The following is a 72,089-nucleotide window of genomic DNA, read 5'->3' as shown; positions in this document are numbered from 1 at the left end:
GAGTCCCACAAAGTCACAGGGAGCTGGTTTGGAGGGTGACTGCTAAGAGTGCCCTGTGCAAAGCAAGACAGTAGCAGAGGCTGTCGGAGTCCTACAGCTGCTTCTGCATCAGGGCTTCCAATATACAGTGAGCTTCTGGGAGCTACAATGACAAAGGAGGCCCCTACACGAGTGGGAGAAACTGGTGCTTTAAACTAAATTTTCAAAGTCCAAGAGAGTAGTTGTAAGTGTTTTTAATGAGTTACATATCTGCTTATAAAATGTAGACCTTTATTTGTTTCTACCATGCCTGAGAGCTAATACAGCAAACTTTAAGTAAGGCAAGGAGTTCTAGAAAAGGACAGAAGAACTGACCCACAGCCAAGGGTCACATGGTAATAATAACAGAGAGATGTTTCCAAATGTTACTTACAAGTGACAGGATGATTGAAAATGAAGAAAACTCTAGATAAGTCCTGTCTCACGTGTCCGTGTGAAGAAACCACCAAACAGGCTTTGTGTGAGCAACATGGCTGTTTATTTCACCTGGATGCAGGCAGGCTGAGTCCGAAAAGAAAGTCAGCAAAGTGTGGTGGGATTATCATTAGTTCTTATAGGTTTTGGGATAGGCGGTGGAGTTAAGAGCTATGTTTTGGGGGCAGGGGGCAGATCTCAAAGTACATTCTTAAGGGTGGGGAGAATCACAAGGAACCTTCTTAAGGGTGGTGGAGATTATAAAGAACCTTCCTAAGGGTGGGGGTGATTACAAAGTACATTGATCAGTTAGGTTGGGGCAGAAACAAATCACAATGGTGGAATGTCATCAGTGAAGGCTATTTTCACTTTTTTTGTGGATCTTCAGTTGCTTCAGGCCATCTGGATGTATATGTGCAGGTAACTGGGGATGTGATGGCTTAGCTTGGGCTCAGAGGCCTGACATTCTTATGTTCTTATATTAATAAGAAAAATAAAACAAAATAGTGGTAAAGTGTTGGGGCAGCGAAAATTTTGGGGGATGATATGGAGAGATAATAAGCGATGTTTCTCAGGGCTGCTTCAAGCTGGATTGGGGCGGCGTGGGAACCTACAGTGGGAGAGATTCAACTGAAGAAAGGTTTTGGGGTAAGGGGTGATATTATAAGATTGTTAGAAGGAGCATTAGTCATATAGAATTATTGGTGATGGCCTGAATGCAGAAACTAAACGTGAATTGAGAAACTAAACGAAAGACACAAGGTCTGAATAAGAGAAAGAGAAAAACAGGATTAAAGGACTAAGAATTAGGAGTACCCAGGACATCCAATTACAGAGTGTCAAAGGGGGTTCAGGGTAATTATTTGCTTGGTTGGCGAGTTTTTGGGCTCTATCCTTGAGATTTTTTATGTTGTCATATACCAGGCTGGATTGATTTAGGTAAAAACAGCATTCTTCATTTAAGAATATATAGAGTGCCCACTATTTTTTTTAGCAGTGAGTAAATCAGGGCCTCATCAAATTTGGAGGAAAGAGAAATGCAAAGCCAGCAATTGTTTGTTAAAGAAGGATTAGAAATGGCTAGGAGAGTGTGAGTGAGGTTGATAGTGTGGTGGAGATCGCTGGGGAGAGGTAGAGATTGGCATAACAACGGGAATGAGAATAAGAGTAAGTATAAAAGTAAAGAATAGGTCTTCATCAAGGTGAAAGTATTGGAGTGTACTTTGTCACTGAAGATCTTCTATGTACTTAAAGAGAGACTTAAGGGTGGCAGTTTAAGGTAAAACCAGGAGCCACTGAATACCAAGAGCCTGAGAAACTGCTTGGGTGATTTGACTAATAAAAGTTGGTCTGTTATCAGACTGTATAGAGGTGGGAAGGCCAAACCGAGGAATTATGTCTGACAAAAGGGAAGAAATGATGACGGTGCCCTTCTCAGACCCTGTGGGAAAGGTCTCTACCTATCCAGTGTAAGTGTATAACCAGACCAAGAGATATTTTAGTTTCCTAACTCGGGGCAGGTGAGTAAAGTCAATTTGCCAGTCCAGGGCAGGGGAAAATCCCCGAGCTTGATGTGTAGGGAAAGGAGGGGGCCTGAACAATCCCTGAGGGTTAGTAGATTAGCAGATGGAACAATTGAGAAGTGATTTCCTTGAGGATAGATTTCCACGATGGAAAGAAAATGAGAAGTTCTAAGGGGCAGGCTAGCAGCTTGTAACCTACGTGGAAGAGGTTATGAAATGACAGAATAGAATGGGTCTGTGAGGCTGGAAGGAGATATTTTCCTTGGTACGATAACTATTTACCTTGTGTGGGAAGCGACTGATAGGTGGAAGTTTCAGTGGGGGAGTAGGTGGGAATGACTGATGAGAAGGAGAAAAACTGCTGTAAGGGATAGAAGTTGGAACGCTAGCTGCTTTTTTAGCCACCTTATCAGCATAAGCATTGTCCTGAGCAATGGGATCTGATGCCTTTTGATGGCCTTTGCAGTGAATGACTCCAGCTTTCTTTGGAAATAAAGTGGCCTTGAGAAGAGTTTTTATTGAAGAGGCATTAATGATGGAGGACCCTTGCATAGTGAGGAAATCTTTCAGCCCATAAAACAGCATGGTGGTGCAGGATATGGGGTCAGTATAGGTATTGATGTGTACTCCCTTTGTAAGAGTGAGGGACCGAGATGAGTTCAGCTTGCTGAGAGGTAGTGGAGGGGGGCAAAGTGGTACCCTCAATGATAGATGTGGATGATACTATAGCATAGCCTGCCTTTGCTGGTGAGTACCAATTAGGCCTGGTGGAACAGCCATCAATAAACCAAATGTGATCAGGGTGAAGAGCAGGAAAGAAGGAAATATGGGGAAATGGAGTGAATGTCAGATGTATCAGAGATACAGTCATGAGGGTCAGGTGTGGTATCCAGAATAATGTGGGAGGCTGGATGGATGTCCGGGCCAGGAACAATGGTAACTGTGGGAGACTCAACGAAGAGTGAGTACAGCTGAAGGAGCCAGGGAGCACAAAGTATATGTGTCAGGTGTGAGGAAGAAAATATATTTTGGAAGTTATGAGAACTGTAAAGAGTGAGTTGAGCATAGTTTGTGATTTTGAGAACCTCTGAAAGTCTTAGGGCAGCAGCACCCATGGCATGCAGACATGAGGGCTATGCTAAAACAGTAAGGTCAAGTTGTTTGGACGAAAAGGCTACAAGGCACCATCCCAGTCCTTGTGTAAGAATTCCGACCACACAGCCCTGCACTCTGGCTGTGTGTAATGAAAAAGGGTTGGGATGAGTTAGGGAGAGCTAGTGTGGGGGCAGCTTCTAGGGCTGATTTTAAGGAATGGAAAGGAGTGGCAAAAGGATTTAGGATCTGTGGGGTCAGCTAGGTTTGCTTTTGTGAGTTTATATAATGGTTTAGTTGGGATGGTAAAACTAGGTATCCAAAGGTGGAAGTACCTAACCATGCCTAGGAAGGAAACGAGTTGTTGTTTAGTAGAAGGGGTTGGGGTTTGGGAGATTAGCTGGACACGATCAGCAGGGAGAGCACATGTGTTTTTATGAGAATTATGCCAAGATAGGTAACAGATGAGGAAGGAATGTAATGGGGGCTGTCTGTGAAGCCTTGCAGCAGTACAGCCCAGGTAATTTGCTGAGCCTGATGAGTGTCAGGGTCAGTCCAAGTGAAAGCAAAGAGAGGCTGGGATGAAGGGTGCAAAGGAATAGTAAAGAAAGCATGTTTGAGATCCAGAACAGAATACTGGGTTGTGGAGGGAGGTATTGAGGATAGGAGAGTATATGACTTTGGCACCATGGGGTGGATAGGCAAGACAATTTGGTTGATAAGGCGCAGATCCTGAACTAACTTGTAAGACTTGTCCGGTTTTTGGACAGGTAAAATGGGGGAATTGTAAGGAGAGTTTGTAGGCTTTAAAAGGCCATGTTGTAACAGGCAAGTGATAACAGGCTTTAATCCTTTTAAAGTGCGCTGGGGGATGGGATATTGGCGTTGAGCGGGGTAAGTGTGATTCGGTTTCAATGGGATGGTAAGGGGTGCATGATTGGTCACCAAGGAGGGAGTAGAGGCGTCCTATACTTGTGGGTTAAGGTGGGGAGATACAAGGAGAGGATGTGAAGGAGGCTTTGAACTGGGGAAAAAGGTGGCAATTAGGTGTGGCTGTAGCCCATGAATAGCCAGGTAAGCAGATAACTTAGTTAAAATGTCTCAACCTAATAAGGGAGCTGGGCAGGTGGGGATAACTAAAAAGGAGTGCATAAAAGAATGTTGTCCAAGTTGGCACCAGAGTTGGGGAGTTTTAGGAGGTTTAGAAGTCTGGTCGTCAATACCCACAACAGTTGTGGAGGCAAGGGAAAAGGCCCTTGAAAAGAAGGTAATGTGGAGTAGCCTCCATATTGATTAAGAAGGGGTCGGACTTACCTTCCACTGTAAGTTACCCAAAGCTCGGTGTCCCTGAATGTCTACGGGGCTTCCGAGGCGATTGAGCAGCATCAATCTTCAGCCGCCAAAGCCAAGAACCTCTGGGAAGAAATCAGTCAGAGCCTTGGGCCAATTGGACAGTCCAATTTCCAGTGGGGTCCCACACACGGGACATGGCTTAGGAGGAATCCCAGGCTGCGGGCGTTCCTTGGCCCAGTGGCCAGATTTCCAGCACCTGAAGCAAGATCCTGAGGGAGGAAGTCCTGAAGGAACCCCTGGCAGCTGCAGTTCAGGCATTTTGAAGTTCTTGTGCACTGGAGATGTGGCTGGGGTTTCTCTTACAGTGGAGGCAAGTAATTGCAACTCAGAAATACATTGCCTCTACTTTTTTATTGTACACCTTGAAGGTGAGGTTAATTGAGTCCTGTTGTGGGGTTTGAGGGCCAGAATCTAATTTTGGAGCTTTTTCTAATGCCAGGATGGGATTGGGTAATAAAATGCATAGAGAATAAAACGGCCTTCTGTCCCCTCTGGGTCCAGGGCGGTAAAGCGTCTAAGGGTTGTTGCCAAACGGGCCATGAACTGGGCTGGGTTTTATATTTGATGAAAAAGAGCCTAAATGCTAGCTGATTTGGGAGAGGTAGAATAAAGAAAAAAGGAGCATTAGCCTTGACTATGCCTTTAGCTTCAGCCACCTCTTTAAGAGGAAATTGTTGCGCAGGTAGGGGAGGGCTAGTCGCCCAACGAAACTGTAAGCCAGAGCAGGTGTGGGGAGGGGAGGTGATAGAGGGATTAAAGGGTGGGGAAGCAGAGGCTGAGGAAAAATTGGGACCTAGCTCAGCCTGGTGAGGAGCCGCCTCGGGAGAAGGGGAGAGGTCAGACGGATCCATAGAAAAGGAAGATTCAAAAGACTCAGAGACACTTGGGGTTGGGACTGAGGGGACAGGTGGGAGGGAAAGAAGAAAGATTTGGGACGAGTCTCACTGGGAGTAGAGACTAGGGAGGGACCAATGTGTAAAGGAATGCCTGGACATCAGGCATCTCAGACCATTTGCCCGTTTTTTGACAAAAATTGTCTAGATCTTTTAGGATAAACAAATTGAAAGTGCCATTCTCTGGCCACTTGGAACCACTGTCCAGCTTGTATTGGGGCCAAGCAGTGTTGCAGAAGAAAATAAGACACTTAGATTTTAGGTCAGGCAAGAGTTGAAGAAGTTTTAAGTTCTGGAGAACACAGGCTAAGGGAGAAGAAGGAGGAATGGAGGGCGGAAGATTGCCCATAGTGAAGGAGGCACGTTTAAAGAGAAGGGTAGAGACACGGAGAATGAGGTTGGGGAGCAGCCAAAGCAGGAGTCCCCGCAATTGACTTGCCACCAAGGGAATGACGAAGGCAGGTGTCCCCACGGAGATCAGACGCCAATGGAACATGGGTGAATAATCAGAGAGGCGTCCCCGTGATGATTAAACACCAAGGGAAGGCTGCCTTCCCGAGTCTGTGACTGGTGCTGGAGTTTTGGGTCCACGGATAAAGTGCGTCTCCTTTGTCTCTACCAGAAAATGAAAGGAATTGAAATTAAGAGAAATGAGAGATTGAAGGGCGGCATGAAGATTGAAAGGAGAAAGAGGTTGAGGGATAGTGAAAGAGGTTGGAGAAGAGAGTAAAGAGAAGCCACTTGCTTGATTTAAAATCGGTGAGATATTCCTTGGGCTGGTTGGTCTGAGGACCCCAGGTCCTAAGTGGATCTCTTCACGGAGTGAGGTGAGGACAGGTGACTGGTCTTCCAAAGGAGTCCCGCTGACCCAGGTCTTCGGCACCAAATGTCTCACATGTCCATGTGAAGAGACAACCAAACAGGCTTTGTGTGAGCAACATGGCTGTTTATTTCACCTGGGTGCAGGTGGGCTGAGTCCGAAAAAGGAGTCAGCAAAGCGTGGTGGGAAGGGAGCTAAAGAATTGATGCTGCTGGTTGGTTACGGATGAAATCATGGATGTGTGGATAATGTTCCTGGTTGCCGAGTCAGCCTCTGGCTGGGGGCTATGGGAACAGTTGAGTCATGATTCGTGGACCCTGGTGGAGTCATTTGGTCACCAGAATGCAAAAATCTGAAAACCATCACAAAGACCAGTTTTAAATTTTGACAATAGTGATGTTATCTATAGGAATAATGAAGGAAAGTTAAAAATCTTGTGAACTCTGGAACCACAGCTGATTATTCATTAACTACACCTATGTTTTAGCAGAGTTCAGGCCTCTCCCATAATCCTAATCTGTGGCCTTTCATTAGTCTTACAAAGGCAGTTTCAGTCCTGAACAAGACAAGGGTCAATTTTAGGGTTAAACTTCTTTCCTTTATAACTTATCCAGTCTCTGGCAGTTCTTTCTAGCAGTGTGAAAATAGACTAATACAAATACTTTCCAAGAAGTAACAAACATTTTAAGAGAGAGAAAGAAAGGGTTACATTGCCATCTCTCAAAATGGCTGATTTTTCAATAAGTATGTCAGAGAGCTCATTTTATTCCATTCTTTCCAGAATTGTATATTACCATTGAAGAAAAAATTACTAATCTCTTAAACTGAAAAATCGCATTTTTCTTTTAATTTTGCTTTGTTTGGTTATTAAGTGGAACAATTTTAATAGTTTTTTTAAATCATCTGTAATTCTTCTTTTCTAATAGTCAGGTTTTAATTAAATTCCTATTTAATTTTAGCATTTTTTTTCTTATCTACTTACATGGGCTCTTTCTACAATAGTTTATTTCTTCTTCTTATATATTTGTTGCAATTATTTTCTTCATTTACAATTGTTAAAGTTAGCTTTGTGACTATTTTAACATGTTTAAATTCAAATTTATATTTATTTTTTTCTTTGTATTTTGTATTGATTTGGGTTTGAAAAATGACTTTGATTTCAAGATCAGATATGTAGGTTGAGCATTCTTAATCTGAAAGTCCAAAATCCAAAATACTCCAAAATTTAAAACTTTTTGAGCTTCAACATGACATTATATGTGGAAAATTTCACACTTCACCCTCATGTGATCTGATGCAGTCAAATCACAGTCAATACTTTATTTCATGCACAGAATTATTTAAAATATTATATAAAACTACTTTCAGGCTATGTGTATAAGGTGTATATAAAACATAAATGAATTTCATATTTAGACTTGGGCCCCCTCCTTAAGATACTTTATATATATGCAAATATCTCAAAATTTAAAAAATATCCAAAATCTGAAACTGTTCTGATCCCAACTGTTACAGTTAATATTGAGTGCCAACTTGATTGGATCGAAGGATGCAAAGTATAGTTCCTGGTTGTGTCTGTGAGGGTGTTGCCAAAGGAGATTAACTTTTGAATCAGTGGACTGGGAGAGACAGACCCACCCTCAATTTGGGTGGGCACCATCTAATCAGCTGCTGACATCGCTAGAATAAAGCAGGCAGAAGTTGGAAGGACTTGATTTGCTGAGTCTTCTGGCTTTCACCTTTCTCCCATGTTCAATGCTTCCTGCCCTGGAATATCAGAGTCCAAGTCCTTCAGCTTTTGGACTCTTGGACTTACACCAGTTATTTGCCAGGGGCTTTTAGGCCTTCAACCACAGACTGAAGACTACACTGTCACCTTCCCTACTTTTGAGGTCTGGGGACTCAGACTGGCTTCCTCACTCCTCAACTTGTAGATGGCCCATTGTGGGACTTCACCTTGTGATCGTGTAAGTCAATTTTCCTAATAAACTCCCCTTCATATATACATCTATGCTGTTAGTCCTGTCTCTCTAGAGAATGCTAATACACCAAGCGTTTTAGATAAGGACAATCCACCTGTATATTCTCCTATACTTCTGTTTTTATTGTCTTGTTTTTATTTTTTAACACAACTATAAAATGTATTAGAATTTTAGTATTTTTTATGATGGGCTCTAAAGATAACCTTTTATTTCTAGGATGTCAACATTAACTAAGAAAGTAAACTCAGCTTCTCATTTATATGTCATTGTATTTAGCATCCTTAAATGACTTTCTTAAATAGCCCTACTCTTACAACTTTTTTTTTTTTTGAGACAAGGTCTTGCTCTCTCATCCAGGCTGAGTGCAGTGGTATCATCACGGCTCACTGCAGCCTCAATCTCCTAGGCTCAAGTGATCTTCAGCCTCCAGAATAGCTGAGACTACAGGTATGCCAACACACCCAGATAATTTTCTTTTCTTTTTTCTTTTTTATTGTTTTTGTAGAGACAGGGTCTCACTGTGTTATCCAGGCTGTTCTCAAACTCCTGGCCTCAAGGGATCCTCCCACTGGGCCTCCCAAAGTGCTGGGATTACAGGTGTGAGCCACTGCGCCCAGCTTACTCTTACTATATTTTACATATAATTATATTTTAAATAATGGCATCATTTTGAAAAGTAAGGAAAACACGAAAAATGTAAAATTTCTTATAAGATATAAGATTACAGATAAAGTGGGATTTAATACTGCTGGTAACCATCTCCCTGCACCAGCTGAGTGATGAGGTCAGAGAATAAATCTGGTTAAATTGATCTGAAAATACTATGCTATCCGGTGGGGATGTGAGTTTTTAAAAGGCCTACAAGACTAGAATAGTAAACTAGCATGAGTCATGCACAGCTGAAAAGACTAGTGCCTCTGCTGCCTTTTCAGCTAGACTATCAAATACTAATGACCTCCACGTAGGACTGACCTGCTCTGATGAATAGTGTGCAATAATAACATGTGGACCAAGTTAACAAAAATGGCCATAATTGTAATTAAAAATGGCCGTATTTATGATAAAAATGATCTCCCGTGAGTGTTTGCACATCTGAATATTCTGATACTGACTTTTTTTCTCCTGTTGTTTTAGGCAGTTAACGCCTAATTCAAGGAAACCCGGAGACAGGTACAAAAAACATACTAAGAACACAGGAACCTCCGGATCCAGGAAAGGTGACTGAGTCCACAATGCCTCCAACAGACCTGAAGATAAATCACAAGACAACGGAACATCACTGTCTCTTATTTGGTGTCCTATGGCTGAAAATGTGCAGTGTTTCTGATGTATGTCTTTATGGGGACATTTTAGGGTAAAGAGAATTGTGTAAGTTAGGACTTCCCTGACAGAGACATGATCTAGAATCAGAATCCTCGGATCTTCTCATCTCTATGGTTAACTCACGCCCAAGTCCCTGGAGGGCACAGACACAGCCCTGAGGATTTGTCTGCGGGGGCCCTCAGCACCCTTGAGGGTTTACATTAGTGAGACAAATTGTGAATTCACTGCAGCCAAATGTTGCACATTTCATGATGAAAGACAAGTCTCCCCAGACTGGGCTTCATTTATTTCTCCTGCAGTGAAATATGTGTGGATTTGTATTTTTTCGTTACTACATAAATACAAGCAGTTTATGAAATGCTGAAGGAATTATCAAAGTTAAATCTCCCATTCTATGGTTATGAAAAGAATTTCCTTGTTGTTTCTTGCTTCATAAAAACACAAGCCACGATCTAATGATTTAATGAAAAAAATCTATTTAGTTTAAAAAGTGAAATTAGAATTTGGCACATCTGCTCAATACCTCAGGGGGAGTTAAACCCTTGCTTTCTGAAAAGAAAGGGTACTGTAGAAATGTGTACCACCAGTTGTCCCAGGTTATTGATTAGTAATGCAGATGGCACTGGATCATAACATCAAAGTTGTTGTTTTGGTTCAGATCATTGTACTATGCATTTCCAGGCTAGCAGACAATTCATTTGTATTTTCACACATCCCAATACTTAACTGTCTACTTGATGCTGGCCACCATGGAGGAGCTGGGAATACCATGGTAAACAAGGGTGCTGGAGCCCAGGGACCTTGCTATGATACACACCACTACCATGGTCCCAGTAATTCCTGCCAGGTGGCATTCATGCCCTTGTGTAATCTCCTCATCCTTTTGTGCACATGGAAAGGACCTAATGACTGTTTTCTAACAGAATTTGACAAGAATTCTGGAATGTCATTTTCCAGATGAGCTTACCAGGAGACTGTGGCTTCTTTCTTGGGTGCCCTCTCTTCACTCTGTCCCATTTGCTCTGCAAGAAGACCTGCCATATTGTGAGCTGCCTGAGAGAGGCCCACAGTGGGAGAAACCAATACGCCCAAGGACCATCAAGAACCAACAGCCAATGAGTGGACTTGGGGCAGTACACTCTGGGTGAGCCCGATGTAGCTGCCTGCCCTTGGCCAATAACTTTATTATAGTCTGATGGAGACCCCCAGCTAGGGGCACCTGACTAAGCTGCTCCCAGATCCCTGGCCCATGCCCCACAATAACATTGAGGGGATACATGTTTGCTATCTAAGGTTAAAGACTTTGGTAGTAGTTTGATATGCAGAAATAGGTGACTTACTTACTTGCTAGAGCCAGGGTCAGATAGCGAACAGATACATCAATGAATGATATGATGTCAAATTGATCTTTCTGCTTTCATGATTTTCTCTTTGTCACTGCTTTTGAGAGATTTGATTGTGATATTCCTTGGTGGTGTTTCCTTTATGTTTCTAATGCTTAGCGGGATTTTAGACTCTTGGAAGTACGAGTGTCATTTTCATTAAATTTGGAAACATTCTAGCCATTATTTCTTCAAATGTTTTTTGTGGTCCCTCCTTACTCTTCAGGGACTCCAGTTACTCATTTTAGGGTTGTTCAAAGTTGTCCCACAGCTCACTCCTGCTTTGCTGATTTTCAAAAATTCATTTTTCATACTGTGTTTCATTCTGGATCGTTTCTATTTCCAAGTCTTCACACTCACTAATTTCTCTTTCTGCAAGGTCTAATTCACTTTTATTCTGTCCAAGAAATTTTACAGGTCCTATACTGTAGTTTTTATCCCTAGAAGTTTGATTGGGGTCTTTTTTATGTCTTCCCTGTCTCCACTTGACTTTTTGAAATATGGAAATACAGTTATAATAACTGTTTTAATGCAATTCTCTGCCAATTCTCACAGTTGTGTCAGGACTGGGTCAATTTTGAAGGATGGATGGATGGATGGATGGATGGATGGATGGATGGATGGATGGAATAATTTAGTACTCATGAGTCATTTTCCTGTTTCTTTACATGCCTGGTAATTTTTTACTGGATGCCCAGGTTTGTAAATTTTAACTTGTGTGCTTGATTTTTTTTAATACCTATAAATATCCTTGAACTTTATTCTGGAATGCACTTCAGTTACTTGGAAACAGCTTGAATTTTTTAAATTTTTATTTACTTTTTTTTTCAGGGCATTGCTCAGTTTAATGCAAATTATTCCGAACCCTGCAGCCAGATACTTCGGCACAGTCTACAGGCTGCTTGTGTATGTGGAGTTTTTCCCGTCTACCTATGGAAAGAGACTATTCTCAGCACTGTTACTACTGATCTTTCAGGGTGGCTCTGTCTCTGGCCCTGGGGCGTTTCCTTGCATATGGGTGGTGATAAGGGACTCCACTGAATACTCCCTGGGGACCCTGGGAAGGATGCTGTGCAGCTTCCTCCTCTGTGTTACCCTAACCTGTGAACTCAAGTACCTTCTCCTTCCAAGACTCTCATCTCGGTCTTCTCAACTCAGGGAGTCTTCAGAAGCCCTTGCTGTCTGCTGTTCCCATCCATATGGCTTACAAACCCTCTCAATTCAGTGAAATGGGACAGTCATAGGATTCACTTTATTTTTCTCCTTTTATGGATCACAGTCCACTTGTCTGATACCTATTGCCTTGCTAACCATGGTCTCACATATCTTGTCTGCTGGAGGTTGTTTGTAGTGGGAGGATATATCCCTGTACTCCATCTCATTCAGAAGTGCAAGGATGATATATGTTTATTCTTAATTAGATTTTTATTTAGATATAATTATAGATTTATATTTAGTTGTACCAAGTAATACAGAGAGATCTCATACACCCATTTATCTAGTTTCTTGCAATGGTAACATCTTGTTATAATTGGACGATATCACAACCAGGATATTGACACTAGTAGAGTCACAACGTGGCACATTTCTGTGATAGTTAATATTAAGTATCAACTTGATTAGATTGAAGGGGGCGAAGTATTGTTTCTGGATGTGTCTGTGAGGGTGTTGCCAGAGAAGATTAACATTTGGGTCAGTAGACTGGGAGAGGCAGACCCACCCTCAATCTGGGTGGGCACAATCCAATTGGTTGCCAAAGCAGCTAGAAAAAGCAGGCAGAAGAAAGTGGAATTAGCTGACCTTCTGAGTCTTCTGACCTTCATCTTTCCCCCATGCTGGATGCTTCCTGCCCTCAAACATCAGACTCTAAGTTCTTCAGTATTTGGACTCCTGGACTTACACCAGTGGTTTAACAGGGACTCTCCAGCCTTCAGCTACAGACTCAAGGCTGCACTGTTGGCTTCCCTACTTTTGAGGTTTTGGGACTCAGACTGAGCCACTCCTGGCTTCCTACCTCCTCAGTTTGCAGAGATTGTCTATCATAGGACTTCACCTTATGATCATGTGAGTCAACTCTCCTTGATAGACTCTCTTTCATATATATACATATATCCTATGAGTTCTATCCCTCTAGAGAACCCTGACAGATACAATTTTTATCATCACAAAGATTTCTCATATTAGTTTTTTTCTTCTTCTGCCCCTCATATCCCCTCCTTAATGTTGGCAGTCACTAATCTTTTCTGTTTATATAATTCTGTCATTTGAAGAATGTTATGTAAATGGAATTATACAACATATAAACACTTGGGATTTGTTTCCTCCCTCAGCATAGTTCTCAAGAGATTCATCCATGCTGTATGAATTAATAGTTTATCCTTTTTATTGCTGAGTAGTATTCCATAGTATGGATATATCAACGTTTAACTGTTCACCCACTGAGGGATATCTGGGTCATTTCAAGTTTTTGTAAAGATCATAAATGGTATTGTGTTTTTAACTTCAGTGTGCACGTGCTTATTGCTAGTATATTAAAATACGGTTGAATTTTGTACATTTATCTTACATTCTATGGCATTGGTCAGCTCTAAATTAGTTCTAGTAATTTTTTTATGGGCATTTGGAGATTACATCTATAATCATGCAGTCTACAAATGGGGTAGTTTTATTTGTTTCCTTTAGATTTGTATACACTTTATTTATATATTTTCTTGTTTAATTGCACTGGCTGGACTTTACTGTATATATTGAGTGAGAGTAGTGAGAGCAGATATCTGGGCCTTGATACAGCTCTTAGGAGAAAATCATTCAGTGTTTCCTAATTAAGTATCATAATACGCGTAGGTTTTTTGTAAATATTTTTTGTCAAGTGGAAAAAGTCCATTCTTGACTCTTTCTTGAGAGGTTTTATCATAAGTGGGTATTTGATTGTGAAGTTGTCTATTTTTTTTTCTTTCAGTTCAATCAGTTTTCACTTTAAATATTTTGCAGCTCTGTTTTCTGGAGAATACATGTTCAGGATTTTTGTATCTTTCTTGGTGGATTGACACTTTTATCAATGTATAATATATATCTCTATATTTTAATACGGTATAATTTTTTTCTTTTTCCTGGAGCCATTCCTTCGTGTTAAGTATTCTGAAAATAAATAATCTCTTTTTTTTTTTTGACTGATAGTGTCTCGATTCCCTCTTCATCCCTGAAGGATACTTTCACTGGATATGAAATTGTTGAGTTGACAGTTGTTTTCTTTCAGCCTGTGAAAAAATGTGCCACTTTCTGTTGGTGTTTATTGTTCCTGGTAAGAAATACACTGTCATTTTTTTAGTCCTTTCCCTATGATTAAGGTGTCATTGCTCTCTCACTAATTTTAATATTTTTTTCATTTTCCTTTGTTTCCAGATGTTTGGCTATGATGAGTCTTAGTATGAATTTCTTTGGTTTTACCTTTTTTCTGTTTCACTCAGCCCCTTGAATCTGTGGTTTTATGTCTTTCACTACATTTGAGAAGCTTCCAGCCATTACTTTTCAAAGCACTATTTTAGCTCCAACTACTTTCTCTTCTCTGCTGGGATTTTGATGACATAGATGTATATTTTGTTAAAATTCTATCAGTCTCTGATGTTCTCTTGTTTATTTGCTCTCTGTTGCTCAGAATGGGTAAGTTCTAATGTCCTATCTTCAATTTTCCCATTGTTAAAGCTTGAATTTTTGTGTCCCACAAAATTTCATATGTTAGAGCCTTAAGCCCAGTGTGGCTGTATTTTGAGATGGGTCCTTTAAGGAAGTAACTAAGGTTAAATGAGATCATAAGGGTGGAATTCTGATCTGATAGAATTTGTATCCTTGTCAGAGAGCTTGTGCTTGTGCAGTGTGCAGGCATATCTCTCTCTCTCTCTCTCTCTCTCTCTCTCCCCCGACCCTGCTTCTCTCTTTATATTTATACACATACCAAAGAAAAGTCATGGGAAGACACAGTGAGAAGGCAGCTGTCTGCCAGCCAGGAAGCGAGCCCTCACCAGAAATCACATTGGCCAGAAGATTGATCTTGGACTACTCACTCTTCAGAACTGTGAGAAACATATTTCTATTGTTTAAGCAACCCAGTCTGTGGTATTTTGTGGTGGCAGCCTGAACAGATAAATTTTAATACTAAAAAGCTCGGTGCTTTTGTAACAAATACCTGAAAATGAGGAGGCAGCTTTAGAACTGGGTAATGTGTAAAAGCTAGAGGAGTTTTGGGGTACATACCAGAAAAAGTCTAGATTACCATGAAGGGACTATTGGTGGAAATGTGTACATTAAAGGTGACTCTGGGGAGGACAGCAAGAAAACAGAAGACCTGAAGAGAAAGTCTTCATCTTCTTGAGAATGCATATATCATCATAAACAGATTGTTGGTGGAAATATGGATGGGAATGGTCATTCTAGTGTTGTCTCAGGTGGAAATGAGGAACAGGTTATTGGAAACTGAAGTAAGGGTGATCCTTTTTATAAAGTGGCAAGCACCTTGGCTAAACTGTGTACTGACATTTTGTGGAAGGTGAACTTTGAGAGTGATGAAATTGGATATTTAGCTGAGAAGATTTCAAAGAAAAATATTGAAGCATATTAAGTTTTCCTTACATTAGGAGTAAGATACGAGAGGAGAGAGATAAATTGAAGAAAGTATTCAGCAAAAAGGAACCAGAACTTGGTGATTTACAAAATTCCTAGACTATCCATATTGCAAAAAAGGAGAAAACATGTTCCAAAGAGAACACTATGGGTGTAGATGAACAACTACTTGATAAGATTCATGTTTCTGTAAACCACAAATGTAATCAACCACTTCAGCAGAAGCCAGAAACAGAAATGGGATTATACTTGCAGAGATACTGCCAGTTTGAAGTAAAGGAACCTAAGAAAGTGTGACACAATGGAAGAAGGCTATTGGACTTCTGGAATCTACAGAAGGGGACCATAAAGCTATTGAGCTGTGAACATGCTTCATCCTTTAAGAAAAAGAAAAGAATGTCCCTGAAGGGGATTCAGAGGTTATTAGGGCTTCCTCCTCAGTTTCAAAGACGGAGCTACCACCTCTGTTTCAATGGGCTTGGCTGTTGTCACCCAAGTCCTTATAGGCAGAACCACCTGGCAAAGTCTCAAAGGCAGGGCCACCACAGCTGAAGGAGCAGGTCTTCCCTGCAGAACTATGGGAGTGATGCTGCCATCTCAGTGGGCCTGGAAGAAGAAGCATTGATCCAAAGTGTATTCTTGTCTTCAGATCTATCGGAATTTGCCTGCTGGGTTTTTGGTTTGCATAGAATACATCACCTCTTTCTTCTTTGCTGTTTCTTCCTTTGGAAGAAATGTCCATGCTGTGCCTGTCTAGCCATTATATTTTGGAAGCACATACTTGTCTGTTTTCACATGTTCACAGGTAGAGAGGTGATACGGTTTGGCTGTGTCCCCACCCAAATCTCATCTTGAATTATAGCTCTGATAATTCCCACATGTTGTGGGTGGGACCCCGTGGGAGATCACTGAAACATGGGGGCAGTTTTCTCCATATTGTTTTCATGGTAGTGAGTAAGTCTCATGAGATCTGATAGTTTTATAAGAGGAAAGCCCTTTTTCTTGGTTCTCATTTTCTCCATTGTCTGCCATCATGTAAGACATATTTTTCGCCTTTCACCATGATTGTGAGGCCTCCCCAGCCACACAGAACTTGAGTCTATCAAACCTCTTTTTCTGTATAAATCACCCACTCTTGGGTATGTCTTTATCAGCAGTGTGAAGAAGGATTAATTCAAGAGGCGTTCTACCTCATCATGAATCATACCTTGAGTCTCACCCATGTCTGATTTAGATGAGTTTGATGAGACTTTGGAATGTAGACTTCAGGGTTGATTCTGGAATAAGTTAAAATATTCAGGGCTGTCAGGATGATATTTGCACACAAGAAGAACATGAATTTCACGAGGTCAGAGGTGGAATGTTATGGACTGAATATTTGTGTCCTCCCAGATTCATATGCTGAAGCCGTATCCTCCAGTGTGGCTGTCTTTAGAGCTGGGGCATCTAAGGAAGTAATTAAGATTAAATGAGTCCACAAGAGTGGGGTCGTCATCAGGTAGAATTAGTTTCCTTATAAGATGAGACATCAGAGAGTTCGCTCTCTCTTACTGGGAGTGCTCCAAAGAAATACCGTGTGAGGACGCAGCAAGCAGGTGGCCATCTACAAGCCCAAAAGAGAACGCTGGCCGGACACAGATCAGCTGGAACTTGGATTGTGGGCTTCCCAACCTCTAGAACTCTGAGGAATAAGTTTCTGTGTAAGCCATCCAGTCTATGGTAGTTTGTTATGGCAGCCAACAGACTAAGACAACAGCCAGCATGCACCCCTCCATTCTGCTGTCAAGCCTTCTGTTGAGTGTTGTATTTCAGCTGTGTGCAGTAAATGTAGTCATGATACAAACTAAACACTCACAGAAATATTGTAGCAAACAAAAACTCACAAGAAATGCAAACTCATGATGTAAAGACTGGCAAACAAGAAGGCTTGATTTCAAAGAAACAAACAAAACTCTTGGGCCTAAGACATTGGGTTTTGGTGCCTTTGGAAATTATCTAAAACGTGTCATTAATGACTCAATACAGCTGTGATTGATCAGCCAGTCATTTGTGGGACCATCATAGTTACTCAGCGTTTTCTCTTAAATGCTTACTCTTTAAAATAGTTACTGAATTATCTGCATGTATTTAATAAATAAATATTTGTTGAGGGCCCTTTATTTCCTTGGTGCCATTCTAAGCATGGAAATTAGATTTTAAAAAATAATGTACTTAATACCTATATCGGTTGTATTTCGGTTTTAGCCTTATAATTATGAAAAAGAAAAGTCTTCAGTATTTAGGGTGTGTATTGTGGGCACTGATCTAATGACTACTTAAAAAAAATTCTTCTTCTTTACTTCTAGTAGAAGCTGTTTCTTACTGTTGTTTATAACAGAAAGGAAAGAATAAGTATTAAATATATGCAGCATAAAGCCTCCCTTGGTCTCCATCTTCATGTAGAATTATTCCTGAAAAATTGCGGTGACTCAAAAGGCTTCCTGATCCCTACAGGTGGTCAGAGGTTTCAGTGTGGCAGCTGGTGAGTCCAACCCACCGCTGCGAAACAGCAGCAGGGGGACCACTAGAAAGAGCCAGTTAGAAGGATTTATTTTCTGTTTGGTTTTTTTTTTCCTCCTTAATGAATGGAAAAATATCTGTAATACTTAGCCTGATAAGCAGAAAAAGGGAAATGTAAGACTCAAATTATTGGTTCATAAAATAAAGCTCCAGACAATTCTGTTTTATTATACAGAATGGATCGGTTGTGGTCTGTTAGCAGGCAGAGGCACTATGCATACAGATACCATAATAATAGTAAAGAATGGTTGAGTGGAGAACCAGTGCCTCTGCTCCAATTATTTTTATAATTGCTCTCTATCTACTGTCTCTGCAGATATTCCATAAACAGTGTGCACCACTAACTCCATCCTTTTGTTGCATTTGTTATTATTTTTGCTATAGATAAAATTTTCAACCATGTAGAAACAAAAGTTTAAAACTGTTATGTTGCTCTCTGCATTTACAGGTTTGCCATAATGTGGCGTAATTGGACATGCTGTTAAAAGACCAAATTAAACACATCATGTTTTGGTAAAGAAATGAACCCAAGAAGTAGTAAAGATAGTGGGGAATTCCTGAGTCCCAAAAGTCTTCTTAATTTTGACCATTTGACATTCGTGTGTGTGTGTGTGTGTGTGTGTGTGTGTGTAGTAAATCAAATCAGAAAACCAGCCAAAAGGGGCCAGCTCTCAAAATCCAGGCGCTTTAGTGAGACAAAGACTATTTCGGATTTCAAGGGCTCAACCCTGTGGATTAATATCTTGCCATTCAAAGAAGTAGTTAGTACTGTGAGGTCATTTATTGATTTTGTTAACAAATATTTGTGGACTACTTACGATGGGCCAAGACCTATTTTGAAGCTGAGGGTCAGTGGATTTCAAAGCTAAGTATGTAAGAATTTACATATGTAACATGTAGTTATTATATGTAAATATGTATTTACATATTTTAGATTTCAAAGCTAAATATGTAATAAATATGTAATGTGTTGCCAGAAACATTTTTCCCTGAGCAGCAACTGAACAGTGGGAAACCACTCAGCTGGAGTCATGGGCCCATTGGCCCTGCTGGCCTACTGTCCTGCAGTTTGATATATCAGCATTCATTGAAGATAAAATTGCTTTTCCCTGACGTTTTTGTTTGTCTCAAAAGCAGTCTAAGACATGCTTTCTTCATTTGAGAGATGTCCAGAAGAGGGCTTGAAAAAGAAGACCAAATACAATGTTGTCAGTAGTGTACCAGGATTGGGAAGGGTAAAAACATCCACAGAAGACAGAATAGACAAGAGACTAGCTGAGGGATCAATGTATCTGTACATAAGCAGACAACTAATAATAAAAGTAAAGAATGGTTGAGTTTCCAAACCCACTGCTTTGTGAAAACAAAACAGAACAAAAAGCACCCTAAATTTCAGTGGCTCAAAACAACCATAGTGTTTCTGCTGATCTTGCTTGGCTCACATATATGACGGCATCAGTCAGCGATTCAGACCTGGATGGAATTCTGATGTGTCCTCACATACTCGTGATGGGAGCTGGTGGGGTGCTGGAACCTTCTTCTCTTTTCTCCCACCACTCTCTTACCCCTTTTCTCTCCCACCACTCTCTCACTCCTTTCTCTCCCTGCACCCTTCTCCATTTATTCACTAGGCTGGCCCAGGCTTCTATATTTGGCAGCAGGACAATCTACGAAACTGAAGGCAGAAGCTGCAAGCTCCTGAGACCCAGGCTCTGAAAATTCCCCAGTGTCACTTCTGCCAGGTTCTGTTGGTGAAAGCAAATCACAGGGAACACATCTAATGGTCAGTGACATAGACTGTATCTCTTAAAGGGGGTTATGCAGAAAATTGTGATCATATTTGATCTACAGCACCTATTAAGGACTAAATGTCCTGTGTATAAGAACATAATTATGTAAATAAATAATATACATATTTCAAAATAACCTCTGTTGAATAAGAGATGACTGGAAATTAAAACACATAAAATAAGAAAAGATCACGAGAGGGTGCAAAATAGGCTTTTGCACCTATTATATTGTTGAAACAATGTAAAACTTGTAGTAAAGTTGCAATAATTTTTTGAAGAACTTCCATCTGTCATTTATTTGAATTTCCCAAATGCAGATATTTTACCACATTTGCTTCAGCAGTAGAATAAGGATGAATAAGTACATATAAATTCAGAAAGTAGATTAGTAGCTGTGGGTGGGAGAGTGTGAATAGGAACTGAGTACTGATGGATAAGGGGTTTCTTTGAGGGCTGTAAAAATGTATAGAATTAAAATGTATATAATTAAATTTATCAAAAATTTATAGAATTAAAAATGTATATAATTAAAAAATATAGAATTGAGCGGCACAACTCAGTGGGTATACTAAAAATATGAAATTCTACACTTTTGATAAGTTAATTTTATGGTATGTGAATTATATCTTAATAAAACTGTTTAAATTACTATTCATGAACACTAGGTGAACGAATTTCATTATTAATGAACTCAAATGTAAGGTTGTGGGGCTTAATGTATGCTAGGACGCTATTCTAGATCACCAGAGAGGCTACAAGGTCGAAGTAAGTAGGAGGATATTGGTGAAGTCTGTGAAGTGACCGGGGAACTTATATCCCCGCCCCTCTGAGTATGTCTTTCAGCCTGAGGCCTCAGGTGGTTTCAGTTATTTCACGGGCCCAACGTGGGACTCTCTGACTCAATGGAGTTAGAGAAATTGAGCAGCTTGCCTGGATCCCCCGGCCTGCATGTGGTAGGAACTGAGTAGGAAGAAACCGAGGCCTAGCTCCCGCCTCCTGCACCCTGCCAGTATATGTAGGTAGGGATCTGATGGGCCAGTTTTGACTTGGTGGGGTATATAAAACAGATGTGGCACCATTGTATATTTATAAATACATAGAGAAAAATAGAAATATCAAATATTGTTCAAAGAAAAAGAAACCTGAAACTAAACAGAGTTGACACAGACAATTGTTCCATCTTTGGCTGATCAGAGCATTCTTTGTGTAAGTATCTTCCAGAAGTATCTGGTTTTCCTTCACAAAACATTTGTTCTCATTTTAATTTGTTGCTTGTAGTTTGCATTAAGTCTTATATTTTAATTCATTTTATGTGCCATTTACCTAGAAAATTACTAATAAGAAAGAACCATAGCAACTAAATAACAACTGATACCTCTTGGAAAGGCTTAAATGAGTTTTGAATAACTTCTTGATTGCTACTGTAGCTAAAATATGTGTTTTGTGAAAAATGCACATTATATTATTGTCATGGTAAGAAACTGAGATAAATTACAGGTAATTCCCATTTTGTAGTACCGTTTCTATGGTTATATAAGCAATTTATGTTACTTCAGTACTTGTTACCATGGTTATCTCAGGTAATTCCAGGTTAGTAAAATTAAAATGGTGTGGGTATTTTTGTTTGTTTGTTTGGTTGGTTGGTTTTGTTTTGTTTTGTTTTTGGTGATGGTTGTTGAGTAACGTTGTTCATGTGGAAAGAAAGAAATATCCCTTATCGGTAAAATAGAGTATTTCATTTAGTCATGGTACTGGGTGACTGGAGGAGAGTAAAAGAGTGGGCAACTCATTCTTATTGGGAACCCCCTCCTCTCCTCTCCTACCATTAGACAACTGTGAGACCCAGGTGTCTCGAGCAGCTCCAGTTAAGCTCTTGCACATGATGGGCTGAGCCACGGTAACAGATGGAAAATAAGCTCTAAATCCTAACATTCTCTCAGCTGCTTGATATAAAAAGAGTGACAGAAAAATTAATGACTGCGAGCTCAGAAACAGAAAGTGCTGTCCAGATGCTTGTTTCGTCGTTGTTGCTGATACTGTTTCTATTGTTTATTCATTTTTCTCTTGTTCTCCTCTGATGGACACAAGAGCTGACATAAACTTAAAGAGGAGATATGTGTATCGGAGTAGATGCCTGAAATGACTTTCGAAGGTGTGATGGTGGGCAGGGAAGACACTTTTAGTACAGGATTGATGCGCCAAGCCTGCCGGGGAAAAGGGAGTGGTAGAAACTCCACTGGAAGAGCATGGACATCCTCATGGGCAGAGCAACAATGTCCAAAGCACATGCTACACTGGACTTGGCCGACATCTAGGAGTGACTAAGTTTCTTCTGGCTACCAGTTAGGTTTTAGCCAAGGGACCCCACTGATTAGGCATGTGACCTTCATTTGACTTGGTAGTAGTCTCTAAAAGTCAGAAACCAAACATCCGGCCCTCCCCTAGAGAGCCTTGTGAGGTAAGTGGGGAGAGAGAGACGTCACTGGAATTTTACATCATAAATGTTGTGTGACTTTATCTTAGTCTTTTTCTCATTATCTTTTTCTTACTTTTCTTACCCCCACAGTTTCTTAGCTTTGCTTTCTTGCCCTCCTCATGCATCTGATTTATATTTTACATTTTGTTGTTTCATGTGTATTTCTGTTAAGCTCTGATAAACCCCTATGAGGCAGAGTATGGTATGAGTTAATAAAAGTAATAGAAGTTAGGAACCGTTATTACAATGACAGTATAAAAGTAGAATAAGAACTGCACATACTGCGTATGCGGACCCATGTACAAGTGTTCACGACACTGTTTCAGTTAAAAATCTATATGTCTACATTCACATCTGTCTGTTTTTTTTAAAAATGTTTGTGTTATTTGAGGGTTTGTAAATTAAATCATTGCTAAAAGCGTAAAGCTATTACATATCTAATTTTGCCCAACTTACATAAATACCAGGATTTTCCAGTACAATTCATAATCTAACAGAATATCTTATTGGGAAACCATAAAACCAATTCTACGTCTCTTAATGCCAATACCAATAGGGTGCATATTTCAGTAGATATGAATAATGTGTCCGCTACATTCTAGGAAATGTATGTTACTGAATCTCCAGGAAAATTTGTGGATAATATCTTATTTTCCTTTTTTTTTTCTCTCTCTCTATGGAGACAGGAAGAAGTTTTGATACAAGAGAAAGAAACAATCCTCAGACAAAAACATACCTGGTTCCTTACTAGGTAGATCAATTAGAGCAATTTAACTGAATTTGCTGCCTGTCTCTTCCTGTACAAATAGCTCCTGTTCAGAGATCCTCACAATTACTGTGAAATTCAAAGCAAGAAAGTAACTTTTCATAACCTGTGAGTACATACAACACTAACATAAGACACCAAATTATTAATAAAAAGTCATAAATCAAAGTTCATCACTTTTCTTACCAAATACATTAAACACTCTGGATAAAACCACTTTCTACTCCACAAACGAACTTGGAAAGAATATATTTGGATTGCTTCCTGGGATTCCCTTCCCACAACACGTTCATAGTGTCTCTTTCTCTGTTTCTCTCCTTTTTTTAAAAGCAGGATTACTTTGTTTTAGACTTGTCATTCTTCCATGTTGCTAACTTGACAAATTCTGTCTTTGAATATGCAATTGAATCAGAGTGTTTCAAGAAATATTACGCAGAGTGTATCAAAGCAAATACAATTGCAGCTCAATTTTAATAATGCTTTTACTTTAATTATAAAGTATGTTCAATGGCAGTTTCAAAATTAAATGAAAATTTTTACATGACATCTTAGCACCCATAGAATAATTGAAAAAGAAGGTTGGCTGAGTAGATTAGGTTATGAAAGCTAAGATGTCAAAAGAATTTTTGTTTAAAAAAATGAAATCTCTGTTCAATTTGGGCAACATGCGGCAGAAGAATCATAGATCTGGAAGAAAGGAACATTAAGCATTCAACAGGTACAGCTCTCTAGTGTGGAAGAAATTTTAAAACAAGAACAACGGCAACAAGCAAGAGGCTCACATTGCCTTCTTGAGCCTGAGAAGGATTCTCCACATTCTTCAGATCATTATACGGAAGATCTCTCCTCAAATCAGAGCAAAAAACATGACATTCAGTTTCGGCATTATTGCATTTATTGCTCAATGCATTTAACTTTACTCGTTTTATCGACATTCTGTATGAGACTGCTTATTTCTCCCATAACTGCAGTAGGTTGGCAGTACTTAAGTTAGCAATGTGATGTTGAAGGTTCAATGCAGTCAGTTGACCTGGAGTTTGCGGTGAAGATAAACGACAAGGATTATTTATTTTACCAGCAGAGTAGCCCTGATGAGACTATGGGATTTCCTTCTAAGTAAGGATTTCCAGACGTCCCAATCAAGATGATCAATAAAATTAAAAATGAAATAAATTACCATTTTCATTAAATATATGGAAATAGCATATTCATTTATTTTACTAAAAATGAAATGGATTAGCATATTTTTAGTGGTTATTTTAAGCTTAGATATCAAGAATGTAATTGCTCAGTTGTGGCAAATGTGATCAACCCATCCCCTCAATTAATCCTTTTTTTTTGAGACAGGTTCTCACTCTGGTGCCCAGACTGGAGTACAGTGGCATGATCATGGCTCACTGCAGCCCCAACCTCCTGGGCTCAAGTGATCCTCCCACCTCAGCCTCCCATGTAGCTGGAACTACTGGGATATGCCAGTATGCCCAGCTAATTTTAAAATTTTTTGTAGAGATGGAGTCTCGCTTTGTTACCCAGGCTGGTCTCAGACTACTGACCTCAGGTGATCTTCCCTCCTTTGCCTCCTAAAATACTGGGATTATAGGCATGAGCCACCACATCCAGTCTAACAGTTCTCATTTGTACAAAAGTTGTTTTTATGTACAAAGCAAAATTAATTTTAAATATTTTCTAACCTAATGTATACTAATTCTTAGTAGATATACAAAATGAGCATTTTAATATGCCAGAGTCAAATTCTATTTTATTAAAACAAAAACACACAAGATGGATATGTTTCTTTTCATATGTCAAAGGTAAGAGTCATCGAGGAGCAACCTATCCCCAGGTCACCTGCCATACATTGGCAAAATCCAGGCCTTCCATTTATATTCTGTGTTTTTACATATATTTTTTTTTGTAATGTTGCTACCTGTGTCAGTAGCCCTTAATCATTCTAATCTCTGTAACCACAGTATTAAAATTTATTGAGTCCACCAAGAACTTTGGTTTACGTAAGATATATCAATGACTTTGCTATATCAGGATTTAAAATGAGAAAACCTTAAAATATGTATTTAGTCATTGAATAATAATAAATCTATTACAAGGTAACAAAAATAATATACCTTCTGATACCTATGCTTGTCAAAGCAAAATATTATTGAGAAGGGGGTCATTCTTTTAATGTTTTTAACGAATCTCTTTAGTGTCTGGCTTAAAAGAAGACAGCTGAATTTCTATGTCTGCTTCTGCATTCGATGTAGTGCAATATATTGCTTTTGTTAATATACGTACTAAAAATAACTGGCATCACACAGATAGATTTTTGGAAAAGGAAGGAGTATTATATTTGCCTTTCTAGATAACTGTGATGTGTATAAATAACCCAAAGTCAATAGTTAGCAGTTTCTTAAAGGTTAGTTCCTGCAGGAGTGGCTCACTACCCAGCACTTTGGGAGGCTGAGGTGGGAGGATTGGTAAAGGCCAGGAGGTTGAGACTGCAGTGAGCCAAAATCATGCCACTTCACTCTAGCCTGGAAGACAGAGAGAGACTCCATCTCTCAAAAAAAAATAGTTGCAAATATAGACTCTCGAACCATAGCAAACTTTGTACACTTGTGAGAGAGTAAGAGGAGTGAAAAAAACATTTTATTCTTGATCTCACAAAACCTCTGTAAGTCCACTGCACTTACTTCAGGGGTTCTCAGGTCACATTTTAAAAACCATTAATCTTTGATATTGGGTAATATTTGTGAGTATGATTTTAATGACTATATAATATCTTAAGAATAAATCTCCCATCATGATAATCCTCCACTTACTATTTATATTCCAGATTTTGTTTATATAAATAATCCCATACTTTTTTCATATTTCTATTTATGGTAGATGTTTTTTAAATACTGCTAATGAGTGAGTATGGATCTTGTAAGGCATTACTGCATATGATCAAATATCTTTCATAGCTGTTACAGTCAATCTTGCTATGAGTATTCTTGTGCATCAGGTGAACATTTCTGTTGAGTATGGAACAGAACTCAACAGAGAACTTGATGGAATTGCTGGGTCATGCATTTACTCATGTTACACACGAAGAGCTACTTCCCAACAATTTTCTAGGAGTTTTCCCAGTTGACCCTCCCATTAGCGTTATAGGACAGTTCTAATTGCATCATCTTCTTGACACACTTGGTAATTGTTTTAGTGTATTTTCCGTTTCCCCTAATGTGGTACAAGTGGAATTGTATCCCATTATGGTTATAATTTTCATTTCCCTGATGACTCACAGATGAACAAATTAATACGTTTATTGGCAATTTGAGTATTCTGTTTTGTGAGATGTCTTTTCAAGTTTTGCTCATCTTTTAAATTTGATTGTCCATCTTAGACTTACTTGCTTGTTAGAGTTCTTTATGTATACCAGAGATCAGCGTCTTGTTGACTATGTGTATTTAGATCTACTCCCATGATGGGGCTTGCTTTTGCAATATGTTAATCACTTTAAATAATTTGTAATATATTTCCGTATATATATTTCCTCTTTTGTAGTTACTGCTTTTTTCTTATTTCTTTATGAAATCAGCCCAGCTCCAAGGTCAACCTTATGTTCTCTTGTTTCCTGCTGAAATAGTTTTCATTTTAATATCAATTTAAATATGAATTCCATCTGAAATTTGATTTTGTGTTTTGTCTGAAATAGGATTCCATGTACACTTTATTTTCCAGGAAAGAATATAATTACATAGCACCAACCACCAATTTTTCCACTGAACTGTATTAATTAATATCGTTTTTTGTTAGGTCTTGATTTTGTGAATATAAATTCCCCAGATTTATTCTTCCAGACCACCTTCACTAATCTTGTGCTTTTGCATTTCTGTAATTTTAGTATCATTGTATCAATTTCTAAAACAAAATTCTTGGATTTTGAATTTTGGTTGAGATTGAAATGAATTTACAGAAAAATTTTGGGAATACTGACATCTTCACAATATTGAATGTTTCAGTCTGTGAACATACGATTGGGAAATATTGTTCATCTTTCATTAGATTTATTTCTAGTGTTTGATATTATTAACATTGCAATATTGTATTGATATTGCAATAGTAAGTGGCAGTTTTTAGAAATGTAAATTTTCCAATTGTTTGTTGCTAGAACATAAAATACAATTACTTTTTTTAATGACCATGTGTCCAGGAACCTTGTTAATTCTAAATATTAATTTTAAATAGTTTGTTGATTCTTTGGATGTTCCAGATATACCATCACGTCTGCAAACAATGACAGGCTTGATTTCACCTTTAAAATTCACGTGCAATTCTTTTTTAGCCTTGTAACAGAGGCTAGATAATTCAGAACTTCATTGAATAAGAATAACAAGCATCTCTTGATTTTTCTTGATCTAAGAGGTGGTGGAGGGATGTTTTCAATATCCCAGCATTGAAAATCATGGCTTTATTAATAGTTTTTCTTTCTCAATTAAAAATGTGCTGTCCCTTTGGAGGCCAAGGTGAGAGGATTGCTTGAGCCCAGGAGTTTGAGACCAGCCTAGGCAATATCGTAAGATCTCACCTCTACAAAAAAAATTTAAAAATTAGCCAGGTGTGGTGACTCATGCCTGTAGTCTCACCTAATTGTGAGGCTGAGGGAGGAGGATTCCTGAAGTGAGCCATGATCACGCCACTGTACTCCAGCCCTCGCTATGGAGTGAAACCCTGCCTCAAAATTATTAATTAATTAATTAGTTAAATAAAAAGGACTCTCATTATTAGTTTAATAGTAATTTTTAATAAAGAATGGGCATTAAATTTTTAATGTTTTCTGAAATTATCTAGATGATATGGTGGTTATGACTTTGATTCTTAATGTGGTTAAAGGAAACATTGATTGATAACCGATTGTTATCCAACTTCAGAGTTTTATGATAAACCCTACTTGGTTGTCATGTAGCATCCTTTATATGTATTATGGAATTTAAGTTTCTAATATTTGTTAATTTTTGAGAGAAATTAGTCAGAAATTTTATTGTTTATGTTGTGCTTGTCATGTTTTATAGCAACGGTTATGCTAAAGTCCTAAGAAGGTATGGACACATCCACGTTATTTCTGTAGCAGTTCAGAGTAAATAAAAATTACAGGTGGTCCCTGCCTCCCTGACTTATAATGGTAAGTATTCAGTAGAAAATGTACTTTGAGCACTCATATAATCCTTCTGTTTACACCTTTAGCTACAGTATTCAATAAATTTCATGAAATCTTCAACACTTTATTATAAAAATGCTTTGTGTTATATAATTTTCCCAACTGTAGGCTGATGTAAGTGTTCTGAGCGTGTTTAAGGTAGGCAAAGCTAAGTTATGATGTTCCATGGGTAAGGTGTATAAAATGTATCTTTGATTTACAATATTTTTAGCTTACAATGGGTTTATTGTGAGGTAACACCACTGTAAGCCAAGGAGCATCTGCATATCCATATGCTTGACCCTTTTCTATCCGTGCTGGGTTTTGTTTATTTTATCCATTCTTCAAAGAAGGGCTTTACATTTCCAACTATGAATGTGCTTCCAGTTAAATTTCCAGTTTTATTGTTTAAAAATGTCTCCCATTGTATTTTATGTACAATAGTTCTTCCAATTGCTTTTGTCTGATATTAATGCACCATACCATTTTTATACTTACTCTTTCTATGGTGTATTTTTCGTACTTTTAATTTTAGTACACATGTGTCTATAAATTTTAAATATGTCTTTTTTAGCCAGAATATAGTAAATAATTTTATCCCATCTAGCACTCTCTGTGTTTAATTGGTATATTTAATCAATTGACATTTAATATAATTATTGATAGGGTTATGTTTAAGTGTAAACTGTGTCATTCATTTTTCATTTTTTTCTATGACTTTTTTTCTCTCTTACTCCTTTTTTGGATCCTCTGGGTTGATTAAATATTATTTTTGCACTCCGTTTTATTTACTGAAAGTACTGTTGGCCACCTCTCATTTTACCCCTTTTCTAAATGATTGATTTAGGCATACAATATGAAAGTTAGGCATATTATATGAAAAACTTATCATTTAACAAAGTCAGTAGCACATCACACATTGGCGTTTTCCATGTCCTACTTCACACTTCTCAGTTCACATCTGAAAGTTGCTTTTTATTTCTCACCTCACACTTAAAGCTTCAATTTCCTACTTTACAAATGCAATGAACTGACAACCGTTTAATTTCATTCCCACATTATAATTGGTGCTATTGTTGTGATACTTTTCTTTCATATGAGCTATCTCAGATTTATAATTTTTGTTTTAGACAATTAGATACCTTAAATAAAATTATGACTAAAAACATGCATAAAAACAAACGTGTATCAATTTATTAACTTTTGCTTTTGCTCATTTTTACTGAAAATATGATTATCTATGTTGTGTCATTATTCTTCATCCCAAAGAACTTCATTTTTATACTGTGTAGTCCAACTGGAAATATTTATTTCATGTTTATCTTTTAAATGATATTTTCACTGGATACAGAAACTTGAAATACAAATTATTTAATTAGACAATAAAAAATAGTAGAATAAATCAAGAAGTTCAAACGTTTTATTTTTGACTCAGCAGTATACATAAATATTGACACAAATGGTAGGAAAGAATGAAAGCATACATTCTCAATAGGAAAATGACAAGGAGCAAATAACTACCAAATGAAGGAAATTCTAATACATTGTAAGAGATTTCTTTTACAATAATGTAAGAATAAGTTTTAAAAAATGAAGTGTATCTTTTCCTACACAAACATTATTATCTATATGTATGCCAATGGAAATATATATATATATTTAATATTTGAATGTTTATTATTGTTAAATATCTTTTATACCTGATAATATTCTTTTTTTAGAAATCTACTCCTTAAATGTTAATTTAGCCAATCCAGCGTTCTTTGGTGTTTGTATGGAATATCTTTCTCCACTGATTTACTTTTGATCTATATTTAAGTTGATGTTTATTTATTTATGGTGGAGTTCTTATAAAATATATATAGCTGGGTCTTGCTTTTAATAAAATCTGAATTATTTTAACTGGTAGGTTCAAACCGTTTCCATTTAATGTGATTATTCATATTTTTGGATTAAAGTCTATCATGCTGCTAGGTATTTTCTATTTTCCTTTTATTATTTGTTCATTTTTTCCTCTTTTATTCCTTCTTTCATATTATATGATTTTTTAAATTACTGTATTTTAACTTCATTTATGCTTTATTTCTTACTCTGCTCTTTACAATTTTACTGAGTATACTAGCATTTATATTACTAATCTGTAAGTAATCACTTTCTTCAAATCATATCACAATCTTTCTTCAAATAATATCACAGTGCTTCATATATAATGTATGAAACTTACAACAATATCATCCCAATTCCCCTGCCCAAGCTTTCTGCTATTGCTTTCATGCATTTTATTTTACATATAGAAACAAACAATATGTTGGTATTATTTATTCCATACACAGTTATCTTTTAGATTGATTTAAAAAGCAGAAAAATGAATTGTATAATCATTTCAATTTTACAACATTCTTACTGCAACACTTGTGTCTATATGACATCTTATCCTTTCTGCCTGAAAAGCTTCCTTTACCAATTTTACTAGTGGAAATTGACTAATATGAGCTCTTTCTGTTTTTGATTTTTTGAAAAGCTTTAATGTCCTTTTGATTTCTAAGACATGTTTTTTGCTGAATACAGAATTCTAATTTGAGATTTTTTTTCTTTCAGCATTTAAAAAAATGGTACTCATTGTCCTCTGGTATACATAGTATCTAATAAAAAGTCTGCTGTATTATTGATCTCTGACAACTGTAAGTAATGTGTCTTCTCAATGGCTGTATTTAATATTTTCTACCTGTATTTTTGTTTCCGGCTGACATTATGTGACATTCTTGGATGTGTGGTTTCATATCTTTCATTTTGATAAAAAAGAAACAGCCATTATTGTTTCAAATATTTTTTCTGCCTCATTCTTTCTTATCTTTATCTGGGATCTCAGTTATACAAAAGTTAGACCCCTTGTGTTACTGTGTTATTTTGCACATCTTCTGTACTCTTTTTCATTGTTGTTGTTGTTGTTTTTGACAAAGTTTTGCTCTTGTTGCCCAGGCTACAGTACAATGGCATGATCTCAGCTCACTTCAACCTCTGCCTCCCAGGTTCAAGTGATTGTCCTGCCTCAGCCTACTGAATAGCTGAGATTACAGGCATGTGCTACCTCACCCCGCTAATCTTGTATTTTTAGTAGAGACAGAGTTTCACCATGTTGGTCAGGCTGGTCTGGAACTCCTGACCTCAGGTGATCTGCCCACCCCGGCCACCCAAAGTGCTGGGATTACAGGTGTGAACTACCATGCCCAGCCTGTTCTTTTTATTTCTTTAATTTTTAAATTATTTTCCTTTACCTTCTTTTTTAAATTGTGTCATTTCTACTGCACTATCTTCAAGCCAATGATTCTTTTTTCAAATATAGAAAATTTTATAATAAGATCATCAGGCATTTTAAAATGTCTGTTATTATATTTTATTAGATTACCTTAGTTTTTCATCTGTTTTTTTCTGAAGAGCACCATGTATTCTCACTGTCATTTTCCATTATATCAGAGGTTGGCAAACTACAAGCCATTGACCGTTCAGCTGTTTTCATAAATAAATTCTTATTGGGATACAGCCCTGTTCATTTATTTATGTTTTCCTCTATGTATGTTTTTAAGCTTAATGGAAGTGTCAAATAATTGTGGCATATGTTGCATGACTCTCCAAACAAAACGTGTACTTCTCCTTGAATAAAAATTTTGCCAAAACCTGCACCAAGCTAACTACTACACATATAAAGAAAGCCATTTAAGACCAACGAGACCCTAGCCAAGTGTCTATTAGAACTTTCAGCCTATCCTTGCCTTGCAATATTATTAATTAAGTAAATGCGTAATAATTTTGTTATGCAGCAATAGTGTGGCTGGTATACTTATGAGCAATAGTCAGATCACAAAAGTTAGAAAAATCAAGCATTTACAATGAAGTAGAAAGTAAAAAACACCAATTTGGGGCCAGGCACAGTGGCTCACACCTGTAATCTCAGCACTCTGGCAGGCCAAGGTGGGCAGATCACCTGAGATCAGGAGTTCAGGACCAGCCTGGCCAACATGGTAAAACCCCATCTCTACTAAAAAGTACAAAAATTAACTTTGTGTGGTGGCGGCCACCTGTAATCTCAGTTACTTGGGAGACTGAGGCTGGAGAATTCCTTGAACCTAGGAGGCGGAGGTTGCAGTGAGCCAAGATCATGCCACTGCACTCCAGCCTAGGCAACAGAGCAAGACTTAGTCAAAAAAAAAAAAAAAAAAAAAAAAAAAACAAAACAAAAACCCACCAATTATGAAATATTCTTCCAAAATGTTTAAACTGATTATTATCTATTCTGTACCAGTTTTAACAAAAAAACAAGTTGTGTGCTCAAAAGCCACACTTTTTAATGAATAAATGGTCTAGTGGAATAATAGAATGAACTGACACGGATAAAAGAGACTTAAGAGACCTATCATCTAAATGCAATGAATAAACTTATTTGAATCCTGATTCATATGAATTGACTATACAATTATATTTTTAAGAAATTGGATACAATTTTACATGAACTTTTTTACAGATTATGACAAAGGAGAATTTTAGTTTGTTAGATGTAATAACAATTTAGGGCTTCTTAAGTCCACCCATTAGAGGTACATACCATAGTATTTAAGGATGAAATTATAAACTATATGGGATTTCTTTTAACATATTCTAGGAAAAACAATTGGAGTAATACATAAAAGAACAGAAATATGTGGATAATTTTTGGATTTAAATTATTGGATACATATGGGTTAATTATACATATGCTTTATTTTTATATATGGTTAACAATGTCAAAAATTAAGAATTCAATAATTGTATACATACATATATTCCTACATATATGCATGTATGGAACAATACGAAAAATTGAAAAAAAGATTATATAGAATAAAGCCTGTAATCCAAGCACTTTGAGAGGCCAAGAGGTCAGCAGTTCAAGACCAGCCTGGCCAACAGGTTGAAACCCCGTCTCTAGTAAAAATACAAAAATTAGCTGGGTGTGGCAGGCGTGGTGGCATGCACCTGTAGTCCCAGCTACTTGGAGGCTGAGACAGGAGAATTGCTTGAACCTGGGAGGCAGAGGTTGCAGTGAGCCAAGATCGCACCACTGCACTCCAGCCTGGGTGACAGAGGGAGACTCTGTCTTAAAAAAAAAAAAAAAAAGAAAAGAAAAGAAAAGAAAAGAAAAAAAAAAGAAAAAAGCTATCTAAGGGGCTGGTAAAAGACTATGTCTTGAGAAACAATTTTTAGCAAAGTATCTCAACATATAATTAGATCATCAATGAAAACCTAAGTTACAAAGCTCTCCAAACGTTATCATGATCAATACACTAATGCTATTCTTCTAGATGTGTTTGAAATAGGGGCATTGCTGTAATAAATGACTAGCAAGTAGGACCACCTATAAGAAAGGTACACAAGATTAACACTTTAAGACTACATTGAGTTTGGCAATGGCAGATAATCTATTGGGCGTGGGTAGAATACTACAAATAAATGCTTCATTTTGCATGAGTAAAATTGTAAAAGTGGAAAAGAAGTCTTCACTGATCGGATTTTAGACCATATTATATTTTATTTGTTTCTATTTTCTCCTTCTTGCAGGTGAACAAGGTTTATCTGTTTCGTGAGATTACACTTGGGTAGCGCACTGGTTGGGAAGATTCTCAATCAATTATACTCACTGGAATGAAACAAGAACACCAATGTACCTTCCCCTGCCTTTTAGAAATCCTAATTCTGTGTATTTGTTTAGTTCCTAGTCCTTGTTTGAATGTGGACTATTGAATATAGGGCGACATTTAAACAACCAAGAGAGACAAAATTAATTTATATTTAAATCTAATAACAGTCAGATAGTCCATAGAACGAGAGCCCAGGTTTGCATGGGCTGTGTCAACTGCAGGTTTTCTGAGGATGAGAGAAATATAGGAGAGACATGAACTATTTCTCTGAAGATTCAGGGACATTCAGGTGAATAAAGGTGATTGTAGGTCATTTTCCTGTGAGTCATAAGTTGCTATTTTATTGAGATGCCCTTGGTAAAGCTGCAGTTAACATTTAAGTTGTTCTTTGATTCTTTTGTTTGTCTCATACTGGTTTTCTTTTGAATGTGATGTCGTTTTGAGACAGGTTACAAGGTAGCCCAGTTTTATTCAAGTTAGAGGAAAGTCTGCCCTCCTAGGTTCTGAGTAGAGGTTATCTGTTGGTCTATGTTTAGGGTTCTTCTGAGTCCTTATTTTGTTTTATTGTCTTCATCCATCTTTTAATGAAAACTGAAGAAAGGCTGTTTTCCAAATGTGATTTTAAAACACAATTTTAAAGTGTTCTTCTCTAGCCTAGATTTAAACCATAATCACAAAAATCACCACTGAAAGGCCTTTGCAAACATTGTTTATTAATTTTCTAGTTACAGAACAAAAATATTAATGCTACTTTGAAACAGAGATTTTGATTTTTTTCTCCAAGCAAAACCTGTCTATTTTGCAGATACCCCATCATAAATCACTGCTATTTGTAATAGTCACATCCATCATTTGACCTTTCTACTGTATAAAACATGACAACAAAAATCATTCTCCAAAGAGAGAATATTCTCATTAAATTCTGTGTCCTATTACAGTATTTGGTTTTTAAAATCAGTGAACTCTCACTTCAACATTTTACTAATAACAAGTGGCTAATGCTTGAAAACAACAGAAATGACCTTTTTCTGCCCCACATTAATCCCTGTGTAAAGGACAAACAAGTGTTTTATCATAAACCAATCCCAGAATGGAACCATGATCTAAAATATACTAACAATTAAACAATAATTCAGCGGCTTTGATTGTAAGTACTCTGTGTGGAACAGATTGAAAGAATGCCATCCATGTATTCCAGGAGAAAACCAATTAAGCCAACCATATGAGCAATGATGCTCTCTCACATCTGCCAGCAAAAACAATCAACTTAATCTATTATAGACTGGTATGTTTCCATTCAGTATTCTATATGGGTGACTTAAATCAACAAACCAAGTGCACAAAACCAACACTTGGTTATATGTCTGTGAAGTAACAGCTTTAAGAACGTAAGGTCTTTCAAATGGTTTATGGCCAGTGCTTTAGATCTTAGGTCTAAGTAAGAAGAAAAAAAACTTATAATATTTTTCATGCCATATTTTCTGGATATTTGTCCTCATATTCCTAATATTATCTTTTAGTCCATTTGAGAAAATGTTATAAACTTCTCAAAAAGTAAGTTGAGCTTAGTTGATAGGCACTGAGTTCCGCGTTTTCCTAATATTGGATTTTTTTCCCTGAAAATTAAGAATGAAAGTATCATTGATATGTTATCTGTTTTTCATTTAATCTCACACTTAGATTTTTATACAATCTTAGAACTAATGTTATTTAAATATTTAAAATTATTTCTGGAAGACCTTGTCATCTCTGAGTGATTTTTTTTTGTTGTTGCTTTGGAGGGAGGTATCAGTACTGTATTAATAATCCAATCAAGATTCATAAGGAAGAGTCATTATTCTATCTTTAGGAACCAAATAACATGTAAATTGGGATATTTATATTTAGTCATTCAGTTTCCCTGGGTCAAACAAAGAAATGAGAAATGAAACATGTAACATTCAGCCATACCCTTAGTACCTTTGTTCATCGGGCTCCCCAGGACCTGAAGTAAATAAATGGATTTTCAACAACTCCAATAAGGCAAATAAGAGCAAACTATAATTAGCATTCATTTATTCATACTCTCAACAAATATTTATTGAGTGCCTTCTGTATTCGCAGCACAATTTTGAAATAATGCATAAATATGCAATGCTATAACTAGATTTTCATATTAACTTTTCAGCTTGGTGTATGCTTTTCCTTCAGTTCATTAATCCAAGCCTGGTTTTCTGGACCAAATAACAAAAACCTAAGAGATTTCATGAGAAGTGTGTGTGTGTGTGTGTGTGTGTGTGTGTGCATGTAAAACACAGAGCCCAAAACTTAATAGGTATATAAGTATATTCTTAGTTTCTTCATTTGGGAAACTGTCAATCATGTTAAAGATATATGAGTATTTTAACTACAATCTTACAAAGTTTAATTTATATTAACACGTTATCATCACCTGATGTATTATATCAAATAGGATTTCATTGCATTATTTATGTATCTATTTCACATCCTTACATGATGAAAATACAACTTAAGATATATTATTTATTCATTAATTGTGATTATATGTATAAGTATATGTATATTAAATATTTATCATTTTCCTATTTTTCTATAATCCTCTCTATTTTATGGTGTGCCACATGTTTAATTTCACTCATTTGAACATTTATTAATGTATATATTTGTTAAAATATTTATATTTATAGTTTATTCCTACTGATTATGGTTTATTCTTATTAATTTATTCTTATTATTCTTCTTATTAAGATGTTGCTTTTATTGATTGTCTATACATTTTGTAAATAGTTAAATATACAAAACACAACATATATGATCCATGAAGACACTGCTTCTGCCTAACTAGTCATTCTATACAGCACTACAAAAGCAACAACTTAAGGTCAAAATGAATAACTTGAACATTGTCGTAGGACTTTTTTCAGTGAATTGTGGAGTATTCTGATAGCAGCCAATACAAGAGAAGATGAAAGCATTATATGTCTGTAATACTATGAGTGGCTGCATTTATAATTTTGATTGAGAAAAATATCCAACATTAAATAGTTTTGATAGTATACAAGTCTCCTTTACAAAGATACTCATTCTTTTTTCAAACATTTGCATGAAGTACACCAAATTTATAAGAACAAATATTGACTAAGGTTTTACTTTAAGTATTATGATGACTATTATTATATATGCTACATTTCATCATCTAAATTATGCTAGGCAGGCGCTTTACATGCAATAACTAATTCATTAGTAAAAATGGTATGTTGAGAACATACTGGATTTTGATGAAGTTCTAAGGTCAAAGGAATATTTGGTAGTTTTTTAAATTTTATAAATAATAAAAGCCCACTGCAGAGAGCTTGGAAACACTTTTGTTTTTCACATGGGTGTATTATGAACAGGATTCGATGTAGTATTCTTTTATGACATTTGCAGTAACTTCCTAGTGTTTCAAAAGATATCATGATTGCATGCATATTGTTCTCATGTTATTCCATTATTTAAAATAATTCTGTGGTAAGCATCTTTGGTGTAAGCATTTTTGTACATATTATCTATATTTTTCTTAGAAAATATTTTTAAAAGAATCAGTAGGGCCAGATTTATTTGGTGCATCATCACACCATATATGCTGCTATACCCATTGCTGCTAAAGCATGCTCCCATGTTAACATACTAACAATCTCATAGTTTTAAGGTGGCACATTCTTGATTTTCTCTGTGATAGAAAATCTTTCTATATCCGTGGCTAGCCTTATTTCTTTTTCTACAAATTACCTGTTCAAGTATTCTTGACGTCTCATCGAGTAATTAATTTGCAAGCAACCTTTATATTCTCAAGTAAATAATATTGTATAGTCTTTTGTTATAACATGTTCAAAAGGAAAAGAGAGCAGTATTTGAAATTATCTCGCATATATTTGTGATGTTATTTAACTAAAATCTTAAGGTATCCTTTAAATTTCAAAAATTAAGAGCAACCTTATATTACAATTTTTGTTTACATTTATTATAGTTATCAGGTTGTTACATTTACATTTCCATTATTTTAAGATGCTTTGTGTGTATATTTTTAACAATGAAACCAATTATTGATTTATCTCATATATTACTTTTCAAATATAATAACTTAGATGTAGTTTAGCTGTAAGAAATGCTGTACATGTCAACTGCATCTATTATGTTACATCTGTCATAGTCACCACGTCCTTAGCAATATAACACACAGATAAAGTACTATTACATAAATCTTATGGGCAGGGACATTTGTTTGTAACTGTCTATTTTTGGTGATTTTTATTTTTGCCCCATATGGAGTGGGTACTGTCTATCAAGTGAGGCTTGGCAGTAGCTGCAGGAGCAGCAGCATCAAGAGTGAGACACTGATGAAAAGAGAAGAGGTGCTGCAGATCAGATTTCTTCAGGAGGAGGAAGGAAGTAATAGGTCAAGGGAAGATAAGCAGTAGACAGAGAAAAACTGGCCAGAGTAGTAGCAGAAGATCTAAGGAGGATGGGGAAGCAGACGGCTTTACAAAAAGTATCATGAACAGTGTTGTGTGCTGAAGGGAGACGGAATGCAGGGGAGACTTGCAGTGCCTGGAATGGGCAACAAAGAGGTTCACAAGCCAAGTGGAATGACTCAGTCATAAGACGGTAATGACACGTGAGAGACCACACTCTTTGGAGAAGCATCCCAAAGAAGAGAGGGTGATATGGAATCAGGGAGAGAGACACTGGGAGAAGAGGCTCTCTTCTTGAAGAGGCGCATGGAGAAAGAGGGAGGCATGGATAAATGTGGTGTATTTTTCCTGGGCCCTGGGAAGTTAAAGGAGTTCCCAACAGATGGTCCTGACTTAATGAGATAATTTAGTGGTGCGAAGGAAGGCTGAGAAGAACGTTGCAAGTCTGCGGATACTGAAGGGAAGAGAGAGGCCCCACAGCAGCTGAGAACCACGTGTGGTGAGCATGAATGTGTACTGGGCTGATTTTCATGATTACAGGATTTTTTTTTAGCATTGAAGAACTTCATGTTTAGTGTTCTGCTGTCTTGGAGATAAGAACAGAGAGGGCAATGTGGATGTTAAGCTAGAGCTGTGTATGAGAGTTACTGCAAACAGAGGAGGAAATGCAAATTTAAGTGAAATAGTCACTTGGATGACCAATCGTATTGTCTACAACTGATAGGACTTGGAAATTGACTAAGGAAACTGATGACCTGGGAGGAAACAAAGTCATTCGAGGGAGCAGTCGTCTGAAGAAGTTTATGGGGAGTGAGGACTTGAAACTCACCTAACAGTGGGGTTACAAGGCTATGGTTAAGATGCTGGACTCTGAGGTTCTGATGACATGGTTCAGTGCCTTGGCGCCAGGTGACTTAAGAGGAGTGGAGTTGGAGATCAGGAAATCACAGGCTGCCACCCTAATGCCAAACTTCAATCCACAGCTCTAAGTTGGGTGGCACTTGCCTGATGTTTGCACTGACATCTTTCACAAAGCTTCTCATGTCCCTCCCTCTCCCTCAGCCACAGGTTGACTTCGTCTCCTGTGTCCTCAATGATTTCCTGCATATTCCTGTTTATTCTTATGTTCTCAAATCCTTATTTCCATCAAGCATCCAAGAACCTTGACATAAGAACAGCCACAGAAAAATGCATCAAACATTAGTTCAAGGACATTGAAAGAAAAACAATTTATAAAATAGTTACAAATTACACAGGTAAATGATGGATGGTACATAAAGTTTTAACCAACTTCTACCTAAGCTAATAATTTAGATTTCTCCCTGTGTAGTGTTAAGTCTTCCCTGCCAATCTTCACCCAGTCATCAAATTATTAACTACATGGAGTCTAGACACAGAAACCAGGACCTAAGTCCTAAGAATCTCACCATCTGACACGCATGGCATGCATCTGGTCCCCCCAAGATGATCTCAACCCGCTGGCCCATTACTGGCTGTCTAAATGGAAGTTAATATTTCCATGCCATTGTCACTATTCAAAGGACACATGGAGAAATTACAAATGGCTACGATCTTAAGTCATCAACCCATCTTTTAAAAAGTAAATAAGGCTCTTTTTATTTTTTCTCCCAGCTGCTCAGTCACTTTTTGTGACAGAAATGCAGTGTCATTATCTTTCAGTGTGAACTCCACATGAAAGCTGAAAATGAACTAGAGCGTCTGGAAAATGTGGCCTGGTTAAGATCTACCCATCAGCAAGCACTCGAGCAATGTCTGAGTGGCCTGGTAATGGAGCTCCTCACAGGGCCTGTCACCAGCACATCACAGGCATCACTCGGAGGCATTTTCCATGGGGCATAGCCAGCTCCCTGTTTCTTCAGGTTCAAAAACTAAACCTTCCATATACCCCACCCTCTCAATGAGAAGCTCAATGTAAACTGTCCACGCTAGGAAATGAGGTAACAAACAGTGAGTAATCAAGGGTCTCACGTTTGCTGCCTCAGTATTTCCCTGACTATTTTTTTTTCTCTCATCTTCCCTTTCTTTTCACTAGAATTCATTTTCTGAACTCTTTTCTGTCACAGATGCTTAACCTTCACTTTGCTTTCCTGAAATGTGGCCTGGAGAATCAGGTCTTTTCAATCTGCTCGATGTGTTTTTCCGCCTTGGCCAACATTAGAATTGGAAAAAATTTGGGGACCGCATAAAGCTGGCAGGACAGAGCCATCCACACCATATTTCTTTGTTATTTGTGCTTAATATATTGTTGGCAGCCTTGTCTGTTTTAGGTTCTTGGCAGGATTTGGTCTCTCTTTCCTTGGCACTATTCCCTCGTTTTTGAACATGCAGGGAAATTTATTTAGAGAGCTTTTCAAGAGTCCATTTTTAGACCCATGGATGGAAAACTCACCAGTCGACCCTGTTCCATCAAACAGCCAAGAAGCAGTCCTTATTGGAATTAATCATTACAATAATCACTAATAATTAGTGATGTGCACATAAATTTTGAACCTTAAAAACACAATATATGTTTGCAACTTGCATAATATCTCAGTAAAAATCTTCAGAAGACATTTGTGGCAATGTACAGAATCTCACTGTGAACTCTGGCTGAGAGGCCATGAGGAGGCAGAACACATTTGACAAAACGCAAAATGCCTTGAAATGCAGAAGAGTTTGGCAACGTATTTGTTGCATTTGGTTTTAGCTCATTATAAAGAAACTGTTTTGCAAATCAGGTAGAATAAGCTGCTCCCTAATAATTAAGGCATGTGTCCTAAACGGGTAGTCAATTTCTTGACTGGAGGCGACCTTGAGCTGATAGCACATGTCAGTTCAGAGATGTAGTGCAAGGAGTGAATTTTGTCAGGTCTATTATACTGTATAAAAAGAGATTTCACCTTGATCACTGCTGTCTGCTTAATGGTTATTCCAGTTCACATCTCATTTGGTTAACAGAAATTTAGAGAAAAAACATTAAAACTGGTGAAAAAAAATCATCAAAGTGGAAAATCAGTCGCTGGCATCTCTTACTGCAGCCCCATTATACTCGAGCTAACTTACAGCCCCTCTCTAACCTATACATAAATCATTCTTCAGAGTTTATTCCAATCGTTGAAACCTGCAAGTACATGGATCGTGTACTGCCAAAAGATTCTGTGTTGGCATTTAAAATATGAATTTAAAAGCTTAAAAATATATACCACATTAAGGTTGTTTATCTCTGATATGTGGGATTGTTTTCTCCTTTTATTCTTTTGTATGCAATCGTTTTATAATTGGATGAACAGTATGTAATTTTAAGAAAGAGAATGTCTTTCCTCAAGTATCAGGAGAATGAACAATCTTAAAAATTAAAATCTACTTTTTGTGCAAGAATTTTCAAACACTTGAGCAATTTTTGACTTAAATCCTAACGTTTCATGACTGAAGGTGTACTTAGCAACTATTCCATGGTGCATGCTCCAAAAACTACTCCAGTATGCCAGTGAGTGTTTTCTACTCCAAAGAATAGTGAACTATGTCCTGTCAGCCCAACTCGACTGACTCCGTCTTTTTCTATGGCCCACAAGCACATAATACTTTTCATCTTTTCAAAGGGTTGTATTTTAAACGGTTATTTTAGTACCTACACAATCCCCTCTGCTTTTGGTATACGTGTGTTTGACAGTGAAACCTAAAACATTTATTTTCTGCTCCTTTAAGAAAGAACTCACTCATCACTGATGTAACAAAAAGTGGTCCATATTGAAAGAATTGTAGGATACAGTAAGTAAACACAGAAAAAATGTTTTTTCACTCAATCCTTCTCAAAGCTTTAATGTGCTATTATGTATTATAACAGTAACTAAACTATAACTATGCATCCTCCCCAAACTATTTGACCATATAGATCTTCCTTCTGGGCAGGCTTTGTGATATATTCAAGGTTATTATGAAGTGTGGTGCATGTGTTATTCAACTAAAGGAAGTTTTCTCTGTGCCTTTGTAGAAATTCATAAAGACAACTTACTACATTCAGGGCCCAGATGCAGCTCTTTATGGAAAACGACGTCACGCAAAACAGTGCCTCTGCTCGGAGTTCACAATCTTTTCGAGAAATACAAGATTCATTTTTTAAAGTGTAGAAATGGTATCTCTCAAAGACATCAGTAATAGAAATAAAACCAATAATTAAATGTGGATTTATTCTCTTTTTTCTAGCACACAGCCTTTGGGATGGGGTAGAGAAGGAAGCGCCCTTCCTTACAAAGACAGGAAATCAGGCATCTCAGTTTTAAGAACTGTGTCTCTTTATCCACAGGGATTGGTAAACAGACTTTTCAAAGTGTTGCTAAGAACCATAAAACTTTTGTATCTTTTGTATGTCAGGGCTTTAGAGAGAAGAGGGAATGAAGAAGAGCTGAAAAGAACATGTGTAAGAGACCAGGAGAGAGTGTGGGATGTGATCTTGAAGCCCAGAGCATGGTCTCCAGAGTGTTCCAGGGGCAGTAAATGGCCAAGTGTGCAGGGCCAGTGCACAGATGTTGGTCAACGCAAAATGGCGCGTGCAAGTTCCACAGCTGCCGGATAAAACCCTGCACCAACACTGTGACCCTGCACCCACATTGTGGCCCAGGAAATGTCACCAGAGAGGCTTGCCTTGCCCTGGCTGTGGGAATAGTGCTCTGCTTGTTCTTTGAAACTTGTTTGTTCAATTTTGACCATCACATGAATGGAATCAATATCATGCCACATATGTTAAGACATTGCCAGGAAAACACAGGACAGACAGACAGCAAAACACAGAGAATTGTGCAGGTTTCAAGGAGCTGAACTCCGTGAGTTTTACGTATCTACTCATTGTAAATATAAGTAATGTTTTAAAAGAGGTTTTGCCTTGACCTAGAGCATAAGGAAGTTCCCTGACTCAAAATATTCTACTCTCCACTACTTCAATTGTTCAGTTTTCCTAACTCCCCAGATCCTTCAACAGGCATCCAGGTCTGCCCAGGATGCAGCCCAGAGATTTCTGGTTTGCCCTGTTTAGAAATCCAAAAAGTCTTGCTTTTTACCTTTAGATAGTTCCCAAACAGGAAAATAACCCTATTTCTTAAGTGTTAATAATATGAGAGGTAATAAAATTGATTAGACATTAAGATACACGAAGTATGAGATGGTTAAATCAGACACAGAAGAACAGGAGATTTTAACCTGTATGAGACCTTCCTGTAAACCAAGGGATAGGCATAAATGACTTTGAGACACAATGAAGCATGAAGACTGAGACCACCTGGCACCCACACCTCACTGGGTCAGAATGTTCCCTAGCCCAAATTAAATATGTGAGCTCTCTAGATGATGTTACATAGAATATTATGTTACAAAGGGAGCTACTTTGATCGTAAAATATCTCCATTTTTTACCTTTGAAAATACATAACTGTCATGGATATTTTTAGTGGATCATGCTCCATAAATTCATACATTTCAGTTTGGTTCACTATAAAAAATCTAAGTTGACCAGATATAACCTGCTAAAAGCATTCTTTCAATAACGACTCTTCCTTATACTAGTAAATGCTATCAATAATTTATGTTAGCATGTTTTTAAAAAGACCTATTCGTAATTTTTTTCTTTGTATTCTCACTCTTGGTGTTCATATGATAGAAAAAAAATGGGTTATAGATCAGCTACTAATCCTTTCTTTCCCATTCATTACTTTCAAATATCATTTCCTAAGTTCTTTATTATGCTAGGTTTTAAAATAAAATAGCTCAGGCAGCAAAGAATTGGAAAATTGAAGCAAATTACAATTGGAGACATGGCATGGACATCAAACCTTGAAATCAGAAAAAGATGTGGATTTGAAGCCTAATTGCATGCACACTAAATGATATGAAAGGGTCATCATCTGCATAATGGAGATGATGATACATGGGCCTCATAGATTTGCTTAATGACTAAGTAAAATAATATAACAAACATGTTTAGCACAGTGTTATACTCTTAGGAAAATCTGAGTAAAAGTTAACTATTATTTTGTTACAGTTTTGAAGGTGATACGGCATGGTTATTGGTGACCTTGAGAGACAGAAAAATTCAGAAGAGCATAAAAGAAAGTAGATAACTACTGCTCATCAATATCCAGCTCTCTTCTATAGTGGGGCATATGGGATTCTTGTACTCCTTCATCTCCTCGAAGGTAAGTGCATGTGACTTGTCCTGGCACCTGAGATCCTATTTCCTAAGCAAGAAGTGACATAAGCCATTCCCAGGTGCAAGCACCTATGAGCCGGTGCTCACCTCTTCAGCTGACCCTTCCCAAGATGCAGTGACCATGGAAGCACTTACTGATATGGAGGTGCCTATCAGTAGCACTCAATGGACGTGGCCTAGAATATCCAGCTAACACATGGAGAAAGCTGTCCTGAGAATTCACAAGCTATAAAATGGACTATCTTTGTGTGAGAACTCACTATTTCTGAGGCTACTTCACTGAGAGTGTTTATTATTACAGAATAATGTAGACTATTTTGACTCATGCAACTTGTATCTAGAGAAAATTCAGCAACTTTCTATAATTAAAGTAAGGTTGTCTGAATTTATGTGCATGCATTTTATTGCCATTTACATTTCATGCTTCCCAAAGTACAACCCAGCATACAGTGTGATGAAGGAATTGGATAAACATGCATACAGTGAATGACAAAATTTCTTCTTGCATTTTGAGATTCCAATAAAAGAGGTCTAAATGTGGTATTATACTTACTGTATCAAGTAGCTGATTTTGCAGACTAATTTTCATCCACGGTATGCCCCTTGCACAAAGAGCACACTGCTCAGAATGCATATTGACAAATGCCTGATCCTTTCTAGTCATGATGAATAGAATAGGTTGTCATAACAAATTGCTATCTTCTAGAACAGATTTTGAAAAAAAAAGCCAATAGAGAGAATGTCAACAATCCTTGGGCTTTTCAGTTGACGATAAGTAGAGATCAATACCTTTTATTTAAATGGACATGCATTACACCTGCTATATTCTTTCTACATTGATGTCAACTTGGCATTTCCCTAGAAATTTTTCTTACAAGAAAAGCAATATTGTATCCTTTTATTCCTTCTGTCCTGAGTCTATATGCATGCTATTTCTGTAGAAGGTTTCTAGAGAAGAACCTTTCTATAGAAGTTTTTAACAGCCAGCAATACAAACTAAAATTTGAATAAAAGAGAAAGTAATTTCTTGTTAATAGATTACCTTTTATTATATTTGAGATGAGACGTTTAATTGGAATATTTATTGAGAGAGGCAAATTGTTTCAGATCATTTCAACACCTTACATGGAATATATGTACGTATTTATTTCTATTTTATGTGAATAGTATGATTAACTGCCAATCATTTAGAGTTATTTATACTAAATGCTAGATGATTTTTATGTAGTATTTAAATCTATTTCCTCAATCCTAAACCAAAAATATATATTTGATTTTCTTTCAATATCTTTGTTACTTATGACTCTTATTAAGCTCAGGATTTAATGGTCCTGGCTCTATTCCTGACACCTTATCAAAGTTGTGCTGGAATTTTTTCTTGAGCAAACTGCCACTGTATTTCGGAATGCAATGCCCTGCCTCATCTCTTGTGGTCACTCCTGCAATTCCCCATGTCTCACAGCTCCACTATCATTTGAAATGAGACTTTGCTGACTTCTAAAACACTTTCATTGTTCTTTCATTCTTATCTTCCAACTTCTGGTCAAGATAATCCGAAAAGTTTACCTTTTACATGTAGACTTTGAAGCGTCACAAGATTCTAAAGAATTTCGTGTAACGTATGTGCTGAGGGTCACCCCTCATTGTGTCACATTTTTCACAAATCTATTTTAACTTCAGTTTCAAGATGCCATTGTGTCCAAAGGGGCTGGGCATGTAAGAGTCACGTGACACTGGAGCATGTCGGGTAGGAAAAAAGCTCCACTAGGACCATGATGGCTGGGATCCCTGGAGGTCCTAGCAGAGAGTACGAGATATGTGTTATGGTCATTCATCCCCCTAGAGAAACACTGGAAAATAATATCATAGCCAGAGAAAAGACTCGAAAGGAACCTAAAGATGTGGCTTTAAGTCACTTCCTCTATGATGTGATCATGATAGAGTCTATCAGCTCTATTGTTTTAGTGCAGTTGCTATGAAACTATTCTATTAAAATAGAATAGAAATTTAATATTCTATTCTATTCTATTCTATTCTATTCTGTTATATTAAAAGTCAAGAGCCTCATCAGCTAATGAGAGGAGCTGAGTCTTCCATGTGCCAGAAATTTTAGCCAGAGAGCTAAAGCTTCTCCCAATGCTCAGCAGGAAATGGGGGGGCTTTTTCTCAGCTTCTATGCAATTGTTTTGGGGGAAGGAGCACGGAATGGAGTCAAAAAACAAATATACAACACAACCAGCCTACCATCTAGGCTGGGTTGGGTAGCCAAACAGCTAGAGAAAGGGAGGTCAGGGAGAAAAAAATGGGACACTGACACCTGAGAAGACACAGGGAAGGGCCACAAATCTAAGAGACAGAGAGGGAGAGGCAGGAGAGAAAGAACATACACAAACTGAAGGAGTTTGAGTGTAACACACACACACACACACACATCTTTCTAGGGATTTAAAAAAACAAAAAATAAGATTTTCATACTATATATTCAGTAAATGCACCGGGGAATGGCTTGGTCACCGCTGAAACTGAGGTCTGCAAAATCAAGTTAAGAAAGGCGTACAGCATAAAAAAGGGACATCTGAAGGACATAAAAGGAACCTGGAAGATAGTGTAGGGTAGTGCCAGGAAAATAAAATGTTTACAATAGGAGCTTCAGAGTGTAGGAACACAATACAACTATCATCATGAAAAAGAAAAAAGTCTAACCTTAGAGTATGTAAAAATTCAGTGAAGATATTCCTCATAGAACACTGAGAGAAAGCTCTAGCCAAATGAAGAAACAAAAATACAAAGCTGAAAAGATAAGGATTTGTGAACGTCAGAGATGAGGAAATATTGGGGGAATATGATGGTTAATATGACACTTGAAAATAATGTATTCTGCAATTGTTGGATGAGCAGATCTAGAAATATCAGTTAGGTTAAGGTGGCTAATAATGTCCTTAGGATCTACTATATCATGAATTTTTTTTTTTCTCAAATTGTCCAATTAGTTACAAAGAAACATGCATGAATATCACCAACCATGTCTATTAATACCTCTGAAAGGTGCTGTGGATTTGTCTGTTTCTCCCTTAAATCTTGACAGTTTTGGCTTCCTGTTTTAAAGTTCTCTCATTAGGCACAAAATACAGTATTTATAACTTCTTTATGTTTTGGCAGTTTTATCATTGTAAGACCTCTCTCTCTCTCTTTTACTCTAGTAAAATTCTTTGCCTTGAAGTCTAGTTTGAATCTTATTAATATAATCTCTCTTCCTTTCTGATGTTTATTGTTTTAAGGAAATATTATTTCTAATATTATATTTTCACCCCACATATGTTTGTGTGTTGTAAACCCTTCTCTTGTGGGCAGAATACAATTGACTTTTCCCAGATCTATCCTGCTAATTCCCATCATATGATTGGATTATTCAGTTTATTACATATAACATCATTATGAATATGATTTTTTAGGTGTACTATTTTGCCATGTTTCCTTTCCATTTTATTTTTTGTTTCTCCTTTAGTCATTCTCTTAAACTTTTTTTGATTATTCCATTTTATTTAGTGTATTGAATTTTTAGCTATTTTAAAAATCATTTCAGTAGTTTCTCTAATTATTACAATATGCATTTTTAACTTAGAGTCATCTTGGAGGCATTATTTAATTACTTCAGGTAAAATATAGGAAATTTCAAAGAAATGTATTTTTATTTAACGTTCCCATCCTTAGTGCTTATTGTCATGTATATTATATCTACGTACATTATGAACTAAGCTAAATTAAACAAAAACACTTTGTGCTTTAAAAAATCATATATTTTTAAATGAGATATATAGATGAGATGATAGGTGATTGATAGATAACAGATAGATAGATGGCATAGATAGATAGATGATTGATAGATAATGTACATAGATAGATGATAGATAGGGCACTAATGACTTCAGTCAGACAGGGTTTGGATTACTAAAGTAGACTTATAGGACCCCGTAGGACAATGCCTATGAAACAAGCTTACTATAGGAAAAGGATAGAACATAGCAACTGCACTAAAGCAAGGACATGCACAGCAGCCAGAGGCTACCCCACAAAGCAAGACCCATAGCACTCAGAGTGGGCCCCAAGAGTCCTCCCCTGAAAGACCTTGTAGATGGATGCACTCTCTTATTCAAATCCAGAATCACTGACCTGTACCTGGATACCTCCAAATCTCAGCTAGGGCATTTTAAACCTATATATTATTAGTTTCTAAGGCTTCAGTAAAAAAAAAAATACCAAAGATTGAGTGGCTTAAATAACAGAAATTCATCTTCCCACAGTACTTGAAGCTGGAAATTCAAGATCAAGATGTCAGCAGGGCCAGTTCTTTTTGAGACATTTCTCTTGACTTGCAGATGACCATCTTCTTGTGTCTTCACACGGTCTTTCCTTATCGAACATCTGTGTCCTAATCTCCTCTTCTTATAAGAAGAGATTCTTACAAGAATGCAGGTCATATTGAGTTGGACACTATCCTACTAACCTCATTTTAACTTATCTAACTCATAAAGGCCCTATCTCCAAATACAGTCACATTCTTAGGTACTAGGAAATAGAACTTCAACAAATGAATGTGAGGAAAACACAGTTCAGTCCAGAACACCCTGCTCATCACGTGGGCATAATCTTGCTATCCAACCTGCCTCACTGGCAGAGCCCTCTGGAGACCTTACCTGGATCAGTGCAAATCCTTGATCCCATTACACAAACTACCTCCAACCCCCCTTGTCCCCATGATGATGAAGCACACTATTAGTCAGAACATATAGTGCCTTCACTAGGCACCAGTACTGTGCAGAGACAACATTTATTTCAACAAAAGAGTCAGGTCAATTGAAGCCTTCCTGTTGTAATTAACCCTCGGTGAGGTGTGTGTGTGTGCATGCATGTGTGTGTGTATATGAGAGTGTGTGTGTGTGCGCGCGCATGCACACGTGCATGCACGCGCGAGAGAGAGAACACATTTCTAGATCAACACGTTTCTAATTGTTACCTATGGGGCGATTTGCCCAACCACTCCACTTACCGTGATCAAAAGTTGATCTTCAGTTTTGACTGACCTTGCAAGGTACCAGGGAGAGAAGGAAAAAAAAAAGCCCATCATAATGGGAATTCCAACAGGAGATATCTAAATAAAGGTGGGACCCTATGGAGCTGGGTTCCCCAATAATGGATAATCCCACTTTAAAACAACTTCTTCCCATTAGTCCCTTTCCCAGGTGACTACAAAGGAAGTTGCCTTATTCAGAGCAAACAAGAGGAGAACAAATACATGTATGTATGTTTGTTCTACATTCATACAAATGCAAATATATATGTGTGTGTGTGTGTGTGTGTGTGTATATGTATATATGGATAGATTTACAACCACAAGACTATGTTTGTGAATTGTGAACACTTATTTATTTAATATAAGTGGCTCAAAACATCTGTGGCCATACATTGAATTTAAAATGGTTCCAATTTAAGATGCCAATTTAAGATTTAAGATGTCAATTTAAGGCAGAGACAAATTCAAATGTTTTCCAACTGATGACACTTTGTCCTGTGCCTTAAACAATCCTCACAAATAAAATTAGCAGCTAAGTAATTAGATGTCAAGGAATCAAGACACCATGGCTGATAGTAATCGGAGGAAAACAGTTTAAAAAACAGATGTAAAACTCTTTTGATATGATATTTATCAGACATATATGATAAAGCAACTGTATTAGTCTGCTCTTACATGGCTATAAAGATACTACCTTACACTGGGCAATTTATAAACAAAAGAAGTTTAATTGACTCACAGTTCCACATAGCTGGAGAGGTCTCAGAAAACTTACAATCATGGTGGAAGGTGAAGGGGAAGCAAGGCACATCTTATATGGCAGCAGGGAACAGAGTGGGAGAGGGGTGAACTGTCAAACACTTTTAAAACCATCAGATCTTGTAAGAACTTCCTGTTACAAGAACAGCATGGGGGATACTGCCCCCACGATCCAGTCATGTTGCACCAGCTCCCTCCCTCAATCCATGACAATTACAATTGGAGATAAAATTTGGGTGAGGACATAAAGCCAAACTGTATTATTCTGCCACTGGTCCCTCCAAAATCTCATGTCCTTCTAAAATTGCAAAATCAATTATGCCTTCCCAACAGTCCTCCAAAGCCTTAACTTATTCGAGCATTAAGCCAAAATCCAAGGTCAAAGTCTCAGTGGAGACAAGGCAAGTCCCTTCTGCCTATAAGCCTGTAATATCAAAAGCAAGTTAGTTACTTTAAAAAAATGATGAAGGTACAGGCACTGGGTAAATGTTTCCACTTCAACTGATAAAAATTGGCCAAAATAAAGTGGCTAAAGGTCCCACACAAGTCCTAAACCCAGATGGGAAGTTGTTAAACCTTAAAGATCCTAAATCTCCTTTGACTCTGTGTTTCACACCCAGGGCATGCTGATGCAAAGGGTAGACTCCCAGAGCCTTAAGCAGCTCCACCCCTGTGGCTCTGCAGCATACAGCCCATGTGGCTACATTTGCGGGATGGTGTTTAGTGCCTGCAGCATTTCCAGAGGCAAGCTGTCAATGTATCTATCTACATTTCTGGGGTATGGAAGACAGTGGCCCTCTTCTCACAGCTCCACTAGGCAGTGTCCCAATGGGAAATCTGTATAGTGGTTCCAACTCCATATTTGTCTTCTGTAATACCCTAGCAGGGGTTCTCCATGAAGGCTCCACTCCTGTAGCAAACTTCTGCCTGGACATCCAGACATTTCCACATATCCTCTGAAATCTAGGTGGAGGCTCCCAAACTTCAACTCTTTTTTTCTGTATGCCCACAACTCTAACAATATCTGGAAACCACCAAAACTTGGGACTTGCAGCCTCTGAAGCCATGACTTGAGCTATACCTTGGCTCCTTTATTAGAGTTCTCTGGAGGGACAGAATTAATAGGACAGATGTATATATGAAGGGGGAATTTATTAAGGAATATTGACTCACATGATTACAAGGTGAAGGCCCAAAATAGGCCTCTGCAAGCTGAGGAGCAATGAAGCCAGTCTGAGTCCCAAAACCTCAAAAGTAAGGAAGCCAGCAGTGCAGCCTTCAGTCTGTGGCCAAAGGCCCGAGAGCCCCTAGCAAACCACTAGTGTAAGTCCAAGAGTCCAAAAGCTGAAGAACTTGGAGTCTGATGTTCAAGGGCAGGAACCATCCAGCATGGGAGAAAGATAAAAGCTGGAATACTTAGCAAGTCGACTTCTCCCACCTTATTCTGCCTGCTTTATTCTAGTTGCACTGGCAGTTGATTAGATGGTGCCCACCCACATTGAGGATAGCTCTGCCTCTCCTAGTCCACTGACTCAAATGTTAATCTTCTTTGACAACACCCTCACAGATACACATAGGAACACTACTTTGCATCCTTTAGTCAAACTGACACTTAATATTAACCATCAAAGTTCCACCCCTTGTGAACTTGAACCCATACACATCTCCTGAAATTATACATAATCTCCAAATAAAGACAATAATGAGGTCATAATTATGGCTAAGAAAATACAGCTATCCCATATACAACTGGAAGCGCATTAATCCTTAACCTAAATGCTATTACATAAAGTTAGCAACACTTAAATGCTAATATGAAGTCAGAAAATCTTATGTCACATGAAAAGGCAAATAAAGGAAATAAAATTAAATTTTTTTAATACAAGTGTATACATGCATAAACCTATTCTTAACAAAATAAAAAATATATTCATGACAATTACAGTCCTCATTTCTGCAACTGGTCACATTGTCATGTCTGGTTTCGATGACTACCTTCTTCTTCTACCCATTCTGTATTCCCTTTGCCTTCTGCAAGCACCTCAGGGGTCATGCTTTTTTTCTCCTGGTGGAGTGACCCAAACCCAGAAGAGTCTGGGCCATTTGTAGTCCTGCCTGGGTTGGGCCATTTTAGTTTCCCATTGACCTTAATCACAGGGCATGGTAATACTAAGAATGCCCTGGAGACATTCGACCCATTGTCTTAACTATTAACATTTGACTCCTTGTTTTTTATGCAAAGGTCTTTGGGCTTGAATTCCTCGCCCAGAAAATGTCTCCCCACCCCCCCCATATGGTTAGGCTGCAAATTTTTTCAAACCTTTATGGTCTGCTTCCCTTTTAATTGACTCACAGTTCTGTATGGTTGGAGAGGCCTCAGGAAACTTACAATCATGGTGGAAGGCAAAGGGGAAGCAAGGCAACTCTTACCTAGTGGTGGGAGAAAAAATGGGCAATGTGCGGACTGACAAACATTTTTAAAATCATCAGATCTCATGAGAATTCACTCACTATCATGATAGCAATATGGACAAGTCCACTCCCATGACCTAATCACCTCCCACCTTGACATATGATGATTACAATTTGAGATGGGATTTGGGTGGGGACACAGAGCCAAATCAAACCAGCAATTATCTTACTCTGATTGAATAAATGTAAATGAAAGAACTTCAGAAAATAGGGACCTATTAAAAATGTCTTAGCAATCCTGCAAAAACACTAACCAGAACTTCTGCAAATGAAAAATGCTATAAATGAAGTAAAAACTTTTATATATATATATATTTTAAAATAGATATAACAGGAAAAGAAATTATTGGATAGAAAAATACATCAAAATAACTCATTTTGTCCTCTTTGTAGTATAGAGGGCAAAGAGGCTGTAATGGAAAATAATTTTTAAAATGGAGAAAAAATTAGAAAGTCAGACATAGTCTATTATCCCATTAAAAGGCTAAAGATAGAAAAGGTGGTAGATGCAATATTTAAAGAGAAAAAGACAAAGGAATTTTCAAACTGATAAAACAGACCGATTCACATTATTAAAATACTAATCAAATCAGTATGGTATTTGTATGGAAGAGTAAACGTTATGGTTGTTAATAATTATTCTACTTCTTCTGGTATTTTCCCATTCTTCTTCAAGTAATATGACCATGTGACTTGCTTTAGTCAATGAAATATGAGCATAAATACTGAGTGTGTCTCCAGGCAGAAACACAAGTGAGTGCTTCACCATGTGTCCCTCCTCTTTACTGTGTGATAGTGGAAGGATGCATGTAAATAGAGACTGCTTCACCATGGATCTCAAAATATGTGCATCACACTTGCAGAATGAGCAGCAAATCAACATTTGTTGGTTTAAAACAAGGACATTTTGGGGTGTTTGTAAAACACAATAAGCTAGTTGACTGCTACTGAAACATGAAATTAAAGAAATCAATCAGTGAAACACATGTGGATGTCAGGATGTAGACACAGGCATTAACATAATTCAATCAAAAATCAATAGATTGTTTAATGAATGGTATTGCCACAGTTGACTGTCTATCCAGAAGACAAATATAGGGACTCTACATTCACTCACATATATCTTAAACCATATTCTAAAACACATTTTAGATAAATTAAAGGTGCTGAACGTTAAAAAATTAAATGCCTACAGAAAAGTTAATGCTTACAGAAAACCTAGGGGGCTAAAAATAAGGGTCGGAGAGATTCTCTTTTTAACCAAGGCTTGAAGCCCAGGCATTTTTAAAAGGAAAATTGGCATATTGAATTACAGAAAAATTTAAACTTTTATATAGCAAAAGTTACTGTGAAAAATGCCAGTAGAAAAACATGTGAGCTGGAAAAATTTATTATAAAGATGATAATGTGTTATTAGCTATAATATAAAATGACAGCTACAGATTTGCAAGAAGGAAACAAATAATACAAGAGCAACTGGAACATAATGATCAATAGAAGTGCAAATTTAGAGGCCATGAAACGTATGAAAAGATCGAATTCACTAGTATTCAGACAAACGTAAATAAATATACAATAATATATAACTTAATATCAGTCAGGCTGAAAATATATAAGCTACAATACTATTTCCAATAGGGTGTGTGCGGTAAAGAATACTTTCAAACATTTCTGATGAAAGTGAGAAATGATACTACTTTTGTTTAGAAAATAATCTAACATCTATCAAAGTATAAAGAATAATATATATACATACATTCTAACAATAAAACCTCACTCTTCAATTTAGCCCATAGAAATTAAAGTACTAGAACACAAAGAGGTTTCTTGCAAAATTATTTGGATTAGAAAAAGAATAAACAAAATGAATACATATACAAATATAATCTATTTACATATATATGAAGTACTATATATATAGTACAAAAATGAAGAAAGAGAGAGAGAAAGAGAGACTAATTCATTGGGAATAGCATGCCGGGGGGATTTCCACAAAAATTAATTAATGAGAGAATGATGATGCAAAAATCTATAAGCCTCACCACCACGGGCTAAGATGCAATGGGGCCTCAAATAAACTTGAAAGGCAATCTAGACCACAAGAACTGCAGCACCTAAGCAAGTCTTAGGGCTGAACTGGGCTGAGACAATGGACTGGGAGAGTGCATGACCTACTGAGATACCAACTGGGGTGGCTAAGGGAGTGCTGGCATCACCCCTCCCCTAACCCCAGGCTGCACAATTCACAGCTCCAAAACAGACCCTTCTTTCCTTCTTCAAGAGAGGATATCAAAGAGTGGGTATGAGTTTGTCTTGCACTGCGGGTACCAGCTGAGCCACAGCATGATAAAGTACAAGTCAGAGTTGTGAGGCCCCTGTTCCAGGCCCTAGCTCTCGAACATTTGTAGACATACCCTGGGCCAGAAGAGAACCAAAGGAAGGAACTCACTGTCCTGAAGGAAAGGACTCAGCTCAGGAAGGATCCATCACCTGCTAACCGAGGAGCCCTTGGACCGTGAATAACCAGCAGTGACACCCAAGTATTATGTTGAGGGCCTTAGGTGAGATGCTGAAACTCGCTGACCTCAGGTGAAACTGAGGACATTCACAACTGTGGTGGCTACAGAGCAAGACTCCTTCTACTTAAGAAAAGCAGAGGGAAAAGTAAAGGGGACTTTGTCTTGTACCTTATGTACCATCTTGGCCACAGGGGGGTAGGGCAGCAAGCAGGCTTTTAAGGTCCCCAGTTCCAGAACTTGACTCTTGGATGGCATTTCTGGACCCACTCTGGCCTAGAGAGGAGCCAGGGTGAGCCCCAGGCCAGGCAGCATTCAATACAAGCTAACTGAAGAACCCATGGGCCTAAAGGGAACATCGACAGTGGTTTGGCTGTACTTTATTTTTTTTTAGATGGAGTCTCGCTTTGTCTCCAGGCTGGAGTGCAGTGGCATGATCTCAGCTCACTGCAACCTCTGCCTCCCAGGTTCAAGCAATTCTCCTGCCTCAGCCTCCTGAGTAGCTGGGACTACAGGTGCCTGCCACCACCTCCGGCTAATTTTTTTGTATTTTTAGCAGAGACGGGGTTTCACCGTGTTAGCCAGGATAGTCTCGATCTCCTGACCTCGTGATCTGCCCACCTCGGCCTCCCAAAGTGCTGGGATTACAGGCTGAGCCACCACGCCCGCCTGATTGGCTGTACTTCTAATGGGCCTGAGGTGGTGGTGGCCATGGGGTGAGGCTCTTCTGCCTTTGGCAAGGGGAGGAACGAGTGGGAAGGATTGTGCCTTGTGGTTTGACTGCCAGCTCAGCTGCAGTACAATAGAACACGAGGTAGACTTCAAAGGTATTTGGCTCTAGCTCCTGGCTCCCGGTTGGCACCTCTGTATGCCCCTAGGGCCTGGGATAACTTGCTGTACCGAAGGGAAGGACACAGGCCTGATTAGATTTGTCATCTGCTGATTTTAGAGCACCAGGGTTTTCAGCAACCATAGGCAGTAGTTAGGGAGTTATTAGAGCAGCCTTTGGGCAAGACCCAGTGCTGTGCTGGTTTCAGGTCTGACTCAACTCAGTCCGAGGGGTGATGGCCACACAGGTGCTTATGTCACTCCACCCCTAGGTCCAGGTGGTTCAGAGTAAAGAGAGAGATTCTGCTTGTTTGGGAGAAAGTAAAGGAAGAGAACAAAAGTGTCTGTCTGGTAATCCAGAAAATTATTTTGGATCTTGTCCAAGACCATCAAGGAAGTACCTCTACAAGTCTGCTGGAACCACAGCACTTCTGGATTTGGGTTTCCCCCTAAAGCAGATACAGCTTAGATCACAACAGTCAAGTCCCTTAGAATTTCTGGAAAGTTTTCCCAAGAAGGACAAGTAAGCCCAGACTGCAAAGACTAAAAGAAATCCCTAATTCTTCAATGCCCAGACACTGAAGAATATCTACTAGCATCAATGCCATCCAGGGAAACATAACCACACCAAATGAACTAAATAAGGCACCAGGTACCAATCCTGGGGAAACAGAGATATGTTTACCTTTCAGACAGATAATTCAAAACACCTGTGTTGAGGCAACCCAATGAAATTCAAGATAACATAGAGAAGGAATTCAGAATTCTATCAGATACATTTAAAAAAGAGATTGAAACAATTTAAAATACAGGAGAAATTACGGAGTTGAAAATTGCAACTGGCATACTGAAGAATGCATCAGAGTCTTTTAGTCACAGAATTAATCAAGCAGAAGAAAGAATTATTGAGCTTGAAGATAGGCTATTTGAAAATATACAGTCAGAGGAGACAAAAGAAAAAAGAATAAAAAACAATAAAGCCTGCCTACAAGATATAGAGAGTAGCCTTAAAAGGGCAAATCTAAGAGGTATTGACCCTAAAGAAGAGCTAAAGAGATGAGGGTGGAAAGCTTATTCAAAGGGGTAATAACAGAGAACTTCCCAAACCTAGAGAATAATATTAATATCCAAGTACAAGAAGGTTATAGAACACCAAGCAGATTTAACCCGAGAAGATTACCTCAAGGTATTTAATAATCAAACTCCCATAGACCAAGGAGAAAGAAGGGATCCTAAATGCACCAAAAGAAAAGAAACAAATAAAATACAGTGCAGCTGCAATACATCTGGTAGCAGCAGAATTTTCAGTGGAAACTTTACAGGCCAGGAGAGAGTGGCATGACATAATTAAAGTGTTGAAGGAAAAAAACACACACACTTTTACTCTAGGATAGTATATCTGGTTAAATTATTCTTTAACATGAAGGAGAAATAAAGACTTTTCCAGATAAAGAAAAGCTGAGGGCTTTCATACCTCAAGAAATGCTAAAAGGAGTACTTCAATCAGAAAGAAAAGGATTGTTCATGATCAATAAGTAATCACCTAAAGGTATAAAACTCACTGCTAATAGTAAACAGAAAAGCACAGATCATTATAACACTGTAACTGTAGTGTGTAAACTACTCTTATCCTAAGTAGAAAGACTAAACCATGAACCAAACAAAAATAATAACGACAACACTTTTCAAGACATAAACAGTACAATAAGATATAAATAGTGACAAAAATGTTAAAAAAGAAGGGAAACGAAGTTATGGTGATGAGTCTTTACTAGTTTTCTTTTTGCTTATGTGTTTAGGCAAACAGTATTAAGTTGTTATCAGCTTAAAATAATGGGTTATAAGATAGTATTTGCAAGCCTCATGGGTAATCTCCAAATAAGAAACATACAATGGATACACAAAAAATAAAAAGCAAGAAATTAAATCTTATCACCAGAGAAAAATCACCTTCACTAATGGAGGAGAGGAAGGAAAGGAAAGGAAATGAAGACCACAAAGCAACAAAAAGCAAATAACAAAATGGAAGGAGCATGTCCTTACTTATCAATAATAACACTGAATGTAAATAGACTAATGTCTCCAATTAAAAGACATAGAGTGGCTGAATGAATTAAAAAAAAAAAAAAAAAAAAAGAAAGAGACCCATTGATCTGTTGCCTGTAAGAAACACACTCCACCTATAAAGACACACATAGACTGAAAATAAAGGGATGGAAAAAGATATTCCTTGCCAATGGAAACCCAAAAAGACCAGGAGTTTTACTAACATCAGACAAGGTAGCTTTCAAGAAAAAATTTATTAACATAAGACGAGACAAAGAAGTTCCTATATAATGATAAAGGGATCAATTCAGCAGGAGAATACAATAATTTTAAACGTATGCATCCAACACTGGAGCACCCAGATATATAAAGCAGATATTATTAGAGCTAAAACAAGAGAGAGATCCCAATACAATGATAGTTGTACATTTCAACACACTGCTTTTAGCACTGCACCAATCTTCCAAACAGAAAATCAACAAAGAAACGTCAGACTTAATCTGTACTATAAACCACATGAGTCTAATAAATATTTACAGAATATTTCACTCAATGGCTGCAGAATACACATTCTTTTCCTCAGCACATGGTTCATTCTCAAGAATAGATCATATGTTAGGTCACAAAACAAGTCTTAAAATATTTTTAAAAATTGAAATAATATCAAGCATCTTCTCTGATGACAATGGAATAAAACTTGAAATTAATAACAAGAGAAATTTTGAAAACTACACAAACACATGGAAATTAAATAATAGGTTCCCTGAATGACCATTGGATCAATGAATAAATTAAGAAGGACATTGAAAAGGTTGTTGAAACAAATAATAATGGAAACATAGACCAAAACCTATGGGATACAACAAAAACAATATAAGGGGTAAGTTTAAAGCTGTAAGTGCCTACATCAAAAATGAAGAAACACTTTAAACAAACAGCCTCACAATGCATCTTCAAGAACTGGAAAAGCAAAAGCAAACCAAACCCAAAATTGGTAGAAAAAGAAATAATAAAGAACAAAGCAGAAATAAATGAAATTGAAATAAAGAAAGTAATATAAAAGATCACTGAAACAAAAAGTTGCTTTTTTTTTTTTGGAAAGTTAAACAAACTTGACAATCTTTTAGCTAGACTAAGAGAAAAAGAGAGAAGATTCAAATGTACAAAATCAGAGATGAAAAAGAAGACATTACAACTGATACTGCAGATATTCAACAGATAGCAGCTACTATGAGCAACTATATACTAATATATTGGAAAATCTAGAAGAAATGGATAAATTCCTAGACATATACAACCTGCCAAGACTGAACCAGGAAGAAATCCAAAGCGTGAACAGACCAATAACAAGTAAAGAAATTGAAGCTGAAATAAAAATTTTCCCAGTAAAGAAAAGCCTGGGACTTAATGGCTTCACTGCTGAATTCTACTAAACAGTTAAAGAAATAATACCAGTACTACTCAAACTGTTTCAAAAAATGGAGGAGGAAAGAATATTTCAAACGCATTCTGTGAGGCTAGTAGGCATATGAAAATGTGCACATATCATTGATCATCACACAAATGCAAATCAAAACTACCGCAAAATATCATCTCACTGCAGTTAAAATGACTTGTATCCAAAAGACAGGCAATAACAAATGCTGATGAGGCTATGAAGAGAAGGGAATCCTCAGACACTGTTGGTGGGAATGTAAATTAGTAAAACAACTATGGAAAACAGTTTAGAGATTCCTCAAAAAACTAAAAAGAGATCTACCATATGATCTAACAATCCCACTGCTGGGTATATACCCAAAAGAAAGGAAATCAATATATTGAAGAGATAACTGCCGCTCCTATGTTTGTTACAGCTCTGTTCACAATAGCCAAGATTTGAAACCAATCTAAGTGTCCAACAACAGATGAATGGATAAAGAAAACGTGGTCTGTATACACCATAAAGTACTATTCAGCCAAACAAAAAAAAAAAAAGCAAGATTCAGTCATTTGCGACAACATGAGTGGAACTGGAGGACTTGTGCTCTTTATGTTAAGTGAAATAAGCCAGGCTCAGAAAAACAAACATTGATTGTTCACATTTATTTGTGGGATCTAAGCATTAAAACAAACCCATGGAAATAGAGAGTGGAAGGATGGTTACGAGAGGCTGGGAAGAGTAGTAGTCGGGGGTGAGAGGGAGGTGAGGCTATTTAAAGCGTATGAAAAAATAGAATGAATAAGCCGGGAGCGGTGGTTTATGCCTGTAGTCCCAGCACTTTGAGAGGCCGAGGCAGCTGGATCACCTGAGGTCAGGAGTTTGAGACCAGCCTGGCCAACGTAGTGAAACCCTGTCTCTACTAAAAATACAAAAATGAGCTGGGCATAGTGACAAATTCCTGCAATCCCAGCTACTCGGGAAGCTGAGGTGAGAGAATCACTTGAACCCGGTAGGTAGAGGTTTCAGTGAGCTGAAATTGCGCCACCGCTCTCCAGCCTGAATGACAGAGCGAGACTCCATCTTAAAAAAAAAAAAGAAAAACAAAAAAGAATGAATGAATGAATAAGGCCTAGTATTTGATAGCACAAAGGGTGACTAGAGTTAATAATAATTTAATTGCATATTTTAAAATAACTAAAAGAGTGTAATTGGATTGTGTGTAACACAAATGATAAATGCTTGGGATGGATACCCCATCTTCCATGATGTAATGGTTACATACAGCATGCCTGTATCAAAACTTCTCCTGTACCCCATACATATACACATATACCTACTAGGTACCCACAGAAATTAAAAATAAAAAATGGGTTCATGCTATATATACTATTTCATACTCTGCTTTATTCTATCACATTAATCTGCATTATTTTTATCAAAGCACTTATTGGAAATGATCTTACATTCACTAGTAGGTAAGCTCTGTGAGAATAGGGATTTTAACTGTCTGGCTCACTACTTTATCCTCAGTAGCTAGAAGAGTCCCACACACAAAGCAGAGGCTCAGTAAACACAAATGCTGAAAGAATAGTTATTTTTCATTTAATTTGCTCTATGTAACTTGGTGGTTAGAAGGTATACCACTATGAAGAAATACAAATTTATGCAGCCACTGACCTAGTGTTTTATGTTTGATTTTGTTTTCAAAGTTTTCACTAGTGACACAATGCTCTACCTTCTTGTCGCTAATCTGGGCACCCATCCCTTAATATTCCCTTGATTTAAATTTTGATGTATGAGATTAATGGGTCAAAGCATATGCATATTTTAAGTATTTTTATTTACTTTTCCATACTGAGATCTATAACCCTTTTTTCTCTTCTATCAGCTTTACATGAGAATATCTTGAATCTCTGCCAACTCTGTGTCTTGCTGTTTACCATTGCCAGTCTGAAAGACGAAAAATGGCTTCTAACTTTTTATATTTGCCTTGCTTAGGTTATTGACAATTTTGGACTTTATCGTGGTAATTTATGAATTGCTCTTTATATATTTGTTCAGTTTTAATGGAGTCATTGTCTTTTGCTCACTGATTTCATGAAGATATTGAAATCATAAAAGCAGTAATCATTTTCCTCTCATGTCATAAATATTCTCCCCAGTTTTTAATTTGCCTTTTACTCACACTGATAATTTTCTAATGATCTTCAAACTTAGTTTATCAATTTCTAGCATCTCAGAAGCTCATGCCAAGAAATCTCAAGTTTAAAATAGTCTTCCTTTTACTGCCAATTTTTTGTTGGGTTTCTTGTATGTTCTTTTGAATTAACTTCTTTTAAAAATACAATTAATTTCTGTGGATTTTTACAAAATATTTGGAAAAAATCATAATACATAATTTTGAACATAACATAGATGTTGATGGAATAGTGAGGTTAGCTAGCACTGCAGTTTCGCTCATACATGAGCAGTGTTGATAGATCACATTCTGCCAACTCAGAAGCAGTCATCTTTACCTACTATGTACAATTTACCCCTGATCATGCCAGTTTCTTCCAACTGCTAATTAAAGTGTTAATGACATCAGAGACATGCACACAAATCTATGGGCGAAACTGAGGTAGAAGGCAGGACGCGGCACAGGAGGTAGGTCTTGACTCCAGAGGTGGAGCTCAGACATCAAACCAAATTGAGGACTAGCTAAAACAGGGACACAGAAAAAGCAGCTTTCCACAAGACACTCCCATCCGTGTGCCACGTCAGTTTACCATTGCCGTGGCGACATCCAGATTTTACCACCTCTTTTCATGGCAATGACTTGATGACCAGAAGTTGCCATCCTTTTCTGTAGATTTCTGCCTAATCTGCCCATTAAAGGGCAGATTAAATTGCATGTGATTGAAAGTGGATGTAAATATGACTGCAGAACTGCTTTTGAGCTGCTGCTCTGGGCACACGACCTATGGGGTAGCCCCACTTCACAAGGAGCAGGACCGCTCCTGCATCAAAAACAAGCTGAAGAGGACAGCACATTTATATGGACAGCAAGATTTCCAAAAGATTTTCATAGACTGTATCACAAAACAATAATAGGATGCTTCTCTGACTCACCTCCAGTGAAACTGCATGTTAATAGGCACCTACTCTGTCCGTATTCCAAAATTAGGTATGATATTCACCAAGTTAAACTTCCAAAGGGGTCCCAGAAACCCGTTTTGTACATTCTTAGCCCTCACTACATTAAGGATACACGAGGGTAGGAATAAGCAATTAGAAGGATGATTTATTTAAAGAAAACATCCCCTCTGTTTCCTCTGCAGTGCCCCTCAGCAAGGAGTGCCTCCTGTAAACATTTATGAACAGAGGTTGCCAGGACCCCTTTGCAGAGATCAATATGCATCCCCTGGAATCTTATCTCTCTGACAGCGTCATTAGGTAGAGGATGTGAGAGAGAACTTGGATTTCCCCTAGATCTTCTCTGGGTAAAATATTTGGAATGGAAAGATGACCTCAACTTATGCATGGAGCACAAAAGGCTAAGGCACAAATGGTTGGGGTCAAGAATGCTGAAGGCAAAAGCTCCTCAGCTGTGGGCAGCAGGGTCCCTGCAAGACTCACAAATGAGCAAAGAGGATGAGTCAGTAGATTACCTGTCAGACCTAGACAGAGGCACCTTCGGGGGATAACCACGTCCAGGGAGTTTTTAAGAGAGGATCAGTTTCCTGCCCATTCTCTACTTCTTTCTCTTCGACACTTGTAACTCTACAGGAATCAGAAAACAAGGTTCTTAAATGGGGTGGGGAAAATTAGAGCACAAAACCCCTTCCGTAACAACAGGATCCCTGTCTTCTAGCAAGCTTAAACCAACAGAGTTCATCGCCAATGAATTTGGGAAGTTTTCTTTTTTCACTTGAATTAAACATTTTAATGATGGAACTGAGGCTATTTGTGGATGGATAAAAATGATTGGAAAACTGTCTATCACTAAAGAGGGAACTGAAAATGTATTGCATCTGTGTTCTACTTCGTTCACACACAGGAGAAAAACTCGTCCCACAGAATGGGTTTGAAAGCTCAGTGGGGACAGAAAAAGAACAATTGTTTTCTAATCTACTGCAGATCCTTTTTTTTTGTCTCCAACATGATGGATATAATTACAAACTCAAATCAATAAGAGTATATTCAGAAGAAAAGATTTTAAGGATGACTATCACATCAGACACCTCGTTAAGTAAAAATTGCAAGGAACTGAATTGAGGTTCATGAGTGTGTTGATTTAGGGATAATCATTAACTGTTTAGTTATGATTTGTGTGCCTTTCTGTTTATAATGTAATCCAAAAAGCTTTAAAAAATTATCTGGCTTGACAAGTCTATTCAAAACTGACTTTATATCGGCCAGGCGCGGTGGCTCACGCCTGTAATCCCAGCACGTTGAGAGGCCAAGGCAGGCGGATCACGAGGTCAGGAGATCGAGACCGTTCCGGCTAACAAGGTGAAACCCCATCTCTACTAAAAATACAAAAAATTAGCTGGGTGTGGTGGTGGGTGCCTGTAGTCCCAGCTACACGGGAGGCTGAGGCAGGAGAATGGCGTGAACCCAGGAGGCGGAGGTTGCAGTGAGCCGAGGTCACGCCACTGCACTCCAGCCTGGGTGACAGAGCGAGACTCTATCTCAGAATAAAACAAACGAACAACAAAAAAAGACTTTCTAAATTGCCCCTGGAAAAGAGCAGCAGGGTGTTACCTGACCACAAGTGTAGCGTGCCTGGTGAAAGCTAAAACCACTCTAAGCTCCCTGTGTTTGCGAGTGACACTCAGATACAAGGGCAGCTAAAAGCCCCTCACAGTTATCACATTCCTCATGCTTAGAAATATCCCAAAGTCTCACAATAGACATGCACGTTGAAAGGGGGTTTCTATCACTGTAAGGTACATGGATGTGCTCTGGTCAAGGAATAGCCGAGGTGAATATCCAGGCCTGCATGACTCAGAGAGTTTGGTGTGCCAGAGCATGCCTCCACTTGTTATATAACCTCCTTGTGTAAGTTCATGCTTGGCTTGGAGCCACTATTGTCTGTAGAGGGTATAATTGCCCTGCTGATGACATGCACAGGGCTTGGCTTGGCTCAACATGGCTTGACATGGCAGGCACACTGGCACCCGGAGAAAGAGAGAGAATCAGAGCTGTCTGTCTTGCAGACGGACAGAGGGGAGCCAGGGCAGGGGTTGGCATGGCACAACAATGCACGGCTTGCACTCATGCCCAGAGAGAGAAAGAGTTAAGCTGCTGACCCTGAAGGCAGGGGAGAGCCGGCCACACAGCCGTGTGGAGGAGCCGCTGGCTCAAGCAGCCAAGACAGGGTACACATTAAAGAGCTAGGGTGAGAAAGCTGTTGATGAGAGCTGATGCTGAGTAAAACCACATTCACCTGCATAGAGCCTCCCTCTCCCCTCCTCAGTGTTCTTTCTGCCCATCCACTCACTCCCTTCAGACCACAGCATGGACTGGACCTGGACCCTGGGATCTAACAATCAGCAAAGAAAAAGTTAAGAAAACAAACTTAAAAATTTCCTGTTAGGAACCTTGCAAGCATCTTTCCCAAAGCATACCTGCTTCATCAGCATTTAAATGCCAAGAAAATCTGCAGCGATCAAAGTTCAAGCACCTTCTCTCTCATCTGGACTGCTTCTGTTTCTGTTTCTCTTGCCCCTTCTCTGGGCAAACTAAGCTTCACTAAGTGAAGCAGGAGTCCACCCTTCTAGCAAACAGTCTATAGTTATAGCCAAGGAGCAATATAGCCCCAGGGATATAGACGGGAAAAGAAAGAGGGAAGGGATTCCCCCGAAGGGAAATCACCTGGCCCCTGACTCAGTCCATCTCCCAGGCTAACTGGGAGCTACTGGATACAGGCATCAGGAAGGTGATGTGAAAGACGCCGCAGGTGAAAGAGAAGATGAACGCAGAGCACCTGAGCAGGTGTGCAGCCTCGGATTCGTTGGAAGGCACATTCTTAGACGACTAGGTGGGCTTCAACTGAATGTCATCCTGACAGAATCAGGGCTCACCTTGGTGTACATTGTGAGTTTTTAGAAAAGCCTGGATTTTAAAGCAGTCTGGATTGTTTTATTTGCATAAACTTATTGGGTACAAGTATAATTTTGTTCCATGCATAGATTGTGTGATGTGTAAATCAGGGCGTTCGGTGGAATAACTAAGTATTTAAGTAATTTCTCACCATCCACCCCCTCTTACCCCCTCACTTTTCTGAGTCTCCATTGTCTATGATTCAACTCTCTGTGTCCATGTGTACACGTTTTCTAGCTCCCTTTTAGGAGTGAGAAAATGTGATATTTGTCTTTCTGTATTTGACTTGTTTCACTTAAGATAATGGCCTCCAGTTTCATCCATGTTGCTGCAAAAGACACGATTTCATTTATTCTTACAATGAATAGTTTTTATTGTGTATGTGTACCATTTATATTTCCTTTTTTTTTTTTTTATTTTCTTTTGAGATGGGGTCTTGCTCTGTAACCCAGGCTGGAGTGTGGTGGAGTGATCACAGCTTACTCAGTCTCAACTTGCCAAGCTCAAACAATCCTCCCACCTCAGCCCCCCAAGTAGCTGGGACCACATGCCACCATGCCCAGCTAATTATTTTTTTTTTTTTTTTTTTTTTTTTTTTTTTTTTTTTTTTTTAGAAAAAGGTTTCCCTGTGTTGACCAGGCTGGTCCCAAACTCCTGGGCTCAAGCAATCCTCCTGCCTTGGCTTCCCAAAGAGCAGGGATAACAGGCGTGAGCCACTGCGCCCAGCGACCATTTATATATCTTGATGTTTAAATGTTGTCACCTAATTTAAAAAACTATTTGGTCCAGTGTGTGTTCCACACTGTCATCTATAGGTCAAATGTAGCCATGAGTGCCCAAGTTTTCATCTCACAATGCTGAAACTTGATTCAGTTGACCTAGAAAAGCCTGAATTCAGCATACAAAAGATATCTGTGCCAAAATAGAATGTAAGAAAGTATAAGATGTAGGGGTAGCACAGGTCCCAGATGAGTCCTCCCTACTTGTCTACCAAATGATGTCTTAAGCCAGCAGTTCTCAAAATATAGGCTATGGGCCCTTGAGAGTCCCAGAGACCCTTTTATGGTGTATTTATTTCTATTTCTAAATTTTCTATTCATGTCAAACAAATTACTGCAAACTTTTTCAGCTTAACACAGCACACATTTATGGTCTCACAGTTTCCATGGGTCAGGAGTCCAGGTAAAATGTGAAGAGTCACTGTCCCAGGTCTCCCAAGACCACCATCAATGTGTTGGCAGGTCTGCCTACTGGATATTCCAGGGGAAAGCCATGTGTAGCCTCATTCATGTTGTTTGCAGAATTCAGTTTCATGCAGTCATAGGACTACAGTCCCATTTCCGTGCAGTATGTTGGTCCAGGGCTGTTTACCACTTCTAGTTACTTCTAGCATCTTCTAGTTGCTGCCTGTCTTCTCTGGCTATGACCTCCTCCATCTCCAAAGTCAGCAACAGTGGGTGAAGGTCTCACGTTTCAAACTCTCTGAGATCTGCTCTCCTCTCCTGTCCACAGCTCCTGTGATGAGATTGGCCACATTCAGGTCATCTACTCTTTATACTGTCCACATAACACAATCCAGGAAGTGAAATCTCAGCATGTTCACAAATCCTAAGGACTCAACTGTGGAACCATGGGGGCTGCCCATAGAAACTCCATCTATGCACAAGGGTGCTGTGCATCAAGACTAATTTTATAGCAATGATAAGTCATCACCTTTTTATTAACACTATGTGGCCATTTGCCCTCGGAAGCAGTCGCAGTGAATTTGCCCATCCCTTAGAAGCAAGAATCAAGTCGGTAACACCAATGAATTCTCCATGGCCACAACGCACGATTCAGGAAAATGCTAAATGTCTTTGATAGAGAGGCAAAATGTATCAATTTATTAAATCTCAATCCTTGCATCCCATCTTGTAACACTGAAAAACGAAATGAGAAGTGCGCCTAAAGCATTTGTCACAAGGTAAAGCCCTTACAGAACAGTTTGAGAGGCAAATTGAACTACCTGCTTTTTCATGAATACTTAACAGGATGACCCAGTCGCTTACTGCAGGTATTAATATTTGACTAACTGCCATTTTGTTTAATAAATTTAAAGGTTCTTATCAAAGGAAAATAACTGATAGTATTTACTGACAATGATAAAAATTGAGCCTTCAAGTTCAATTTAGTATTTTGGAAAAGAACTACCAATCCACATCAGCTTAAATACTTCTTAATATTTCAGAGATTTGATAAGACCTGTGGTGATACTTAACAAATGTGATTTTAAAAAATATTCTACAATAAAATATACCATGTTTTAAAGATCTGCAGACCTCACTAAACCAGTATTTTCCAAATGACCAAAATTAAGCATAGGTAAAGATCCATTGAAAGTTACAAGATAGACGAAAACAAGAACAATCAATGAAAAGCTTGCTGATATTGCTATATATTCTACCTTGCAATTCAACTTTGAGAAACTATGATTTGCTGAGTTTTGGTGTAATATTAAAGAAGAATAGCCACAATTTTCTAGGCAAGCTACATATACTTCTTCCTCTTTCAGATATATATCTGTGTGAGACCAAATTTTCCTTATAAATTTCAACTAAAACTACATATTTCAATGGAAGAAATGCAGAAGCAGATGAGAATCCATCTGTCTTCTATTAGGACAGATATTAATAGATTTCAAATAGAAAACAACAATGCCACTTCTCTAACTGCTACTTTCTTTTAATAAAATAGTCATTTTTTCATAAAATAAGCTGATGTCAACAGTTATTATTGCTATTTTAAAATATATTAATAAATATCTATTTTACATTTATTCTTAAATTTTGAATACAGTATTTATTAATAAATATCATCCTCAAAAACAGAAATTTCTTGGTGTTCTAAGTAACTTTTAAGACCATAAAGTGTCCTGAGGCTAAAATATTTCAAAAGTGGTACCTGAAACACATTAGACCTCTCACACTAACTTAATAACCAATAACCGCTTCTCTCTTCCAGGAATTCTTCTCAACAAATTCCCCTCAACTTCTTGCAAATTGCCAACTCTTTGTGGACAGTCAAGACTCAACTTTTATATTTTCTTCTGCAGAAAGCCTCCTGTGATGGTTAATATTGAGTGTTAACTTGATTCGGTTGAAAGGATGTAAAGTATTGTTCCTGGGTATGTCTGTGAGGGTGTTGTCAAAGGAGATTAACATTTGAGTCAGTGGACTGAGAAAAGCAGACCCACCCTTAATCTGGGTGAGCACCATCCCCTTGGCTGCCAGTGTGGTTAGAAAAACCAAACAGAAGAAAGTGGAATGAGCAGGCTGGTTGAGTCTTCCGGCCTGCATCTTTCTCCCGTGCTGGCTGCTCCCTGACCTGGAACATCAGACTCCAAGTTCTTTAGCTTCTGGACTCTTGGACTTACACTAGTGATTTGCCAGGGCATCTTGGGCTCTTGGGCCTTCAGCTACAGACAGAAGGCTGCACTGTCAGCGTCCCTACTTTTGAGGTTTTGAGACTCGGACTGGCTTCCTTGCTCCTCAGCTTGCAGACAGCCTATTGTGGAATTTCACCTTATGATAGCATGAGTCAATTCTCCTTAATAAATTCCCCTTCATATATCCATGTATCCCATTAGTCCTGTCCCTCTAGAGAACCCTGACTAGGTTCTCACATAACAGGCATGAGCCACTGTGCCCAGCGACCATTTATATTTCTTGATGTTTAAATGTTGTCACCTGGCCGGGTGCGGTGGCTCACACCTGTAATCTCAGCACTTTGGGAGGCCGAGGCGGGTGGATCACGAGGTCAGGAGATCGAGACCATCCTGGCTAACACGGTAAAACCCCGTCTCTATTAAAAAATACAAAAAACTAGCCAGGCGAGGTGGCGGGTGCCTGTAGTCCCAGCTACTCGGGAGGCTGAGGCAGGAGAATGGCGTGAACCCGGGAGGCGGAGCTTGCAGTGAGCTGAGATCGCGCCACTGCACTCCAGCCTGGGCGACAGAGCGAGACTCTGTCTCAAAAAATAAATAAATAAATAAATAAAAATAAAAATAAAAATAATAATGTCGTCACCTAATTTAAAAAACTATTTGGTCCAGTGTGTATGGGTATACACCTCACGTTCTTCTTTCCCCAAACAGCAAAAGGCATTTCTCTTCTCTGTTTTCTTTAGCATATTATTTATAAGTTAAATCATAATACTTACCATAATATGCTTTAATGATTGTGTTTGACAGTCTACTCCTCAGGACCGAAAAGTATCTGGTGGTCTGGCCTGATTTGCTTCAGGTACAGGAATTAGAGCTTTTCTATCCTTATACCATCAATGTCTAACACTGTCCTCTCCCTCCATGTGGCATGTACTTAAAATATGGCATAAAAGGATAAATCTGATTTTTGTAGAATTTCCTAATAGTGTGAAAACGCTGGTGTGTATGTTATCATACTCAAGATATGTTTCTCTCATCACAGCTCTCATTCTCAGAGGAGTGTGATGGTATCATGATATATTTCTAGTGTTATCTATGGTAGTAAAGATGTGTCAAAGAGGCTCCCTGTTTGAATTCTTGCACCCAATGAATTGTTACCAATTTTCTGTAGTTTTGTGTGAAAAGCACTCTTATTTTGTTATTATTTCCATGACGCTACTCATCAATCTAATGCTACAGGCCCAGTTCAGTAGTGAAATGCTTAAGGTCCCATCTCTTTGGCCTTTGTTTATCTTCATCTTCATTTTCCTTATTTTAATTGTTTACCTTGCCATAGATCATCAGAAGCTAAGATACTGGAAAAGTGACTTTACATCCTTAATAAACAAATGATTTTTTATCAAATCTGTTGCAGTGACATTAAGTGTCCACTGTATTGACAACCTCCCAGAAGCTGCCATCTCGATGAATTTGTCCTTCACTGAGTACTTTCACAAATGTCACTCCTGACAGCCTGCACAGCAGCTATTTCAGTAGAACAGACACATATTGTTTGGAGCACAGTGGTAGTCTCGGCTTTGAGGCCTGTCATTATTTAGGGTTCTGCCTCTTGGATGGCTGCCTTTCTGGACGAAAATGAATCATCCCTTCTCACAGTGCTGCCCGGCACACTGATGCATGCCTGCTGCTGCAGCTCTGTCTGAAGACGTGGTTCCATAGGTCACATGTCATTTTTTCTTAACTCATACTCCTGAGGTGACCCCCACCTTCATCTGATGACATACAGGAGTGGCTCAAATGTCATGTTGTCAATCATCTTGTGGACATGCCTGTGTCAGGATGCCCAGTCTCATTGCTTTAGGACCTTCCCACTATTGATCTTCCCTTGCCATTTGCTGTTAAGCTTCATGCGTAAGGGACTCTGGGAAAATTTCTTAAGAAGCTAAAGGACACATCAAGACGAATTCAAGTCTTAAAGTCAAAAATGGTTAGTTTTCTCAAGACTGTTGGTTGTAAGAGTTTCCTTAATGTAGATTTTCCACTTCTTAGACTTTTTGTTAGTTGTCTGAAGAAAGAAATAAGAGAGCATAATTTTGTAGCTGCTTTAAAACCACAGTGTCAGAGAACTTCAGTTTTGAAAAAGGTGTGTCATTGACTTCAACCTCCCATTCCCACTATGAGAAAACACAGAGAGACAATGAGAGAGAAAGGATGTGTACCATGGAAAAAACTAACATAATAGCTGCAACATTCTCCATGAATTAGTTTGATCTGCCATTTGCAATCTTAATGAAAAATTTACAATTTTTACATTATTGTCCAAAAAATGCTGTTATGCCATATTTCAGAATTTATATAGTAAATGATCTGAGTTTTATGAGATATTTCTAATGTTTCTTCCAGATACCTTTGTTTTTCCTTCTGGATATTTAGACCCTATATTCAGATCTTCTGGGTTACATGTGATTTTCTTTCTCCCATTCAGTCTGTGCTAAATGTGTGACTGTGTGTGTGTGTGTGACATGTGACGTACGCTTGCATTCTCTTCTGAAATAGGTAGCTTACTTGTTTAACCAGTCTCTGCATTTTCATCTGTAAAATGGAACTATTAATATCATCATTTCCCTCCCAGAAGCCTAATACTGCCTTTAAAAAATACAAATTCTGTAAAATTTGGATTAAATTGTATATATGTGTATATAGCCATCTATAATATTTAGAACAAATTTAAGAAATTAATACTAGCTCCAAATCTATGCCCCTGCACTTACCACTTGGCTCCAAAGGCACCCATACAATGTGATGTAAATACTGGGACTTCATAACATGTTTTAATGTTGTTTCTAGAAGATTCTATTTTGCTATTAATGTAACCCCTAAATGTACTCAACTAAATGTACTCAAGTGTTTATATGAAAATAACTAGCGAGGCAGAAA

General features: G+C 38.0%; 1 long non-coding RNA gene across 1 annotated transcript; it reads right to left on the bottom strand.

Annotated features, from left to right (window-relative positions):
* Positions 1–38,722: 38,722 nt before the first annotated feature.
* On the bottom strand, positions 38,723–59,655 carry LOC140713228 (uncharacterized). The gene is made up of 4 exons (XR_012095119.1): positions 59,527–59,655; positions 49,580–49,613; positions 48,837–48,971; positions 38,723–39,496 (listed from the first exon to the last, which is right to left on the bottom strand). It is a non-coding gene; the product is annotated as an uncharacterized lncRNA (long non-coding RNA).
* Between the last annotated feature and the right edge of the window lie 12,434 nt (positions 59,656–72,089).

The sequence above is a fragment of the Chlorocebus sabaeus genome, chromosome 13 (assembly GCF_047675955.1).
Source record: "Chlorocebus sabaeus isolate Y175 chromosome 13, mChlSab1.0.hap1, whole genome shotgun sequence".
In the NCBI taxonomy this organism is placed as follows: Eukaryota; Metazoa; Chordata; class Mammalia; order Primates; family Cercopithecidae; genus Chlorocebus; species Chlorocebus sabaeus.
Note: the sequence above shows the minus strand (reverse complement) of the source record. Positions and strands in the feature narration are given on the sequence as shown.